At 43.8% G+C, this 72,089-nt stretch overlaps 1 protein-coding gene across 1 annotated transcript; it reads right to left on the reverse strand.

Annotated features, from left to right (window-relative positions):
- Nucleotides 1-7,177: 7,177 nt before the first annotated feature.
- On the reverse strand, nt 7,178-57,465 carry FSTL1 (follistatin like 1). Its single transcript, XM_061194208.1, has 11 exons — nt 57,341-57,465; nt 57,123-57,179; nt 24,393-24,497; nt 21,721-21,850; nt 20,854-20,886; nt 19,438-19,568; nt 15,946-16,064; nt 14,522-14,634; nt 14,088-14,198; nt 13,087-13,163; nt 7,178-9,812 (listed from the first exon to the last, which is right to left on the reverse strand). Exons 1-11 carry the CDS (start codon nt 57,341-57,343, stop codon nt 9,768-9,770), a joined length of 924 nt encoding a protein of 307 aa, XP_061050191.1. The 5' UTR covers nt 57,344-57,465; the 3' UTR covers nt 7,178-9,767.
- Between the last annotated feature and the right edge of the window lie 14,624 nt (nt 57,466-72,089).

A 72,089-nucleotide genomic window follows, 5' to 3' on the forward strand; every position in this document is an offset into this window, starting at 1 on the left:
TACGGCGAATGGTGGAAAGAAAACCAGCACCACTTGAAAGGACTATATGGGAAGAAATGTCCTCAGTGGAGAGTCAAATTTCAGGAGATGAGGGAAATGTTACTACAAGAAGTTGAGAATAGAAGGGATTTGCTGATGACTGGTAGCAAGTCCAGAGGGCACAGTAGAAGGGTTTCAGAAGTTGGGAATAGGTTGGAAAGGGGATCAATAAAGGGAGAGTACAGAGCCATATGGGGCTCAGAGTCCGTGTGGTGAAGGATGCACTGAGGGTCTCGGGCTTCTTGTGGTGGTAAACGTGAATTGGGAAACAGACCTGATGAGATTGGATACGGTGGTCTCAAGGCAGACTCTGACGGCAAAACTGTGAATGTCATGGGGGGGAAAGAGGGTGAGGGTATTGTCAGGAGAACAGAGGGTTCTGAGGTCCCCTCTTCATTCTCCATGACAGAGGTGTGGAGGCCAGGGCGGAGCAGCCTTGCCTGGAGCACGTGGCACTCTGGGACTCCCTTTTGATTCTTGTGGGTGACGACGTGGAAGCTGGAGAAGGAGAAGCAAGGTGGCTCAAGTTGTGCATGTTACAACTCAAGAGTGCTCCACTGACATAGCCTCTGATGTGCCTGGCACCCCTGGAGAAGGGCAGCGTGACCACCCTGGAAGAACACGCTCTGCATAGCACCTCAAACACATTGAGTGAGCAAACTTACTGCACTGCTGAAATTCATTATTATTCATCTTGTCCCAAGACTGCGAATCCCTCACAAGCAGGAACCATGTTCCTCTGTCCCTCTTTTCTGGCTCCTGATACATAGTAGGCTCTTGGAATAGGTGTTGTTAGCTCTTAGTTTTTGAGTCTCATTGTCATGGCCCCAGAGATGCAAAATAACCTTGAATCTTGAAACGGAAATGCACAACTCTGTTGTTCCTTTTCTCAGGACACATCAGGAGCATCTTCCTCCCTCCTCCCCCTGCAGGCTCAGATCTAATAAGCAGACTGCAGTCATTCCTTGGCCTGTGATGTATTCCTTCCAGTGTATACTGGAATGCGGTGGGATCTGGTGACTGATGGTATCAGTGCCTCTGACATGTATCTCAGTCCCACAAACCTAACAGACACAGTAGTATAGTATATTCCGAAGCCCTGGGCCTATTTTCTTCTGTATCCCCCCTCTCTCTGAAAGTTGGTGGGAAATATACCATTCACTTCCCTTTTCTGTTTTTGCTTCTGTCATTGTTCCCCTAACAATAGTGTTGAATTAATGGATGAGTAAACCAGGATTTTGCCTTAAAAATGAAGGAGGGTTGCTAATGATGAATGAGTTATTTGAGGGCTACTGCTCTTAGGAGGAACAGAGAGAACTCATTTTTCACTGTTCCTTCCTGTGTGACTTTCAGGAATGCATTGTAGCTGAATGCAGGGTTTGCCTCTAACATAAAACTCCAGCCTTCCATGCTTTCTTTCTTTTTTACAGGGAGAAAGTATTCCTGTACATATGACTACTATTAAGAGATTTGAATAACATCTGCCCGAGGACCAAACTGTCTTGCCTTTAGCCACTGGAGATCCTGGTTTTCTCTTGTGGACTATATTCTCTTTGTCCTAGGCACCTACCTGTCATAAACCTAAAAAATAAGGAGGTAACAGGTCCAGTGTACTGGATGTTGACTAAAACTATAGGAGCTCCCCTATTTTGTCTCTCTTTGGTCTGTATATTGATAAAGTCTTGTTTCTTTATCTCTAATTCTCTTATTTATAAGATTTACTTTAAAAAAAATTATTTATTTATTTATTTATTTATTATTTATGGCTCTGTTGGGTCTTCGTTTCTGTGCGAGGGCTTTCTCTAGTTGCGGCAAGTGGGGGCCGCTCTTCATCGCGGTGCCCGGGCCTCTCACTATCGGGGCCTCTCCTGTTGCGGAGCACAGGCTCCAGACGTGCAAGCTCAGTAGTTGTGGCTCACGGGCCTAGTTGCTCCGCGGCAGGTGGGATCTTCCCAGACCAGGGCTCGAACCCATGTCCCCTGCATTGGCAGGCAGACTCTCAACTACTGCACCACCAGGGAAGCCCAAGATTTACTTTTATTTGAACTCATGCCTCTCACATGTCAAATTCTCTGAATAAAATTTTAAAATCTTTATGTGAGATGAAAGATGACCAAAAACCTGATGAACTTTCTACTCCGTGTATGTTTCATTGATGTGGTGCTGCAGTGACAGACGATTTGTTGGAGACTTCAGGGCAGAGCAGGATTTCTCTAAGCCAGAGTTTTTGGGTTTTGGTATCGATGTTATTACATGAGCACTTTGCTGATACAAAGTTGAGAGAGAGAGACATCTTCCTAAAACTGATTATGAATGGGAATCACTATATCTGTAAAAGCCTTCTTTTACATAGCATAACTGAGCAAAGGCTATGGAAATCTTGGAAAGTCAAAGAAGGTGAGACTAACTCTTGAACGTTTCTGATTTGCCCAACTGATTTCAGAGTCTTTATTATTCCTAAAACTCACCTTCCAAATCTCTTCTATCTCTATGCTTTTTATACAGAATCTCCTCCTTTGTTCCTTTTGGAAGGGGGTGGGGGTGATATCTGTCCTGGACGTTGTAGGAATCAAGCTTAGGTTATGGGAGAGAGGAGAAAAAGGCATGTAAGAGAAAAGGGAATTCAGAAAATCATCCAGGAACCAGAGATTTTAATTGGCTTAAAACCCAAATTTTTTGAATTACTGGATTCAGGTGATAAAATAATTTTGATGGAGATAAGACATATATCTGCTTCTAAAACGTCCACATAGAATGTCACAAAAAGAAGGCACCTCAGAGAGGTTTACTGGGCCAAACCTCTGAGGTGTGTGCTGGAGGTTGCTGGGGTCCCACACTGGCTGGCATGACTCCTGGATGCATCGTTTCTGGGGAAACCAAGTTGGATTGCGGATCACGCCTTGGGGAACTTCAGAGGCCTGGCCTGATCTGCACTCACTTAAAAGTGAGAAGACGTGCAGACAGTTATTAGAACTAAATGAAAAAACTTATTAATTGCTTATACGTGCTCAGCAGTTACATAATTAGAGAACACGAATGAGGAATTAATGGCTTATGTGGATGTAATAATTTTTAAAATAAAGGGAAAGACAGTGGCAAAGTAGAATGAGTATGAGAGGGACCCGGGTTTGAATCCTGACTCTGTTCTTTGCGAATTGTGTGGTATTACATAAATTCCTTAAACTTTACAAACTGTCTGTTCCTTATCTGTAAAATATCTTTTTCACAAAGTCATTGTGAGAATTATAAGAATGTATAATAGATGAAAATAATTGGTGATAATTTGACATTTACACAGCACTTTCTATGTGCCAGAGACTATTTGAAAAAAATTATATACATTAGCTCATTGAATCCTCGGAAAAAGAACAAAATGAGGTAGGTACTATTGTTATGCCACTTTAAAGAGGAAACTGAGGGACTCCCCTGGTGGTCCAGTGGTAAAGAATCTGCCTGCCAATGCAGGGGAGGTGGGTTCGATCCCTGGTCAGGGAACTAAGATCCCATGCCACGGGGCAACTAAGCCCGTGTGCCACAACTACTGAGCCCACGCTCCTCAACTAGAGAGCCTGTGTACTGCAAACTACAGAGCCCACGCTCCACAGCTACAGAGCCAACGCACCCTGAAGCCCGCACGCCACAACTAGAGAGAGAAAACCCGCACGCCACAACTAGAGAGAGAAAACCCGCACGCCACAACTAGAGAGAGAAAACCCGCACGCCACAACTAGAGAGAGAAAACCCGCACGCCACAACTCGAGAGAAGAGTGTGTGCCGTAATGAAGAACCTGTGTGCCGCAACAAAAGATCCCGCATGCCTCAATGAATATCCCACGTGCCGCAACTAAGACCCGATGCAGCCAAAAAAATTTTTTTAATAAATAAATAAATAAACAAACAAACAAATAAATAAATAAACAGGAAACTGAGACACAGAGAGATTAAATAACTCCTGGAATATAAAGGGCAGGGGCAGAACCAGGATATAAACTGAGGAAGCCTGGTTGTTAAACATTACATTATATCGTCTCTCAGTAAGTTATCAGTCACAATAAGAACAATCTTATGATACAGATAAATTAGAAAGAAGTTGAAACATGCAACTAAGAATGGCATTTATGAAAGACAAAGAATATATAAAGTTATAAATATTACTGGCTGCCAGCTTTAACTATGGAGTCTAGTGGAAGGATTTTGGAGCAAGCATTTTGTTTTCAGTTGTCACTGCTCCTTGGAAAATGACAAATTCTGCTAACTTATATAATTTAAAATGAGGCAAGGCACTAGAAGGATAAAGTCCCTTCTCTTTTGGCGGCAGAAATTTCCTTTTAATTATGTTTCATCCTCTTGACAATTTTATACAGGTTTCCTGGTTAAATATTTTATTCTTATCCATTAACAATCTTGCCTCTTATTTTCCTGGCAATACATTCTTTTTACAGACCCTAACACTGTCAAGTTTCCTAAGTTTCTTATCTGACCACATCAGGTCAGTTAAGACCTGTGCATTCCAGTGATCATGATCAGGGTGCATTTCCTGTTCCTTTCTCCTAAATTCATTTAACCCGTTTTCCAGCAAGTTGTGTTACTCCGTTCCATACATACATGGTGTTTCCTTCTCAGTTTTGACCTCCCTATAGAATCCATGGTACCATTTCCCATCTGAACTCTCTACATCCTATGTTTTCATCTATGAATCCAACCCATTGTACCATTTTTCTAACTGTGTACACTTTTTGTTAACGATGCCATGAGGAAGCAGGAGAAATACACATACTAGAGTTTCTCAAAGGGTTCTCTGTCTTTATTATGGACCTTCCCAACTCAACATTTTCTTTTCTTTTTTTCCCTCACTTGATATATTCTCCATAGACCATCTTGTCTACACAAAGGAACACTATCTCCATACTGTCTATTCCAAGATCTTTATCTCCGGCCCAGATCTCTTCCAAAACCTTCCTATCCAACTACTCATAAGATATCTCCAAACTCAGATTCAACCTGTGAAAAACTGAATTCATCATCTCCCATTCTTTCCTCCTTTCCCCAGCCAACTGGTTTCTCCTGCTCTCTTACCAACCCTAGAAAATGGCACCATTATCTACCAAGTCATCCAAGCTGGAACCTTAGGGTCATTCATGACCATTACCTCCTCCTTAACTCCCATAGCTAGTCATTAGCCAGCTCTTGTCAATGTTACCTCATTAACCTTCTATTAATCCCCACTGCCATTATCTTAAAATTCAAGTCACCATTATTTCTCACCTCATTCCTGAAGTAGCCTTCTATCTGGTCCACTACTGCCAGATCTTGCCACCCTCATGACAAAGGGCTAATAATAATATATGAAGAACTATTATAAACCAGTAAGAAAAGGCCAACAACCAACAGAAAATGAACAAAGGGAATGAAAGAAAAGAACAAGGACCAATAATTCATGGAAAGATGCTCAATCTCACATAAGGAATAATAAAATAAATTAATTAAAAATAAGGCAATGAGTTATCATTTTTCCTCTGTTAGAAACCCCAAAGTTTGAAGACACAGTGCTTGCAAACATTTGGGAAAATAGACATGCTCAGTGTATGTACTTTTGGTGCAATTCTAAGTAAATGCATGCAACCTCTTTGAAGGACAAGTGGCAATTATAAGCGAATTTATAAGTGTACACACCCTCTAAGAGGATGAATTTTTTTCACTGTATTCTCTTTGATACAATTTGAATTTTTTATTTTACCATATGCATGTATTAGTTTATCAATAAGAAATGTGTTAAGTAATTTTTAAAAGTGAACTCCTATTGGCAGGAAGACCTCTCATTCAGACAGCAACATGAAACTTCCTAGTTACTTCATGAATCAGCCTTCAGAAGCAGTAGCCCAGGGTTTACGTTCTTCATGTCTTCCACCTATGCTACATTTACCCCAGGGCTCTGAGGGCATCTGCTTAGATCTACTCATTCAATAGACTTTTTTTACTCCCTCCTCCCCCTTATTTCAGAAGTAATTTAAGAGGACTGATGGGGACTTGACACAGGCACTCCAAAACTAAAGTTAATCACAGTAATTTGTTCTAATTTACAGAGCTCATAATGTTACATTTTGATTATAGGAAACTTAACCTTCTAAATTATGCTTCTTTCAGGCTATTTTAATTCATTTTCATTTCCTGAACACATGCATACTGTAATAGCAGGAGAAGTGCTCCCAGAGCATGGTAGAAGGTTGGGAGAGGCCAGCCAGCATTTAAAAGTGGTTGTGGACAAGGTACCCTTCAAATTGGGTTTAAGAATTCTGAGAATGAAAGTTTAAAGAATCAAACGGTGATTAATGAGATCAGTAATTTGTAGCAATAACACAACCAGAGATGACATTTTAATATCTGATTAGCATTTGAATACTCCAAATCCAATTAAGGTGACCTGGCTATAATTTTAGAGAAGCAAGACTTCTACACATTATGACTAAAATTAAGAAAGCTTAATCCAACTGTAATGAGCTCTCTTGGAAGACAGAATTAATTATTGCTGGTGGGGAGTACATGATATCTGTAAGAATCACTTGGAAAGGGAGATGGAGAACTAGTATTGGTCATGTGTCTCCAAGATAGAGCAAAACAGAGGGTCTTAACTAGCCAACATTCAGTCCACTTGGAAATGTTTACCCCTATGGTATACACGTGTATCTGGTAAACAGCCACTAAGATTATCCTATCAGATCTTCGCATGCTCCCTGTGCCACCTTCCCAGGTTTGTTTGGCTTCTCATACAGGTTTACCCGCAGCCAGCCTCACCCGATGCCATTCAGTCTCATAAGATCCATGGCAGTTTTAGGAGTCATTTAGTTTAACCTCTACCCAATACTGTTCCCTGACTTCTCATTACTTCCTACCCAGACCCACCACTGGTGATTCTTTTAAATAAACTTGTTCTATCAGTCCTTGAGTAAACCTTTCCCCCTGCAGCTGTAGTCCCAAGATTAGGATAAACTTTTCAGGCCTCTTTTAAGCCTCCTGAAACTCAAATCTACTTTCATGAGGTAAATGGTTAACGTTCTTGCAACTTTATTTGGCCTCAATTGGGGGAAAGAAAACAATACAATTATTATTTTAATTTCTTTATTTATCAATAGTATCCAAAAAAAAAAAAAAAAAAAGAATCAAGAGTTAACAAAAAACAAGTTAAATGCAATAAGGAAGCCTACTAAATACAAATACATTTCACAAATACACAGGCAACAGAAACCTGTCCAAATTGCTTCTTGGAATTTGACTGTTTAAAAACACAAGTATAAAGGGAAGACATTCAGACTGGTCCACATGGGCTTATTAGCAGGTGGAGGAGCCCTGCTTTCCAAAAGCAGTGATGGAGTCCAGAGTCATGGCATGTAAGAAGGTTTCCATGGACACTGAATCTTAACAGATGCTGTAATATGTTTATAAAAACCATACACACACAGAGAAAGCCCAAGGATGCTTGCAGTCTAAGCCCTGTGCTTTTAGAGAGCTGGAGGAACTGAACCCAATTTAATCCTGTTTATTTGCTCCATGCAAAGCTTCATGCAAGACTCCCCAGACTAGGCTATTTAGCAGCTTTCCGTGAATGATTGTCAGATCACATGATCCTATGGTGCAGACAGTAGCTTCCCTACTTACAGGAGGAATGCAGATTTTGCTCTTGGGAATTCAATGTTGCAGGGTAGGGTCGTCTTGGATAGCAACCACTGACCTAAATGTAACTGGTGAGGAGACATTCTGCCTTCTTGCTTTAAACAGACTGGTACTCCTGCCCTCTCTTCCATAGTGTCCAAGGGCTGGCAAATCTTGATCAAGGCGTGCTGTTGGGAGTTCTCCAAGGCACTTTGACAGGGACGTGCATTTCAGACCACACAAGTTGGGTTGGAAGACAGCTTTTAAGTGGGATGATTTACAAAAGCTCAGAATTCTAAACAAAGTGGAATGTTTTCAAAGGAGAAAAAGGAAACCTGTTTAGAAGGAATTCCATTTTCAGCACAACTGTCTCAGAGTTGCCTGTGCAGTATAGCCTACGACATTTCCCTTTGGTGGTCTGTAATCTGCTTTCTGAAAATGAGATCTTATGTCAAGTTTTTAATTTTGTTATTCCAAATGCATCCTAAACATGGTATTGAGTGGGGTTAATTATCACAGAGGCCAAAAGACACAGGAATGACTGACTTCTCCCCAATCACAGTTTTAAGATTCAATGTCCATTTTTTCCCTCTCGAAATGTGAAACCTTCTTTCATCCTCATCTCTAAAGGGAAAGCCATTTCTGTTCCCAAGAAGGTTAAAGGTGAAATGCAAAAGTGAAGACAAAGTGAAGTGGTTCTCTTTCCCACTCTCTTCCTGGGCAGGCTTAACCAGAAGGCTCTACATCACAGCACAACCCGTGGGGCCATTCAGACCGAGGTCAGATTTGGTCAGCTTGTTGTTGGCTGTCTGACTCTTATATAACAACAAGGTTTCATTTATCTTAAGGAGAAGGAGGAAAATCACATTGTCTCCTTCTGGACCAATGATCAGAACCACAGAATTTACAATTTCTCAAGTCAAAAGTTTAATGCATTCCTACCTGCTGAGGAAACTGAGGCCCAGAAATAGGAAGAGACAGGGACTGAGTCACTCTCCTAGTTAGTGGAGGATCAATGAGCATATTGATAGGCTGGGACATCGAAGCCTTGCTTAGCTGCACTGGTCTCAATCCTTTGGAATACTGATTTGCATGGATCTATCAGAATGAATGAAAACAAATTAGCTTTTTGGATCTTACAAGCTTTGTATGGAGACACTTCTCCTGGCTTCTGTCTGAGGTACTCCCTGCTCCTCTGGCAGACTGCTGACCCACTGGAAGCCAGGGGGCAAACTCTGGGCTGCATCTAGTATTTGGCAGGGTTGGGGGGAGTCCGGGTGATAGCAGTCCCTGCACAAGGAAGAACCCCAAACTCTCCCACCTCTGAAATGGCAGGACTAATGAAAAATAATTACAAAAGCTTAATTTCTAGTCAAGAAAATAAAATATTAAACAACAACAACAATAATATAATGATAATAACTGAAGAATGAAATCAACTTGCCAAAAAAGTTTACAGAAAAATAGCACCTTTGGTAAAAAGTATTTTAAAAATTTGGTTAGGTCTCTAAGGGGCTCAAAGTCTACAAGTATCTGCACCCTCCCAGACACTGGGTAACTAGCAGAATGGCCGTGTATCTAGAGCCAGTGGCTGGGGCCATGAGGAGAAGCACAGATGCTAGAGGTCTGTTATGCTGATGGCAGCAGGAAGGGCTGGAAGCCGAATGCAGTCTTCTCCACCGAGCTTCCCAAAGCCCTCCTCTGGGGACAGCCTGCTAAGCTCCTTCTCACTGCCTGCACCCCCTGCAGCACGTTCACAGCTGTGGTAGGCTCAGAAGTGTTCCAGATCTGGGTACGCTCTCCCAACACCGATGCAGTTTCCTAGCTTGCCTCCAGCCCCCGAGCACCATTTACAGTTTCTCTCAAAGTACTCCTAGAAATGAAGGCTATGGCCCTTCCCCTCCTAGCCAGCCACCCCCATTTCCTTTATTGCAAAACAAATAGACAAAATAAAACTCATTGCTATACAAGCAAATACTGGTGATGTGGCGATTGTAGCAGACACTTGCATATACTGGACTCAGCGCTGAAGTGGAAGAGAAGGTGCCAGGCTCTGGACACCTTTCCCAGATGCCTCTTCATTAGATCTCTTTGGTGCTCACTCTCTTGGTCTTTTCAGCTGTTTCCTTTGAGAAGCAAGAGAAAATAAGCGTTATGAAATAAAAAAAAAAATTATTGGCATTTATCTAGTCTTCAAGACTTTACATAGCATTGATAGATACATGCTTATGCTGAGTTCTGTTTACTTGTCTATCTCCTCTGTGGATGATGAACAACTTGAGGACAAGGCTCATGTCTTACTCATGACACGGCTGTATAGGGGCTGTTGCTAAATTAAGAGCTGACCCCATTTAAACTCCTATGAAACAATAACGTCAGACATTATTATATTCATTTTAAAAATGAAGAAAAGGATGCTAAATGGAGGTGCTACAAAATGTTCTGAATCCAAGTTGGGAGAAGCATTAAGAGCAACAGGCTCGGGGCTTCCCTGGTGGTGCAGTGGTTAAGAATCCATCTGCCAACTCAGGGGACACGGGTTTGAGCCCTGGTCCAGGAAGATCCCACATGCTGTGGAGCAACTAAGCCCATGAGCCACTACTGAGCCCACGTGCCACAACTACTGAGGCCCATGCTCTGCAACAAGAGAAGCCACTGCAATGAGAAGCCCTGAGAAGCCTGCGCACCGCAATGAAGAGTAGCCCTCGCTCACTGCAACTAGAGAAAGCCCGCGGGCAGCAACGAAGACCTAATGCAGCCCAAAAAACAAACACACAAACAAAAAAAAAAAAAAAAAAGAGCAACAGGCTCTGGAGGCAGATTGCCTGAGCTTGAATCATGGCCGTGTGACTTTTTGGGGGACTTTGGGCATATTATGAAATCTTCTGTGTCTCAATGTCTTCAACTACAAAATTAGTACTACCTCTTATAACAGTGGCCCATTTCTCCAAAGAAGACATTCTTACTTATAGCCAAAAAGCACATGAGAAGATGCTCAATATCTTTAGTCATTAGGGAAATGAAAATCAAAACTACAATGAGATGCCACTTCACACCCACTAGGATGGCTAATAAAAAATAACACCAATGACAAATGTTGGTGAGTTTGTGGAGAAATTGGAATACTGCTGGTGAGGATATAAAATGGTACAGTCACTTTGGAAAATGGTCTGGAAGTTCCTCAAAAGATTAAACACAAAGTTTCCATATGATCCAGCAAATCTCACTCCTAGGTATATACCCAAGAGAACTGAAAACATAAGTCCACACAGAAACTTGTAGAAGAATGTTCATAGCAGTATTGTTTATCATAGCCAAAAAGTAGAAACAGCCTAAATATACATCAACTGATGAACGGATATACAAAATGTAGTATATCCACACCATGAAATGTTATTTCGCCATAAAAAGGAACGAAGTCCTGATTCATGCTACAACAAGGATAAACCTTGAAAACGTTAAACTAAATGAAAAAAGTCAGACAGAAAATGCCATATATCATATGATTCCATTTATATGTGTCCATAATAGGCAAATCTATAGAAACAGAAAGTAGATTAGTGGCTGCCAGGGGCTGGGGGAGGAGAGAATATAAGTGACTTCAAATGGGTATAGGATTTCTTTTCGGGAAGATGAAAATGCTCTGGAATTAGACAGTGGTGATGGTTGACAATCTTGTGAATATATTAAAAACCATTGGATTGTATACTTTAAAAGGGTGAGTTCTATGGTATGTGAATTACATCTCAATAAAAAAATTAAATAGGGAATAAAAAACAACAGTGTCTGGCATCTAGTACACACTGTCGGTGCCCCATCCATAGCCCGTGCCTTATAACGTTTCAGTACACTGGCCTGGCTTCTTACTGCCAGCAGCTGCATCTCTTTGCCTGAGGCTTTCTCTTGCTGCTGGAGCCTGCTCTGCCCACACATGCTGACAGGGCAGAAGTGCCAGGGAATTCATGTTTGCTGGTGGCTGCTCTCAGCCAATGGCTGATGGGAGTTCATACAGGCATAGCCCAGCTCCCTGCTCCCTTGTAACTATTCCTGGAGTTCTGCAACAGGACTAAGCCCCACTTGCTCCCAGTGGTAATATGCCTGGATACACACTCTTTATTGTTTCCTTCCCTTCCTGGGCTCTCTTCCCAACTCCCCTTCTGGCGTTTCCTGGGACTGCCTCCCAAATAAACTATTTGTACTTGAGTCCTTGCCTTAGCGTCTGCTTCCGAGGCAACTCACATAAAACAGAGACGCTAAAAAATGTTAGCTATTATAATTCACTCCCCACTGTCTACTCTGATCATTTCTCCACCCTAGATGAAAGGAATTCCTATTAAGTTCTTTTTGCTTTTAAGGGTTTATACTCATCTGGAGGCTCAAGGCTGCTGAAATATGGAAAAACAAAGGGCTAGGAGCTTCTGCATTTGTTTAAAAAAATGACATGAGGTTTCTACACTATCAGTGACAATAATGACAATGCATATGAAAAACCATCAATAAATATGAGCATTTATTATTAATACCAATAATTCTTGATTTTCAAGTCAAATATTTCATCTCAATAGTTCTTGTGACCATTATATTCCTTAAAAACTTATATGTCAGAGAGAAGGCCTGTATTACCAGACCCAGTTTACAGACAGATGATTCAAGGAGCAACATCCTCTGTTAAAACTACAGGTAAACCAGTGGAAAGACAGGCCTAGAAGTCCAGCATATCCATGTTTTCTCCCTAGGCCCTCAGAAAAATGTCAGTGGATCACTATTCTGCTAAGAACCTTTTCCCCAAGAAGGCCTTCAACTTAATGACATAGAACCCAAACAGAATTCTGATTTATTATCTTCTCAAGTCTCTAGGAAGCAGAATCTCTAAATTTCCAGGCTATATTCTAGCTAGCTTGGCATTTAACTTAAATCCTTTCTGCTGCGGTCCAAATCCACTAATTTCATGCTCACTGAGAGCCAACTATACACCAGACCCTGTGCTAAATGCAGGGCTACAGTGGTGAGCAAGTCATAGAGCCTGCCCTCAATGGCCTCATAGTCTTTGGGTCTGGGCACTGGTTGTGAAAAGAAATAGGAGGCGTTTTTAGACTATGCTCATTTGCAAACCACTTCCAACTCATTTGCAACCCACCACTCAGCCGATTCTAACTTATAAAGCAATTTACCAAGTTGTAACCTACATCTGTTGGGGCATACTGGCCCCACAAGGACTCCGTCAGGGAGCTATATGTATCATGGTTTGCGTAATACAGGTATACAGGTATATCGTTCGGGACCTATTGTATGGGACAGAGCACATCTCCTTGGTCACCTGGGGAGTTAGGCAGTGTCTGAGTGGTGGAAGGGCCTGGTGGCAACAGGGATACCTGAACCAGCATGGAGGCTGCAACTCACCTGGTGCTTTTGGAGCTCCTCAACATATCTGGTCATTTCCTCCTCTGTATGGGTCTGGGCCCCCTTCTGATTCTTTCCTGTAAGAAGAACCAAGGCTCAGAGCAGTGGTGGCTGAGGTAGGCCAGTTAGGGATCCCACTAATATCTACCTTTTAGGCTCTCAATTTCATTTCCCATTTAACATATGGAAGGCGAGGTGAATTACCCACATTTCTCTAACTATAAAGTGTCCCAGTGCAATGGACACCTCCAAAGTAATGTGCGTGGGTAGTAAGTGACTGGGCCAGGGCTCAAATCCAGGCCAAGGGGAGAGGGATGGAGCTGGGGTTCTAGAAGACTTTTCTGAAACACCCCTTTGTAGAAGGGTGATAGTGGTGATGCTGGCTTGTGCACGGCCCCCTCCTCCCCAAACTCTCCCTGACATCTCTATCTCCCAACCCACCCTGCCCATGTCTCAACTATCTCAATTTTCTCTTTTTTTGGGGACCCAATGCTGTTAATTCAAACATGTCTATGAACATGCCTCCTTTTCCTGCTTGGCATGGATGGCAAGCAAGAGTCATTTTGTCTTCCAACCACCTAAGTCTTTGACATATAGGATTTCCTAAGCTGTCATAAGGATTAAGTGGGTTAATATGTAAAGTGCTTAGAAGAAATGCATGTAGTTCTCACTCTTATGCATTTGCTTTCTTTATTATTATTACCATTCTAATCTCTTATCAACATTTGATCTTGTCCTGGGTCTCAAATCTCTCTTGTTCCAAACCTCTGGAGTGACTTTCCAGCATAATGCATCTGGCATAAGTGCTTTGCCCTCAATGCTGCGCCCTGAGAGCTCTGACATTACAAGCATGAGCCAGTCTCTTGCTCCCCAGGTTCCCTGCTGGGACCCAGCCACTGCACTCTTCCCCAGCATCCCCACCCTGACTTCTCTCATGGTGATTTCACGAAGGAAGCTGTCTCCGTGCCGTCCCTTCCTTCTGCGTGAGGCGCACAGCTCACCGTCACAGGTCATGGCTGTGCAGACCCAGTTTCCACAGGCACACACACAGCGATTACAGTCCACCTCGGTCTCAGCTCCATCGGCATATGTCTCGTCCTCCAGAGCACACTCTGTGGGACCAGAAATAACAGGCAAGAGTTTAGGGCGAGGGTGGAACAGGACGTCTTGGCTATAGTCTGTGCATGTTACCCCTTTCCCAGACGAGACCTGCTTGTCCCTCAGAGGCACCATATCTGAGCAAACGCCACCATCAACCCAATGATTTTTGGACCTGAATCTCAGCTCGGAGATGCTGGGCTGGGGCCCAGTCTAGAATCGTGGAAGGGAATTTTCTTAGTAAGCTCTGGAGAGTTCCACGATCCCCTCTATCTTGGCCCCCTCTAAATGCCCCCACTCCCTACAACCCCCTCCCTATTTCTTAGGTTAGGCATACTCTTCTCTGGAGGGTTGAAGGCTGGATTGAGACACTTGAGGAACTCTTGGAAGCTGAGTTTCCAGTCAGCATTTTCATCAGACAGTTCAATGAGAGCATCGACACAGAGTCCTCTGAAACGAAACACAGGAGAAACGTGTCAGCAAGACCTCAGCTTCAGTCCCGAAGAAAGGAATTAAGCGTCAGGATTACACAGACCTAGGCCTCCGCAGGCGGCCAAGGGGACTATTTAAAGAACGTTTCTACACTGACCTCCCACAACCATTATGCGTCCCGACTCCTGTAAGCATCCAACCTTTAGTTTATTATATGGGATGTCAGATCACTCAAGCTGTTCAAATGATATGCCCAAGATGACTAAAGTTTCCTGGATGGTTTTGTCCTCTTGGATTGGCAAATGTTTCACCACCTGCATACCTTCCACTAGCAGTTGCCTTTCCCCATGCTATACGTGTCAAGTCAACCCAACTAGAAAAATCTGGTAGGAACAGATGCTATGAAATGCATGTGTGGTTTGAAAGAACATGAGTTGAAGCCAGCATCACCACTATTACCCTTCTGCAAAGAGATCTTTCAGAAAAGTTTTCTAGAACTCCAGCTCCCTCCATCTCCCCTTGGTCTGGATTTGAGTGCTGGCTCAACCACTTACAACCCAAATGGCCTTGGGCTAGTTATTCAACCTTCCCGCACCTGTTTTCTCATCTGTAAAACGGGAACGAGGAGCCCTCCTTCACTGGGATATTATGAGGATCAGATGTTGAACTTGTAAAATATTACCTCATTTCAGGTTATCAAAATAAGAAGGATTTACAGATATTATACTTTAAGGTCATGGGCTATTATTAGGAAAGAATCCTAGAATCTGGGCTTCATGCTTTGAAGTCTTTTGAACAAATAGGTGCTTTTCCTATTTTTAATTCTTACCAGTATACTGGAACCACACCGGAAGTTTCTTAGGGGTTAATTTTTATTAATATTTACTCTGGAATAATACCAGAAAAGGAGAGGAACGTGCTTACATTTGTAACAATTAGAGTTCTCTACATGAAATAGCACTGATAATCTTAAAATCAAAACTAAAGCTATTTTAGACCTATCGTTAAATAGAACATTAAAGTAATTCCTTAAGAAAATTAACCATTAAAACATCACCCACGACACTCAGAAATAACTTTGGTCTGATGTGATCATTTATTTTAAAATTACATTCTTCCATTCCTTGCAATTTCTGGCCAAAAACAGTAACTACTTGATCAGATATCATAACGTTCACAGAAGAGACCAGGACAGAATCCCTATTTTGCTTTTTACTTCACATTGACTTTGACACTGGTGGCTCCTTTGCAGGTAGGAAGGGGTTCAAATCCCTTCTCTTATCCAGCCTTCCCTCGTGGACCTCTCCCTTACCCCCTCACTCCACTCACCTAAGCAGCTTGTTGCTCCCCTGGTCTGCATAGGTGGTGATGTTGATGGCGGTTTCATTTTGCTCCACAAATTTCAAAAATTCGCTGGAGTCCAAGCGAGAGTCACCATTATCAAAGTTCTAGAAAGGGGACGAAGTGATCTTTCAGGAACGTTTTGTAAAACCCCAGTTCTATCATTCCCCCATTCAGCTTGACCCATCTCTGGTTCATCTTGTTCTTGACACGGTCCAACCCTGTTCTGCCCTTCGAGCAAAAAAGGTTGGAAGCCCTGGGGCACCCAGAGAAGGAAGGCACCTGTGCCCCAAGATGAGAGAGTCAAAGTGTCTGGGCAGAGGTCACTGAGGGCCTTTCAATCCTAGACCCTGCTCAGGATGGCAGCCTGCACCTAGGCCTGCACTGTCCAAGGAGCCTGGGGGTGCTTAAGAGGTCTCTGTAGCCCCATCCCTGACCCTGTTCCAGACATTCTTGAATTCACTCCACCACTCCATGTTCTCAAACCCTGATGATCATGGAACAAACTTGTGAATCAGAAACTGTGTCGGAGCCCAGGATGTGTATTTCTAACAAGCTGCTTGGGAACAATGATGCAGGTGACCCTTAGAGCTCACTTTGGGAACCACAGGACCATTTCTTGTTGCTTGATTTCCAGCCTCCCTGGCCTGCTCTCAGTGCTTACTTCTCACACTGGTACACCTAGCTGACCTCATCAGCGAGAAGTCAAAGGCAAAGGCCCCTGCATGTTATCTGCATCGATAACCTGTCCGTGGAGGTGGTGCAAGCCCCCTACCCCTCCTCCCTGTGCTGCAGGCTACACTGTAGACGGTACAGCCTGTCCTTATGACCCAGCTCACACCCCATGAGCACAAGGCAAGGGTGTAGTGAGCTCCGTACTGTCCTCCCTTTGGCAAGATGCTAAACTGAGACCTTAGCCATCTGGCACAATTCAGGATGGCCAGGCCCTAGCTGCAGGAGGAGGGTGGCAATTTCAAAGCTCTGATCAAAGTCCAAGTTGGATACTGCTGCTCTCCTAAATAGTTCTAGTGGAAAAAATTTTTTTTTCAAAATTCTTTCCCTAGGCTGCCTCATATTGCTACCCTGGGAAATAATCAGCATCCCCATGTTACTTTCAAAGTGGCTCCCAGACTGTGGAAGGGATTCTGGAAGAAAAGTCTGACTAGGTTTCCAGGTAGAAGGGAAAGATACAGCTACTGACTTTCCTTGCATGACTGTCATGTGTCATGTGCATTCCACTCTAAGGTTGTAAATCTTTCCGTGGTATGTATGAAACAACTCTTTAGGCCCTTGCTTAATCCGTGGTATGTATGAAACAACTCTTTAGGCCCTTGCTTAATCCCTAGTTATCATTGTCATCCTAATTCCTAGGAAAAGGTCTCAGATCTCTGGTCACTATACTTATACCCTGGCTCCAATTTCAGCCCTGGCCACCAAGAATTCAGGGTGTGTGTGTGTGTGTGACACGGTCATAAAAGGCTCTTTCTACCCGGTCTTCCCCTCTTCACTCTGTTATGCTTTTGTCTAAAAATTGTGACTGAATCACCAGTTGAGATGAGAGTCTGATTCTGGTCTTATCCAAATTCCGATTAGATTTGTTTTGCAACTGATTTTGATGTAAGGAATGCCAACTGGGCTGGAGGGCAATTCACTAGTTCAGAAACAGTCTCTGTGAGATACTGATCTCTCAGCGACAGGCAGCTGTCTGCCTAGTGGGAAGAAGCCTCCCTTTGAAGATTGCACCATATGGTTCTTTGATAATCATCAACAAGTAGATAGTGAAAACCCTGTTTTCTCGGAAGACAGGGAAGAGCGAGCATTTGTTTGTCAGTCAGGAGTAAGCTTTCTTGGTTAGCATGAGAATGCCCTAGAGAAAAGCTACTTTCTCAAGGGGCCTTGCAGTGTTTAGATGGGAGCCTATTAGAGAGAGTTATTGCCAGAGGAGGTGGCGATGTGTGGAGGGGGTGTGTGGCCCTGGTCCTTGAGAATCAAATTAACAGCAGCTGCCAGCGATGCCCAAGGCAGGGTGCCATCAAGGGGCCACCACGAACAGTTACAAGGTCCCAGGAGGTCTCCTGGAAAGAGCGTCCTGGGCCCCATGGCTCCTGGGCTGTCATGACCATGGCAAAGTCACTGCTCACGACTGACCGAGCAGGTGCTGCTCACTTGGCTTTCGAAAAATCATTTTAAGTTACCTTCTGCTCCTGTCCAACTCTCCTGGCCCCTTTCTGTAGACAAGGAAACACCCCTGCCCCCAGGGCTCCCTACTGTGGGAGTGGTTGAGAGAGAAGACAGAGTGAGGGCTGTGCTTTCTCTTCTCAAACACTTGGAATCCAGAGAGATTTACTTTCTGTCACAGAGAGAAACTTCTACCTAAAGACGGTAACGCAAATGAAGTCCTAAATGACCAATATCCTATTTCAACCCAACCTGGTATGTTTCCATCTGTGGGGTCCATGATGCCAGTTAGAAAGAGGAAGCCACAGACTAGGCAGGTGTTGACCACATTCAGTGGCCACAGAGGTGCCAAGAAGTCCCTTGTGTGTGTGCGTTGCCCCTGAGTCCAGGCTGGCTAGGCCTGTGACACACCCTGGGGGCATGTGAGGGCATCCGTCTGGGGATGAGCCTCCAAGGGCATCTACCCAGAGATGTGTGTGTCTGTAAGTGAGGGGGGCTTTTGCGGGCACCTGAACGTGTGTGTAGGATGTGTCTCTGTGTGGCATGCACATCTCTGTATGTGGTGTGTGTATGTCTGTGTTTCTGTGTGTGGTATGTTTATCTGAGTGTGATGTACCTATGTGTGCGACTATGTCCTTATCAGTCAGCAGGAAGAGCGCCCTTAACTGCTTCCTCCAACAACTGTCTCAAGCTCTCCGAAAGATCTCCACATCATGGCAGCCCTACTCATTGCTAAATACTATTTCCTCCCCCGTTTTCCTCTTTGAAAGCAGCATCTCTCCTCCCTCCAACTGGAACGATCTGTCTCTTCAACTAAACACAATGGGAACAGCAATATCTAGGTTCAGGAAGAATTCTGGACCCATGAAATACCAGTCCATTGACTCTCCTCAGATGAAAAGAAACTCTGCAGGCCATGGATGGCCAAGTTAAAGACTTAGAGAAAAGCCAAACTGGGCGGGAAAGAGGCTGAAGTCTGGGTCTGGGTATTGGCAGGCAGCTCTACAAGGTGTCATATGGAGGATGGGGATACAGCCTGGCCATATTTTTCATGGACAGGCTCTCCAAGACCTTTGTGGCTTTAATTGCCCAAAGGGAGCAGCCCATGTGTGTTAGATCCCAAAGGCTGGACTCCTGGAGTCCCACTGTCTGTCACAGCTTCATGGAATGATCTATGAAGAAACTCATGGACTCTATGCAGGTTTATATTTCCTTGTGGTCTGGGAAGATGTGATCAGGTAATGGGAGAGGAAGTCTCCCTTTCTCCGGGCTGAATGGTCTTTGACTCCAACTCTGGATTACCTTAAAGTACTTGTCTAGGATTTCACTGTAGTTGCTGCCTTTAGAGAACCAGCCGTCTGGGATGATCTCCGCTTCCAGCCACTGAATGATGCGACGCCGGAGTTCATCGCGGTTGGACTGATAGCAAACGACTGCAGGAAAGGGGAGGGAGGCCAGCCGAGCAGTGAGGACCCCAATGTCACCCAGCACCCCGTACGTGGGGACTCAGTGCCCAGGAGTCTGCATGTGTCATCTCACTGAATTCTCACAGCAATCCAGGGAAACAGGATTATCACACACATTTACAGAGGAGTCAGCCCAGGGTACACACTAGAAAGTATCTAACCCAGGATTCAAGCTCATGTCTAAAAATATAAAGTTCGAGAATGCTGAAACAGAGATTATGTTGCTAAGGTGAGAAAAAAGAAAGAAAAATAAAGGACATTTTCATTAACTTTAGGAAGCTGAGGGGGAAAAACATCAATCAATCAATAGAACAGCTCTCTTGGCTCAAAGATGAGCTGAAATAATAAACGAATAAGTGAGAACATTACAATTCTTTATGCACTGGATTTCTGATTCTTTCTATATAGCTTTTCCTCTCTCCCACTTAAAAGCTTATCCCACTTAAAATTTTATCCTTTATTATGAACAACAGAAAATGAGGCCAAGGAAGGGCATGTTGAAGCCCTGCTCTGGACAGCTGTTCATTGTAAGCCACATGGCAACGACAGGTGGGGCTGAGAGTCCAGTGGATGGGGAAGCAGAGAAGGGAAAGCCTTGGCAAAAGGGAATTCCTGGAGGCAACACATGTTGGGATGTGAAAAGGGCACTGAGCCAGGGAAATGAAACTATGGGCACTTTCCCCCACTCTGCCACTTCCTAGCTGTGTGACTCAGGGAAACTCACTTAACTTCTCTGAGCCTAGATTTCCTCATCTATAAGGTAATTATAGTAAAAGCTACTTCACAAGGTTATTGTGAGGATCTAAGGAAAAGTGTATGCTAAAGGAGTCTGGTAACTATAAATCATGAGGAAATTTTAAATTTGTATTCATAGAAAACCATGGAAAGAGTCTCACTGTCATTTCCAATCACCTCTTTCAAAAAGAGTTGTCCTGTCTGATTCTCCTTGTCCTGTGACACCCGCAGGTCTCACAGAGCACTGACGGAGGGACTTGGTGGCTTTCCCATCCTTGCAGTTCAATCATTACTCAGCAAAAATGGAAAACACAGCCAACATTCTGACCCAACCAGCCGCTTCCCGTGACAAGCACAAAAAAATGCAGTTTTGCAGCTTTTGTGAGCTATGTTGAGGAGCGACCAGTTCTGGGTCACAAGTTCTGACACACTGAAGATCTTGTGAGCTTTGGCAGGGATTGTGGAACATGGAATTTCCTCCCTAAGGTGCACACTGTAGAAAAAAACAGGCACTCACCTGGGCTGGCAGATGGACTTACAGATTTCTTCTCTGAAAGACAAAAGGAGAAAATGCATAATGCAAAGTGAAGAAAAAAGAAATTTCTGTGTATTGCTAGGATTAAAACTGCCCACATTAAGGGGGCCACTTATATCTTTCCACCACTTCGTCTTGAGTCCTTGTATCCTCTCCTTCCAGGTCCCACGTTTGGGGATCTTTGCTTCCCTTCTTTGTTTGACATTTTGAGGCCACTGAGTTACCCTCCTGATCTCACACCTCCTACTGTTAGCTTGCGGGGCGGCGGTGCCGCTGGGAATTTGAGAATTCATACAGAATCATTATGGACAAAGAAATGGAGACCAACATGTGGGAAACAGCTTCTTATTTCTCCAAGGAAGTTCAAGGCTGGCCAGGCGGCTGGTGTCTAATTAGCAACAAGCTTGGGACCCCTTCCCTCTTACCATAATAGCAATGGTTTGAGTGTGAATTAGAGGAAATATAATATTATCAGGGCTGAGAGGTGCCCAAATTTAAAAAGCATAGGATATGTGAAATTTATCTGCTTTCTAAAAAGGTACAGAATTCAGTTAAATACTACCATATTATTGACTGTTGATGTGGTTCCCTATCCACTATCCATCTCCACACAGCGCTGGAAGCCACGTTGGGAATCTGATGCAGGAAGCACAGGGTAGAGGCCTGGGCCACCCAGGGCAAACCCAGCAGGCTCATGAGCACCAAGGAGATTCCTCTCCAAGCAACTGGGTGGTCTCCACAGCTTTGGGCACTATGCTCAGGGTGGAAAGGACTCCAGGAAGCCAGGCCACACTGCTCCGTTCCCTGGCTCCCCAGCTGGAGCTGTGATGTGATGACAGCACTCTTTACCTTTGCAGTGTCCATCGTAATCGACCTGGATTTTGGATCCAGTGAGGCAGGCATCTCTATGCAGCTCGCAGTGGTTGAGGTAGGTCTTGCTGTTGCTGCCACACACAGGCCTCTTGTGAGGTTTGCATTGCTGAAACAGACCGCGGAGGACGTTGGTGCAGTTAGGGCTGAGTTTGTGTGTGCACGTGCACACACACACACACGCACACGCACACGTACACGCACGCACACGCACACAGAGCCATCTTGTGACGGGAGTCCCCACCAGCAGAGATGCCTTCTATCCTGCCAGGGCAACAGGGAGCCTCAGCTCTGGCATCAGTGACCCTACCCCACTCATTGTTGGAGGGACCACATCACCTTGCAGCCCCTCGTGGTGCTCTGTGCTGATCCTGGCCCAGGGTCATCTCTTCTACTCAATGAAAAGAAATAAATCCCCCCTACTCCAACCCTATCAAATTAGCAGGAAGGGCATTTTATTCGAAGTCAGGAATCTGGATTATCTATCACTTTATCACTTTGTAGAAAGTCAATCAATGTCTCTGGATGATCTAAGATCCCTTAAAATTCCAACATTCTACGACACAAAACAGCCAGAGCTGGGAATGTGGAGAGACTGAAAGGCAGGCACATACAGCTCCCTACCCCCATCACCCCAATTCTTCACTTATTTCAGGGTCTAGCTACAAGAATCTTTGCTCTCTTGCTTTATTTAATATTTTGTTTTTCTCCTAATCTCACAACAGTTGCTGTGAGGCAGGGGCAGGGGGTGCCTGGGTCTTTGTGAAGTACTAGTTAGTAAATGAACTAAGGTTCACTTGGCAACCTGATTCTACTTTGGCTATACTATATAAAGTGCCATTGTGACAAGCAAGCTCAATTTCTTTAGACTTCCATGATTTTTTTTGGTTTCTTTTAAATTTATTTTATTTATTTATTTATTATTTTTGGCTGCGCGCGGGCTTTCTCTAGTTGCAGTGAGCAGGGGCTACTCTTCATTGCGGTGCACGGGCTTCTCATTGAGGTGGCTTCTCTTGTTGTGGAGCACGGGCTCTAGGTGGGCGGGCTTCAGTAGTTGTGGCACGTGGGCTCAGCAGTTGTGATTCGTGGGCTCTAGAGTGCAGGCTCAGTATCTGTCGTACATGAGCTTAGTTGCTCCGCGGCATGTGGGATCTTCCCGGACCAGGGCTCGAACACGTGTCCCCTGCATTGGCAGGAGGATTCTTAACCACTGCGCCACCAGGGAAGCCCGAGACTTCCATGGTTTTTGAAAGGGGTAAGGGGGAAGCAAGTTCTGCTCAGACCTAATAAAGGCACTAAAGCAAAAAAGAGTAGCTGTGGTAAAAGAACACAGAACCCTGGAACTGGAAAGTAGCCCAACCTTTCCAACTTATAGACCAGAAAACCAAAGCCCAGAAAGACAACTTTTTTTAACCAATACTTATCACTGGGTTCTTACCATGTGCTGGCCCTGAGCAAAGCCAAACATGGTCTGTCTTTATGGCATCCAGTGGCAACTAATTTGTTTAAAATCACACAATGATATGTGGTCGAGCTGAGGCTAGACACCAGGTTTCTGGACCCTAAATGGCCACGTAGTGGCCAGGAACACCACTAGTGAGGACCTTTCACAGTCCCCAGAAGATTTGGTTTGCAAGTTTCTAAGTTGAGGGACTTCCTTTCTGGGACAATGGGTCAAGATCCTTCAACAGGGGACTAAGGTGGGTGTATTTACTTGTAGAATTACAGATGAATTTCCAGTCTTGGGTTCATTTGACAGAAAGGGGGAAAAAAGGGCACACATCCAGGCTATTTATGTTTGCCAAGAGTGAGAATCCTGCCTACAAAAGAAGTATTTCTTAAAAGGTCACTTTGTTTTTTAAACTTCATTAAAAACAAAACCAAACTTGAGAAATCTGCATTCCATCTAGTATTTTAAAATATGCATATCCTTTGACCTAGCATGCCCCAGTGGGACTCAATCCTACAGAGATAAAGCCAGCAGCATGAAAGAATATTTGTAGAAAGATGTCATTGTTTGTAGTGGTAAACAACCCATGAAACAACCTAAATGTCCATCTATAGGAAAATGATTACATAAATCTGGTTCCTGTATATCACTAAATATTGAGTTATTAAAAAATGAATTAGAACTATACATACTGACCTAGAGGGTTGCTGTTATATATTAATGAGTATAAGATACAAGTTGCATATATCTAGATCTGTCTATATTATGATCCCATTTTTGTATAAAATAGGGGGAAACCCTATATGTTTACAGTTGCATAGAAAAAAAACCCCTGTGGAACAAATATACACCAAACTGTTTACACTGGTTATTTCAGACTAATGGGATTTGAGGGTTATGGGGAAGATTATTAATTTTATGTTTGCATAAATGTCTGTACTACTTGACTTATAAAAAGCAATTGTTAATTTTGTAATTTAAAACTCTTATAAAGCTAAACATTTTTTAAAAGGAAAAATATCCCTACCTTCACATCTGATTTTTAACTTCTGAGATAAAAATTTCACTTCTCTCAGATAGACAAGGTGTGCTTTTATAAAGATGATGAAATCGTTGGCACTGCTCTGCAGACTGGTAGCTCCAGCGAGGTAACCACCCTGGCCTTGGCCACCGTCCTCTGGCTCCCACCCTCAGGACTTACCTCGATGCAGAGGCAGGTGGGCTCTCCCTTCTCTGTGACTGCACATTCCCGGCCGGCTCCACAAAACACATTGGCACAGATCTTGGATTTGCTCCTTGGTTCCTCCTAAAACACAAAATCATCAAGGAAACCCTGTCAGTGAGATGAGCCCATCTCCGGATGAGCCAATGGTGGTGATTATCTCTCAGGCTCGGTCCGTGGCCTAGAGTTGAGGCTCATGGTGCTGAAGGGTCCTGAACAGCCAGAAGTTCTGCCCAACAGCCAGCATCAGTCTTGCTGGCACTGCTCCTTCTCAGGCCCAGCTACCTAGGAATCTCTAAGATTGTTTCTCAAAGAGCAAGAGCTTCTTTCTTGCATGCTTCCTTTCTTCTAAAACGTTTATTGAGCACCCATGAAATGCCAATACTAGGCTAAGGACTGGAGATAAAAAGGCACAGTCTCCATCCTCAAGAAGCTCCATGGCTATCCAAGGAAACAGAATAAAGAGACCTCTAGAAAGCAATGAGGAAGTGTTAACAACAGGAAGGTGAGACTCAAACAAGACTTTCTGAAGATAGGATGCCTTAACTGACTCCTAAAGGATGAGAAGAGCAAGCCAGGCAGAAGCGGAAATGCTTGAGAGAAATACAGATATCTGAAGGACCAAAATCTCACTGAGCAGTGTTCAAGGCACTGCCATCTCAAAAGGCAAAAGAAGGATGGCTAAACCATTGGAAACATGGATCTGCTATTATTCGACGTGGTCTTATGCAGCCCCTGTCCATATCTGCCTCTGGCTTCAAGACCAAGAGGGCCGAAGAATCACTTGACAGACAGAACTGTTCTCAAACCACTTGTGGTCAGACATTCGTGTTCAGACGTAGGTAGCAAAACTGACAAGGCAGGGAATGGTCCCAGTCTGTGCCACTGAGAATGTGGGTGTTCACAGGCACTAATCTGTCAGTGACACAGTCCTTCCCTCCTATTAATTGGTGGCAGAAAGCTAGCCCCACCTCATCTGCCACTCAGGTCAGCAGTAGTGGAGGTTGAACGAAGGAGAATGTGATTTCTTGAGCCCTTTTCTTGACTGGATGGTCAGGCAGTCACCAGTGCCTCCAGGCTCCAGCCCACTGGGGTAGCATTGGCCGTGGAAGAACCAGCAAAGATGGCAGAGGCTGGGATGGGGTCGTGGGACTGCCTATAGTAAAGATGGGGGATGGAACCTAAGATTCCATCCTTCAGGCCATGTCTGCCGTGTCATGCAGAGAACTCACACCCACAAAGCTTGTAACTGTAAAATTCTTATACTCGGTAAATGTTTTACATCCAAGAAAAGGTCAAAGAAAGCAATAAACAAAGTGGATGTTGAAAGCTGAGAGGGTATGTCCAATACAAGTTGGTCTGCTGCCACCCGGAGGCTGCTTTGCAAACTCTAGGTTATTTTCTCTCTGAGCCAGCTTGCCGGTCATGCAGGGCTCTCATTGGTCTAGAAACCCTTGCCATGCTCACATTTCATTGGTTCACAGGCTGTTGCTAAACCCATTCTCTTTTGGATGTTGCTAAGGCGAATTCAATAAAGCTGGCAGGGAGCAAAGAAAGAGGAAGTAATTCCCAGCAGGCTGGGGGTACTGGAGAGCTGTTGTTTCCTAAACCAGGAGTGGAGATAAAATCAAGTATATTCTCCAGGCAGGGCCCTCTTGGAAACTCCCTGGGAATGGCAAGCAGCTCTAAAAATGAAGAGGAAAAGGCTATTGCTGACCAGTGTAAAAAAAAATCTCAGATAATACTACCTTCTCCTCTCCCCCTTCATGAAACAACATGCTGAGGGCTACAGACAAATATATACCCCCAGCGAGTGTGTCACGTGAGTTAAAGACACACTACTGCATAAAAAAGCATGCTCAGACATATGCCTACGCTCAAAGACACACCAGCAGACAGTCCCACAAGCCTTTACCACTTACTAGCTGTATGTCCATAATTAGTCACTTCAATTCTCTGAGCCTTGCTTTCTTCATCTGTAAAATAGGGGTAAATACCTGCCCTACCTTGTGAAGATGAAATGAGATAATATATTTGGAACTGCATCATAAACTGTAAAGCAAGCTGCTTGTTAAGTATTATTCATTTTAATGATTATAGAGTTTCCTGCAGAATAACCTGTGGCATTTACAGAGCCTCTTTTCATCTTATGCTTTTAGTGAGTATTAAAAATAAAAGCTTTTACTGATAGGTCGAACTCAACCCAAGTCATTTTTCAGAAATAATTCTCAAAAATCCATTTAAAGAAACAGATACCCTTTACATAAAATATAATGACTAATATTTGAATAGTACTATTAAAATTTACAAAGTGTTTTCATACATACAGTTTCATCTTACTGTGGACAGCCCTGCAAAAACATGCGTATTATTAACCACATTTTATAGATGAGGCAACTGAAAATGGGAAGGTCGAGTAACTTGCCCAAGGTCCCACAGCTAAAAATGAGGAGCTAGGATTCCAACCCAGATCTTCAGACAATAGATGACTAAGCTCCTATTTATAAATGCCTGGCGCCCTGCTAAGTGATTTTCATTTTACAGGATCTTATTTAAGCTCTACGACAACACCATAAATCAGACATCATAACTATCCCCATTTTATAGATGAGGGAACTGAGCCTTAAGAGGTTACATAAGTAGAAAGTGGCAGAGCTAGGATTCTACCCAACCAAAGGGAAAACTATTCTTTTATACTTGATTTATTTTCATATCTATAAGATTGAAGATTCAGGAAATTATGATGGGGATTTGATTTGCATAATTAGCAAATGTCAGGAGAAAGTGCTTAAGGGTATGACAGAGTTAGATTTGATGTCTACCTCCCACCTCTGCTCCTTACTTGCCATGGTTGTGGGCAAGGTACTCTCTTTAAACCTCAGTTTCTAGTGTGTAAAATGGGAACACTAATCCCTATGAGGACTGTGGGAGGGTTATATGAGAGGTACTGCATGCGGCAGAGTGCCTGCCACACAACAGGAAGCGGCCGTTATTACAGTGGGCAACTGATTTTCATACAATTTTCCCACCGAGATGCTGTCATCACCTTGGGCTGTCAAGTCCCCAACCATCCTTCCTTACACTGAATGATAACACTGAGAGCAGCACTGACCGAATGGAAAAAACCAAGGGCCTAACAACCCTGTTATCGTGTTTGAAGACCACAGAGAAATGCTAGCTAAACAGCATTCTTCTTTGCAGGTGGCACATCTGTCAATAGGGGGCAATCTCTCTCTTTGTCTTACGGAGCTTGGAGCCGCAATGCAGAAGCGCAGCTTTGGCTTCAGCAGCTCCTCCCAGTCGAGATGTGACAAAGTGGGGTGGGAGAATGGGCGGGGGCCCTGCGGGCATCAGGACACCAAGAACTGGGGATTTGCTGACTTGGGAAAAAACATCTAACCTGAAGCCCTCACGGCACCCCAGCCCCCTATTCTGCCCATTCACAGGCGTGCTATCATGTAGAAATCAGTAAGGAAGAAAATTTTCTTTGTGTCATTGAAAGCCCTTCTCCAAGCCCTATGTTCTCTGGGAGCAGGGATGTCAGGAGCATCCCTGAGGCTCCTGAAAAGTTCCTCAGAGTGGTAGGTGGTCTTACCCATCTGCTGAGTGACTGATTCTGAGTGGGGGAGAACATCTTGAGATGGGATAAACATGGCAGGAACATGCTCAAGGCACAGGACAATGGCTGCCTGGTGTGTGAGTGGAGGAAGAGAGAGATGAGGTGGGGCTCGCAGGTGGCAGGGGGCGGGTCAGGCCAGGTGATCCAAGGGGCTCTCCATGGATATGATGCACAGTGAAGACCCTGGGAAGTTTGGGACGGGGCAGGTGACATGATGAAGGTGGTGCTTTCGAATATTGCATCTGGTCCCTTCCAGCTTGGAGATACCGACTCAAAGTGCAAGGCAGCCTGGAGAGAGGCTGGAGACAAAAACCTGCCAGGTGTAAGGCCGCAATCTTGTGGGGGGGGTGACCAGGGCCTAGGGCTAGTATTAATCGGAGCACCTACAACTGAGTGAGGCTCTTCACAGATCTCTTTGTCCTCACAACGTCTGTGTAGGTTTCCATATTTTTAGTTCCATGTAACAGATAGGGAGGAATTATAAGATTCAGAAAAGCTCTGTGATGTGCAGAGTCCACATAACTAGCGAGAGCTGAGTCAGAACTGGAACACAGGTCAGCCTGACCCCAGTCTTGATAATCCCTTATGGAGAACAGTCAAATGAGCTGCAGGGAGAGGGTACAGCTACAAGGGCTGGCACAGGGCGAGGTCACAGGCGCAGTGCAGTTCTCACAATGGAAAGAAAATTGTTTGCTTTACTACCATAACAATTTTAGGAATTAGGTCCCAAAGCTGTATGAGAATTTCATCTACGTAGAGATAACGACATTGGCATCTGAATATTCTCTGGGAGTATGAGGTCGCAGGTATATGAACCGGTAGTCTGAATATACCTGTGAGAGTGTGACTGAGTGGAGAGAGGGAGTGTATTCTGGAAGTGAGGCCACCATGATATACTGAGAAATATCAACAAAATACTTGCTCCCTATGGAGAAACATCAAGTTTCTAGCTTTATCCTTCTACATCTTCTCCCTGACTTGCTTTTATGTTGTTTTCATTATGTGTTGCAAGCCATGCTCTGGGGGTTTGGTCTCATGTTAATCTGCACAATTCAAATTCCCCTTGGTAAAAGATGACCGGGAACATTGCTGACTTTTACCAAGGAAAAACGTCCTCTCTGAGCCACTGCGTGGTGATAATTGCTGTTTGAATAGCAATTTTGACGAGTCTATAATTTTTACTATTACTTTTATTTTCAAAACCTTTTAGGATAGGCAGGCAGGGGTTACTTCTAAGGCCCCTCCAGATGTAACATCCTGTGATAAAGAAGAAATGGAGGCTCACAGCTGTATTGACTGGTCCAAGACCTCATGGGTACAGACCTGGGTCCTGGCCCAAGGTCTCCAGACTTTAATTCCAGCCCTCTTTCCACTAAACCACTTTGCCTCTCTACAAATCAAAGCTAGAAAAGGTATTGTCTTGGATCCAAGGTCTAAAAAGAAAAACAGAAATTATTTTTGCACTTGAAAAAGATCCTTTGCAAGCCATGGGAAAACCAGTCATTTGCAAAACCACCAGTAGAGGTGACAGGGTGTCTGAGTCTCTGGGTTGACCAGCACTAAGCCTGAACATAAAATATGCTTTGAATGTTTAAAAGAAGTCTTCTGAAGTAAAACAATTTCTGGAAGAACAGTGTGCTTTGGCAGGGGAGGAAGCTTATAAGCAAAGCCATAAAACTGTCAGCTTAATATACCATCATTTCACTAACGTGAACTGGGTCGGCTCTGTCCCCTCCATCCCTTTTCTCCTTCCCAACTTTCTTTTTGAAAAAAACAGCCCTACGTATGCCAAGGTGGAATTTTGGCTCCCCTTGACACTGTTCTGTGACAGAGCGGCTTTGCTGACATGAGAAAGGCTCTCCTTGCTTTGCCAGAATTAGTCATGGAAACTTCACAGGAACACCAGGGCCCCTCAGATACGCTGAGCACCAGAGCTGGGGACAAAGGAATTCACAGAACTGGGGAGAGCAGGAGACCTGGGTGGGGCACAGGCTGGGACGGCCGTTCTGGAATGGAACCCAGTAGCACAGGCCTGAGAAAGCCAGGAAAGCAAGGCCACTTCAGGACCTTGAAATATGGCTGGAGCATCATGTGACCTTGCTCAATTCTCCGATTCTTTTTCTCTGGAGAGTGTATTGCTGCGTCCTACATATTCCAGGAAAGAGGAGGAAGGAGTGACTTCTAGCGGTTGCTCTGATGCGCTTGGCAATAGGCACTGTGTTTGTCCCTCCCTCGTGGGTGCTCACAACCAATCCCTCATCTTAAGGTTTAGGCACCAGGGCCAGACCCAGGTTTTGTGTGGCCTGAAGCTTAAACAAGTTGAGGGGCCTCCCTTAAGAAAAAGAATACACAACTATGACTGCAAAATTGGGCACAGGGCTTTGGAAGTGGGCCTTACAAGTAAAAGGACCGAAACTGAATCTTAATTAGCTTCTCAGTCAATCTGACTCACCATAAACAAGAAGACTTTGAGGCCTTTAGTCTATTAGTCAGAGCCCTATTTAATATTTTATGCACACAAAGCGTATCTCAAGTAGACTAAACGCCTGCACATTTTGGCTTCCCACAGACTCACCATATTGTCTTGCCAGAGAAAAATGCTCAGTAAACGTTTTTTACATTAAATGTAATTTGGGGTTCTTCAGGTTGCTGTCAGTGTCAGTGGCCAGTGACAATGCACTCAGGATGTTTGGGGTAAGGCATGGCTAAGCTTTATGATATCAAAATAAGGGCTGTATCACTCCCAAGAGGATTAGCCTTAAGATTAAAAAAAAAAACAAAAAACCTCTATTATGGATCTGTCATTCAAGAATTATCTAATTTTTCATTGTATTAATTTCTATGTTCAGCCTCTATCATAGCTCACAGGATAGCACATTTTCTACTCATTATGTGATAATGTATGGTGTGCCTGGAAATGCCTACTTTCAAATTTCAAATGGGGCAAAGCTGTTTACCTTAACCACTGTCTTTGTTATTTTACAGATTCTGTCACATTCTCTTAAGTGCTGGCCCTGTCACACAAGGATCTACACTGCCTTCTTCATATGGAAGCCTTTTCACCTTCCCAGCTGCTCATCTGCCATCTCTGGAATGCCTCCCCCTCCATATGTTAGGACTTTTTTGAGGTGGCCCAGATACAGCATGGCAGACTGGAGGCTTGGTTTCTATATAATGGTAAGTTCAGTTTTCTGCAATGGTCTTGTCCAGTCATAGCATAAGCAAATAGCGGCATTTAGTAAGCACAGAGTTAGAAATATGTTAGGCCCTTTCACATGGACTGAAAATAATCTCACCAGGGTCTATGAGGGTGGAGTATTCATCCCCGTTGGCAGTAAGGAGGCTGTAACTGAGCTGTGCTGTGACTGAGGTAGGTAGGCATTTCTGCTCTCATGCCTTCAGGTCACGGTCCACAGCAGTGAGCTGGGTGTCTTCCTGTGGAGTGCCATGCTCTCTCCCCAACTCAGGCACATGCAGTGATGCCACTCTGACAGGGGCTACTGGGCTCCCCACTACCTGTCACTAGTCCTCAGAGTGACCCCTGGGAATTCCCAAGATAGCGTGGCAGTCTTCCTAAAGGGTGCTTTTTGTAAGTTCCCTGGTTTTACAATTTTACCCTTCAGTTTCATCAGAACCCTGAATGGAAACTTTTAAGCCAGACCACTCTCCACCCTGAATTAGTCTGTTAGGTTTGAGCATGGTATTCATTTTCTGTTTTCCAACCATCTGCCTGAGACTTGTCCATTTTAAAGGACAAAGTAGAGGGTATGGATAGTCCTCTAGTCTTCTTCAGTGAAAGCCAAAGCAAGGAGTTTAAACCTCTCAGAAAGCATATTTGATAATGCCTATAACAACAAACAAGAAGGATAACAGGGGCTTCCCTGGTGGCGCAGTGGTTAAGATTCTGCCTGCCAATGCAGGGGACACGGGTTCGAGCCCTGGTCCGGGAAGATCCCACATGCCGTGGAGCAACTAAGCCCGTGCACCATAACTACTGAGCCTGCGCTCTAGAGCCCGTGAGCCACGACTACTGAGCCCGCGTGCTACAACTACTGAAGCCTGCATGCCTAGAGCCCGTGCTCTGCAATAAGAGAAGCCACCACAATGAGAAGCCCGCGCACCGCAACGAAGAGTAGCCCCTGCTCGCCGCAACTAGAGAAAGCCTGTGCACAGCAACGAAGACCCAACGCAGCCAAAAATAAATAAATTAAATAAATAAATTTATTTAAAAGAAAAAAAAAAGGATAACAGCCTGTGACCAGCATGGTACAAGTCCTGTGGCATATACTCTAAAAGAGTACAGGATGTGGCCTCTGCCTTCACAGAAGTTTCTAACCTAGTCCAGGAGATGAAACTAACACACACAGACCAATGCAGTCCTGAAGTAAATGGGGCTGACCTTAGGAGATGGGTTTCATGGACGAGATGGGACTCGTCCTGAAGAATGGTAGGATCTGGACAGAAAATCTGTAAGTTTCTGAGCAGGAGGGTTTCAAGAACAGTTGGGTGGTGGTATATGGGAAGAAATAGGTCAGGAGGAATTGGGGGCATAAGGAAACCAGCTAGAAAGAGTCTGGGGTGATGAGTCTCATGGAAGGTAGTGACATGGATTCAGAGAAAGGAAGAAATCCAAGAGCAGTCTCTAAAGAACAAGGGGATCTGGCAACATACCAGACAGAAGAGAGGAAGGAGAAAATCCAGGGAGCTGCCAAGATCTTTGGCTTTGAGGGCCTGGAAGGCTGCTGGTGTGTCTGTCAGAGTGGAGCCCTGGGAAGAGGCTGAATGAAAGAGGGGCAGGCAATGATTAGTCAGTTATGGACATTAGTCTAAAGGGACAGTAAAACATCCCACTAAGTTGAAAATAAAGGATTGGAGGTGCACATCTGGACATCATCTGTGTAGATGATGAGAACAAATGAGCTCAGGAGGAAAGGGTGGGAATGGAGGGCTGAGGGCAACTGAGAGAAAGGGACAAGATGAGCACAGAGAGGAGCAGGAAGGAAGGCAGGTTGCCCATGGGGTCCTTGTGCAAATCAGAAAAGATGTCGTCCCCTTTGGGCAGATGCAACACCGGGCCAGGTTACAGGGCTTGGCAAGCAGAGTGCAGGTTGGATTTCAGCCCCCCTCACCTCCTTGTGTGGTGAAGAGCCTGCACAACTGTATGAGGGCTCTGAAGGCAGACCAGCCAAGAAAGCAGAGTACGCACATTCAGAAACCTGGGAGCAAAACCAGGAAGTCTAGAGAGCTCCTAGAAATGGATGATGAATGGCACTGCATGAGAAATGCTTTGGCAAACATTGGGGAGTAGGCAAAAAAAACCCCACAAAAAAACCTTTTAAACCTCTGGTAAAACCTGAATCAGTAACCCAGGGGTCAGACCAGGCAGAGGCAGTGAGGTCCTATGTAGAGAATTGGTGCAAGAGCCTGGAGAGAGGCACTGGACATATCTCTGCTTCTAACACACTGTGTGACTTAGGGCAAGGTGCTTGACCTCTCTGGGCCTCAGATTCCCCATCTATAAAACGCAAGTGTTGTTGATGATGCCAAAGTCCCTTAAACTGTTAGAATTCTCTTACCTAGTAAGCACAGGAATTTACCATTTCAGATGTTCCTGAATATCAAACTTTAATCTCCCAAGGAAACTAACCTAAACTAAACTAAAGATATTGGTTATGTATAGACCCTCTTGAGGGTGTTTCAGGGTTTTTGCTGGGCTTTGGTGGGGGAATTAAATTTGGATTTCATTGTCAAAGGATTTTCTTAAGCAATGCTTTTTCATTCCCTCCTGGATCATGGCAGAGGAAATCAGGGGAGCAGTAATGGGACCCCAACTGAGTGGCCTGATTTCACTCTTAGTTAACTGGTTGGAACCCTCTACTCCCCTAGAATGCCATTAATAACATTTTTATTCTATTTGTGTTTGCCTTGCAAGAAAAAAAAAGGAAGAAAAGAAGGGAGAGAATGGCTAAAGGAAATTCACATGAGATTCACAATTCTTCATTCCTGCCAAGAACCTGTCACTGAAGTATGTCTGGGACTGCCAGGGCTTACATTTACTCAGCATTCATGCTCTAATTATTTCCACATGTAGTTCAAGGAAAATGGTTGATTAAAGGTTAAAAAAAAAACAAAAACCCACACACCTAAGTCCCAATTCCCTCAACTAAAGAGGGGAGACAGCTCTAGGGCAGCTGTGGAAGAGTTCTGAGAGCCAGTTTTAGAAGTGTCCCCTGCAGTGCTGGCCACATCTGGACCAACATCCCCACACATTCCCGGCACTCCTTCCCGAGCAAGCCAACCCTCCACCTCCCCAGGCTTCCCAAGCCCTGAACAAAAGAGAATTCACATTCTTTGGACTTCTGAGTGGAATATAGGATTTATTCCCCTGCTTTGGTGGAAGGCAGAAGAGATAGGAATACAGGCTAAGAGCTACAAGTTCTCCTCACCAGCCCTTTTGGCCTGGGCTCTTCTCAATTTAGGTAGCTCCTGATATCACATAACTCCTAAGGAAGGAATCCAAAGTGGCAGAGAACTTGGGTACCTTCCCTGATCTGGGGAATAACCATCTGTGGCTCCTTTCCATCATCCCAGTTTGCACATGGCTCTCCCTAAAACTGAAAGGCAAACCACTACTCTCCAAGGTGGTTCACATGACCTGGCACCAATGCCAACACTGTCATCTACTTGGCCACATTTAACCAGGTCTTTGGCACGTGGCTCAGTCTTCTTCCTCTCTTCTGGGTGACTTCATTGTTTACTTGGCCTTCTCACCTCCAGGAATCCTCATTTCTCAGGTCCTCTGGCTATAGGCACTTCAGGAGGTGTCTGTGAGTAGAGCAGGTGGCCACAGCAGACTAAAATAAAGGATATGGGGCACCTAAGGTTCTACGTTTGAAAAGAGAGCTCATTACCCTTTGAAAATGTCAACACCATGAGGTATTGTTATCTGCTTCTTTAACCTTCAGATGGGCAAAGAATGTCCCACAGGACCAGCTAAAAAAATAATGTCACCATCTGGGAAGTCTGATTTATCATCTGGATTGCCCCAATTCTTCCTGTCCTTCAAAGCTTAGCTCAATTTACACCACTCCATCCTCAGTGACTTTTTCCTTTTGATTGGTATGAATTCCTCCTTCCTTCTCTGAACTTTCATTCCTCTCTGTATGAACTCCTTTTGATCACTTTTAAAAATTTTTAATTGATTGTGCAGATTTTGTCTTCCCAGCTGAACTATAAGTTCCTAAAGGACAAGGATGATGTTTTAGAGTTCTGTCACAGGTCCTGGCATAGCACCCTGTGACACTCAGTCAACCTTTGTTGAAAGTATGAAAGGGGGACTGAACCCCGCTGCCCTAAGGACTTGCAGCAGGGGCAGAAAGCCAGCCCCTGTGCCAGCTTCCCTCCTGGGGCTGCCCCCTTCCAGGACCAGTCTTTCTGGGGAAATAGCCTCAAGACCCCACTCTTTTCCACCAGGCCATAAATATTTAGCTTGGAATTTCACTAATTAGAGATTGTCTTAGACCCACAGAAAGACATTGGGGTGTGCGTGTGTGTGTGTTTTGATGAAGTGGGCAGGAGAACAATGGGGGACTGCAATGACTTTCAGTCATGTCCCTGTTCACAATTAATGTATAACCTAGCTGATACGCTGAGGGAATGAGAATTTGGTGGAGGGAGGGAGGGTGGAAGATGAGGTGATGCGGGAATATGAGGTCCCTCAGGGAGGGCAAAATTGGGTGGGACTTGAGAGTGTAGCGTACAGGCCACCCAAGAGCAGCCCAACAAGGTGGCCTATAAAAGGGAGAAGTGGAGATGAAGAGAAGCACGTGAGAAGAGGCCAAGAGAAACTGTGAAAATGGGCTTGTTATCAAGGCAGCTGTTTTGCGTTACCTCTTCTCAGGAACCCCACCCGACACTGCGCTATGAGGTAGAAGGAAGGCAAGATGGTCAGTCTTCCTAGATGAGAAAAAGAGGCTTCTTGCCTTGTTCTACCCCTCCTCCAGTCTGAGAATATCTCTAGCCACTCCCCTCTGGCTCATCCACTAGGCTGACCTTGTAATGGGCTGGAATACACTGAAATGTGAGTTGCCAGGGCAGGGCAAAGACTTAGCTGTGCCCAAGTGATTTATTTCCCCTGGTGCTTGGGGAAAAGGAATTGTGATGTCCAACCAAGAGCTGAGACCATTTGACAGGATGGAGAGGGCAAGAGAGTGGGGGGAAAGCCAAGAAGGCAGGGTTGATGGGAACAAAATAGAACAGAGAGACCCAGAGACCCAGCATAGCAGAGCAGCCTAAGTCTCCTCTTTAAAGACATAGACAAAGCCCTGGGAATCTTTTGGGGTAGTGTAGCTGAAAAGCATCTGTCAAGTTTGCAGCATCCTGGCAATTATTCTCCAGCCCAGGGTATGCAGAAGGGGTTAAAACCCAGCAAGAAACTCTGGACTAAATGAAGTCTCCATACGTGTGGCTCTGTATGGTTCTAGGAGAAATGGACAGATGTAATTAGAAGTGCTCAGACATTGTGTTGTCATGGCAACTGCCAGACAGGGGCAGGGGGAGGGGGGCACTGGGGGAAGTAGGGGGAAAACCTGGAGTCTGAGGAATACAATCTTCCAACGAAATGCCAGAGGCAGGTGGTGGTCATCACCCTCAGGCTCCACAAGCAGGGTCTGTTTCTCTAGCCTACCCACTCCCAGACTCTTGAGGACTCTCCCTACCCAGTTCCTCCTCACTTCCCACTGCCCGGGTACATACCCAGAGCAATTCCAAATGCAAACGAAGGGCTACATTCAGATGGCATCCAAAGGAAGCTGATCCTTGGAGAAGAGTTTGTGCAGGTGATACTGTTCTCTGGGCAGTCTCTGGCCCCAGGAGCTTTCTGGATCTGAGTCTGAGGACCAGTGAAGGAAGCTGCAGGCTTAATTTATATATCACTATGGAGCCTAGCTCCTCTATGAGGGGGATGCTGGATGAATGCTGAGGGCAAGTAGGGGTATGTGAGCTTGAGTGGGGGAACATGTGCTCATAGTAGGACAATGATACATTTTATCAGCCAAACTGGGACATTTTTGAGAGTAAAAGGGGGAACTTTCAAATAGATTACTTGGACAACAGGCATAAACTGTGACACATGGTCACCTTAACTATTAGGCTGCCCAAGTGGAAAATGCTTATTTTCATTTTATAATGTGGGAATTCTTACCTGGTGTCTATGAGACCCTAGAAATCCAGCTATAGATTTTGGGACTCAGTTTTCCTAGGGCATAACCTAGGAAAGATGAAAAACCCAAAGAAAGTACTATTTTGGGCCTGAGCTGCCTCTTGTAGCTTTAATCTCCCTTGATTCAATTGTCACATGAGGATATTCATGGGGTTCTGCTGCTGCAAAGCTGGGGAACCTGGGCAGATGAGACCACTGTTACTTCAAAATCTTTGTCATTACAAATCCTTCTAACAACTTCTCTAAAGAGACAATCATTCATTTCATGCATCGTTGCCAAAGGGAGATGGTTCTCAATGACTTTACGGCAATAATGTGGTCAATGGAGTGGGATCATTCCACAGCAGTGAGACCTAATAAATCTCCCCCTGAAGAGGGGAGGTTTCCAAAGGTGCATTCTTAAATATTCCTTAACAACAGACCCAAAAGCAGTGGCTCAGGGAATCCTCTGGTCACAAAACCCAGGGAAAGGTCAGACTCTCCCAGGGAACCAGCAGAAATGGCTGTATTTTAGGTATAATACAGCCAGCCTAGAAATTATGAGCATGTGGTCCAGCCACAACCTCAGTTACAAAATTGTAGGATGTTTAAAGGGTAAGGCCACCCAGGGTGCATCCCCTAGTATTTTCTCAGGGACTCTGGGAATCACAGCCATCTGGTCAGAGTTCCTGGCAGTTACTTAGCAATCGTGGCTGGTCGTAGCCCTCTCCTCTCAACCCTGGTTCAAGGTTGGCAGCCAATGGGGCCAATGTGCCTTATTTACCTGGACCTATACCCCGACAGGTTCTGGAAAATGGGGCTCAAAATCTCTAAGCTTAATGTAGAGCTTCCCCAAGATTTTTGGGTGGCATTTACGACCCTTAATCATCAATTAACACTGCTGCTCTCTGCTGGGCAGGAGTGTCAGGAAATTCCAGCACCCACTGCATGTTTCCTGGGTTTTAAAAGTCCAGTTTAGAGGAATGTTAATCTTTCTGGAACAAATTAAGAATTACATACAATCAATCCTTTTGAAAAAAGCTACACTCCAAACACAATTTAATCTGCACTTCCTTATCATTGTCCAGAGTGGAATTGGACAAAACCTATTTTGGAGAAAGTCAGCAAAATATGGAATAATCAAGCAACCAAATACCAAACATCATGCTAGATGCTAGGGACTCAAGGAACAATAATGCCTAGTCCATGTCCCTAAGCTGGTGACAGTTTAGATGAGAAGATGGAATTCTAAATAACAGAACAACACAATCTAATAAGAGCTAACTCAAGACAATGTGTGGCTAAATGCAACATATGGTTAGGTGACAACTGTCTAGAGCAGTGCTGTCCAATAGAAATATAACACCAGGCTCATAAATGAGTTAAAATTTTCTAGTAGCCATATTTTAAAAAGCCAAATGAAACAGATAAAATTATTTTAATAATTTGTTTTATTAAGCCAATATAGCCAAAAGATTACCATTTCAGCATGTAATAAGTATTAATGAGACATTTTACACCCTTTTTTTCATACTAAGTCTTTGAAATCCGGCATATATTTTATACTTACAGCACATCTTAATGGGACTGGCCATATTTCAAGTGCTCAAGAGCCACCTGTGGCTAGTGGCTTTTCCTACTGAACAGCACAGTTCTAAACAGTAAGTTCTGAGTTCTGACACATTACTGAGAGCTGAATCAAGGAGGAGAGTTTAGATAGAAAGATTAAGACTTTAACTGGGAATGTTTCAGAAGTGGTGTGTATTATAGAAGTCAACAGATATTATCTGATCACATGGGGAAGGCAGCATGCTGGGCTGCGTCTGAGACCAGGAAACTGAAAGAATACCTAGTCCTTTGAAAATGGACAGGCATCGTGGGCGCTTAAGCGTAATTCTGACTCAGCTTTCAATGCCTGTGGACAAGGCACTTCACCCTTCTGGTCTCCTCTATAAGGAAGATAAAATGTTTGCTACCTCCTATTTTAGGACTGTACGGCTTATCTCATGAAACAGTGTTAAAGGGCTAATTAAACTACATATTTTGAGCCTTAACTACTTAAATCCGCTTTTTTTTTTTTTTTTTGCATAGAAGTCCATGGACAACTTTCACAATGAGGTAGATATTTCTCAAAACTCTTTTTTTCATTTTTCCGCTCTACTGATATACTTGCTCTGTTGCCGTCAGCTTTCAATAATATCACACACACACACACACTTTTAGTGCCTTGAGATTAAAGTCAATGAAAACATGCACATTCTATTCTTCTTGAGATATTCCTGCCTTGCGTTCTTTCCTTGGAGCAGTTGGGAAGCCACAGCTTGGGGGGAAGGAGCGGCAAAACCTACTCGTGCTGGCCAATCAGGCCTTAGCTGACAGGAGGCCCACTAGTGAGAATGTGCCAGGTACCCTGCTCCATTGTAGCAAACTCCCTATTTTTGCAGAGATTAAAATCCTGTGAGACCCTTAAGCTATACCAACAATGCACAAAGACCTCCTTTTCTGTTCATTTTGTTTTCCCTAAGGACTGCATTAGAAACTCTACCCCAAACCCACTAGCTTAGTAACTACACACAGATTATCATTTGTGGTAAAAACATTCCCAAGTATTATGTGGCGGTAAAGTTCTTAAAGCTCTGTTCGCCTTCATTTTTAACTGACTGAACACGAGAGAAATGCCACACACTGAACTGACTTCACTGAAAAGTGGAGTAAGATGCGGCGGAAGTCGGGAACGTGGTCTGTGGGTCAACGGCAGGAGAGCTTAGAGAGTAAAACTGCAGATAAGGGGGTGGTCTGTTCCCTGGGACTGCACTCACCACTGGTCACTATGCCTCTGGTGGAACTTTCCCCAGGAGAGAAGACCTCTCTGAGATCTAATGTGGAAATCCAGAGACATTGTTTTACCCATACTGGGGACATCACAGGTGCCATTCAAATGAAACAGAAGAAAGAACAAAAGCAGAAAGCATCCCCAAAAGTAAAGGTCTCAGCAAATGGTGAGGTCAAAAGACAAACTGACCAGAGGCCTTCGGGCAAAGAATCACGGATAACAGAATTTAATGCTTTATTTTACATTACTTGGGACATTTGCTTACTCTGGGAATGAGGCCCAGTTAAATCAGAATTGCTGATCATGGAAAGAAAGAATAAAAATGTTTACTATTCAGCTAGTGTCTGTGTAAATTCCAACTTTACCTGGAGCTGAGAGAATCAGAATCCAGGTTTCAGACTAAGCAAGCCGAGCATTACTACCATGTCCAAGGTTAAGCAAAGTGTTGATGAACACGTGCTATCAACCACCTTCCCAGGCGCACAATATACTTGCAGAATCTGGCACAGAAATGATTGAGGTGGGCAGGATACTATGCATCTTCTCATACTGCAGATGAGATATTTGAGTGCATTGATCAATACATTTGGCCAGTGGATTAATTTCACACATTACTTACTGAGCACCTACTATATGCTAAGCTCAGTTCTAGGTGCTGTGGATTCATTGGTAAAGGAGAAAGAAGGGCTCTGTCCTGAAGGAGTACATATTCTAGAGGGAGGACAGTGAGTAAACACAAATAACAAGATCATTTCAGATTGTGATGAATGTTTACAAGAATATAGAGCATGTTTGACAGAGAAATCTGGGAGAGAGGTCACCACTTAGATCGAGTGGTTAGGAAACACTCTTTTGAGCTGAGACCTGAGGGATGAATGGAGCAGTTCAGACAGAAGGAAAGTGTGAAGGTTCTGAAGCAGGGTGGAATTTGTCATGTTCCTGGACCAGGAGGAAGGCCACTGTGGCTGTGACACAGGGCCCAACAGGGAGAGCAGTGAGAGGTGAGCTGGAAAAAGCAAGCAAGGGCTGGAGCATGTAGGGCCCTGTAGGCACAGGTAAGAAGTTTATATTTTATTCTTAATGAGATGACGGCTAGTGGAGGGTTTTACATACAAGAGTGATGTGATTATATAAGTGCTTTATGAAGATTACTCAGGTTGCTGTGCAGAGAAGTAGATGGAGAAAGCTAGAGGGCAAAGGGGTAGAGCACCTAGGATGCTACTGCAATAGTCCAGGTACAAAATGATGGTGGCATGGACTAAGGTGGTGGTGATGGAGACAGAACAGTCAATAGAGAGGTGATATACTCTGACAGCAGAGCCGACAGAATTTGCTGATGGAATGACTGGGTATGGATGGGGCAAGTGAAAAATCAAAAAGAAGATTCCTGGATACTTCAAGCTGGTAATAAAAAACCCCAGCCAGTTCTAGGTAGGTATAGACATGGACATGCCAACGGTCCAGTCTAGAGTCAGGCTCAGAAGAATCTTCTGTCAGGCTGGCCCTGGGATCCCGATGAGTCCCATGCCTTCTTCATGAAATTGAATTATAGTTTAGGAAGTAAGTTCAGCAAGGTCACTGAGACCTGGGGTAAACAGACTCTGCTTATGGAAATCTGTCTAGAATTGACCCATATTTCCAAACTGTTCCACTAGTCTTTAAATATTTATGGTATTTTTTGAAATGGTTTTCTGTGGTGAAATGTCTGGAAAACATTGCTTATAGTATCTTTTAGAGAGGAAGATAAATAATGCACATGAACATTATAAGGCTCTGAAGTCTTGCAACTAAAAAACCATTTAACCTAGCACATATATTAACATCACTCAGTACTCAGTTTGAGAAACATGGGTTTAGGCTCTGTATGTCTCTCCCTGTAGTTCTACTCTCCCCTGGAATTCAAGCAACAACCAGAGAATAGCAGCTACTATTTACTGAGTACTTACCTTATGTAAGGTACTTTGTATCATTATCTCCCTTGCTATACACACTATATACAGGTGCTGTTTTAATTTACAGCTTGTGCATTATCATTTGCTGTTGTGAGTTTTGCTTATGGTCCATACATTCATTTAGTAAAAACAGTCACCTTTCTTTTCTGATCGTATGTATCAGCAGAGTTCACTCACAGTATTTCCTCACAAAGCATTTAAGATAAAAAAACAGATATTCTTCACTTTATCACCCCTTCTTCCTTTACTTACCCAACTACAGCTAACGGTGAGAGTCTCCCACTCCCACCACGGCCTCCCCCCTCTCCCTGCAGTCTTCCCCAACATTACTTTCCTTCTTCCTATTTACTCCACCCATTTCTAAACAAGAAACTGTTTTAGGACAGTTCCATGCTTTGAATACCCCTGGCCTTAGAATCCTTTGTCTCTCCCTCAAAGAGAATGTCATGACTTTCTGAATATGGCTGTTGTCACATGTAAATCCACAGACTGGTAATGTAGAGACCATAATAGTCCTCAGCTGCATGGAAGCCACACACACACACACACACACACACACGCACACACACGCACACACACACGCACACACACACGCTCGCTTCCCCAACCTGGTTAGAGAGAAGACTTTCCTGGAGTTAAACAGATCATTGGGGAATGAGGAGTTCTTTGCACTCCAGGCCACTGTAACGTGAGTAATTATGGTCACTAAATGACAATGCCATTTACCCTAGGCCAAATAATGATAGCATTACTTAGAAAAATAACCCAATCACCAACTGAACTATAGCCCCCGGGGAGGAACCCAGCTTGCTCTCTAATTCACACAGCAATTCGATGAAGCAACTTAGGCAAGAAGTGAAGAGCCTTCTGTTTGATCAGATGTGTAAAGGGAATTTAGAGGGAAAATGCAATTACCTAAGCTGTCAAATGACCAACACAGCAGGGTTAATAATCCTCAAGTGTTGGTTGTTCTTACAGGATTTCATATCACCTTCATGGTTTCTTTATTTTTATGTAAAAAAAGAGAAAGCCTAGATAGGGCATATAACAAACAAAAAAAATACAGTTTCTTATTATCATCCAGGTTATATTATACCCGTTCTTTTATAGAAAATAAAGAAAAACACAAAGACTCTTTTCCAGTTGTATTTCTCAGAGAGAAAACCGTTAACTTTTTAACTGCCCTTTAAACAATACGGTCCACAGACAGCTTAGAAAATTTTATTAAGAAATAAGTCTGCAGTGAGTACTGAATTTATTTTACCCAACATTTAGCAAAGACTTGAATGTCTGGCCTCTGCTCAAAACACTTCCCAATGCCATTCTCCCTTCTAGTCCTATCCCCCAGGAAAGGAAATTGAGAAATCCCAAACAAACTCATACCTGAAGTGGATATCCTTGTGCTGGGGTTTTCTTTGATTATTAGCCAGCCCTTGATGCCATGCAGAAAATTACTCTTTTGTTGAACATGATACAGACACCAATTAATGCATAAAGTGAAAGGCTTTACCCTTAAAATAAAGAGCTAAACTAGGAAGTCTGCTTCTCTGCATGTGGCTGCTGGCAAGGCCAAGGCCACACAGGCTAAGAAACAAAAAAAAATAGAAAATGCCAAGGACAGAAGACTAGAGGAGGGGTAGGGGGGACAAAGCACAAATGAACAGATTCCTGAAAGATCCTAAGGACGCTAAGGAGAAGCCAGGTGAATTTCCTGCTTCTGATGTAGACCCCAATTAATTGTAGCATTGTAATCATAGCATACGGTGAAGACCCAAGGATGGGAATGCCCTTGGAAAAGTGAAGCTGAACGTTCTGAGCATTTGTGAATTCTGCCACCATTCCCAAGCAGGTTTTGTGAGCTGGGTTGGGCCCCCCAGAAGCCAGACCTGGGTCCTCCTGATAGGGACGCAGACAATGACGGGAACTCTGGTATGTCTGAGTCTGGGCTCAGTGCGGGCATCTGGAATTCTGCTTCAAAAGTTTTAGCTGCTCTAATAGAAATTCCACACTAGTGTGTCAATTTCACATTAAAATCTAGATGAGCCAGGTATCCTGGTGAGTCATCAGGAATTTTAAGTTCTCCATCCATTTTATTTTTCTCTGTTGCAACTGTTATGCCATAAACTTGAGCCCTTCTCCGAAATGGAAAATATGTCTATTTAGCGTGACCCTAACAAAAACTAGTAGGACATGCTAGCCATAGAATTTGAGAAGAAAAACGTACTTCTTATTCTTGGAATGAGGTAGGGAATGAATGAATGAATGAATGAATGAATGACATACACTGATTAAGTTAACAAGCAAACTTCACAACCACAAAAATAAGCACTGATCTATATCACTAGGCTCAGAAAGAAATCAGGATATTATAACAGAAGTTAAGTACCAAACTAGATTAAACACAACAATCAAATTAAGGGAAATTTAATAACATATATGCTTCTCTTCTTTAGTTTCCACAGGAATTTGTTTTTGTGAGGGGAGTGTATTTGAGCTATAAGTAGATGGTCACATTCTCCAAGTAGTGAAACTTAAGTCAATTAAGTAGTAAAATTTATGGGTGTGTCTGTGTATATAGTCTACCCTGGAGCACAGCCAATTTGAATTCAATTCTGACACTACAAGTGGCCTTATTAGGAAAGCCACAGACAGCACTGGGCTGGCCCCCCATTCAGAACCAAAAGTCAGCACAATTTAGCATACTGGGATTGTCTAGTGGGATTCGGGAACTAGAGTGCAGTTAAGGTACCAAGCATTAAACGGGACTAAAACATCTGCATTGGCCTCTGCTTCCTTACTGCATTCACCCTCTCAAGTCACTTGATTTAACCACTGAGGTCAAGGCCAAAGAGCAGTGCCCTCAGCTGTAACAAGAGCCCTGAACAGATTTAGAGAGAAGGCATGGGGACCAGGGCAGGAACTTGATCAATTCCTGTTGAGGAAACCCAGGATCTTGGTCATGGGCCAGGCAACATGGTGAGAAGGCAAGAAGAGTTCTGGAAAACAAAACAGGGTCCATGCAATGCTTTCAGACAATGATTTTTGTAAACTGTTTCAATAGTGCATCATTATTTTGAAAAGAAAACGTGAACATTTACAAAGGTCAGAAAAAAGTTTTGTTTTTGTTTTTTTGTAAGTTCAGTAAAAGCTCAAGTTGCACGTTTTGGAATCTTGGGTTGTCTTCTTTTTTAAAAAAAAGATTCCTTGCTCAACCCCAAGAAGACCCAGCATCCTTCATTTCTTGTCCAGTGTTGTGGATTAGCTGCTTTCTAAAGTGGAAAAATCAAGTGATTCCTTTCTGTAGAATAGACAGCAACTGGGATTTCTGGGCATGAAGACTGTTCGGGTGCCACGTGATGTACCGTTTATATTTCATTCAATGCACACAGGAGAAAGCAAGGGACACAAAATGCCTCCTGCTTTTACTCATTCTCTTTTCCCATTCCTGGGCCAGCTTCTCTTTCAAACTGCTCCTCCTTGGGCCGTCAATTAAGACAAGAGCTAATCAAATATCCTAACTCCATTAAGTAGAATACTTTGACAATCCAACCTAAAATGTCTGCCTCCTTTTATATGGATAGGATTTCAGAGCTGGGTTTGAGAGCTCCCCTACTCTAACCCCCATATTTTGCAGATGAGGGGCCCAGTGACTTGCCCAAGTTCACTCCACCAAGGACGGCATGAGGCTCATTACCTGGGTGCCACTGTCTGTCCTGGGTTCCCTCCAGCCCATCTCTGGCCAATAAATAGAGGCTTGTTGGAAGCTGGCTCACATCAGGGAATCTCTGTAAACTCAGCCACAGCTGCAGCCGGCACTGCTGATATTTTCTCAACTCTGAACCTCTCAGGACAGCTGAATGCTGACGGTCTCATAAATTCATTCACCTGCTTCTTACATGTGTGGCTCATGACAGTCCCCTGAGACAGTTTAAGGCTAACTAAGAAAACGGGGCGAGGGCGGAGGGAATGAGTGAAGAGAGGCAACCCAAGTCAGAGCTGCACAACTGTGCAGACTGTGCTGAAAAGGCTCACTGCCAAGCAGACACTGTCTAGACTTTAACCGGCCTCTCCAGAGGGGGGTGTGGGGAGGAGGGGGAGTAAGGCCAGAAAGCCTGCTTGCTTTTTATTCAGCTAATGCAAACACATGACACAACCTCTGACAGGCTCCAGGCTGGGAGTTCACTCTGTCTAAGACGTTTCTTCCTCGGGGCTGGAATTCAGCTGTGGGCTGAGGGAAGCTGTGCTAATCCAGCAATCCGGGGGAAGCTAGGAATGCTTTTCTCAATTCCTGGGGAATCATAGTTCCCAAACTAGATTGAGTTGGGCAAGAGCCAAAAGTAGCACATTTTTGGTTGTAGAAAGACAGATTTTTAAAAATTTCCATTTGTATCATCTTAGGTAATCCATGAGGAAAATCCACAAAAATACATAACTGGCTTTTGATGGAGGCCTGTTATGAAAGCTAAGACTCTGAATGATATCAATTTACAGAATGTACAGAGAAGAAATGGCCACCATAGTCGAATAAGCATCTTATATCTGAGAGAAAATGTTGGGTCTGGGAAGCGCTGCACATCAGTTAGAAAAAAGGTGGTTCTCCCTCTGGGTGGGCAGACAAGGCCCAGTATAGGGCACCGAGACTGGTAAGCAGAATGCAGGATGGAGTCAGCCCAGCTGGCCCCCTTGGCCAGCCACTTTCGTGCAGTCGACAGTCTGAACAACCATACCCAGACACTTAGCTGGAGTCTTAGAGCTGTCTTGCAGTTTGGTCTTATTCAATGTGGAATTGTTGTGAATACATCTGAAGGACAAAGAAACTGTTTTAAAGCAGCTCCTGAGTCACTGACCATTATGAGGCAAGTGCTCTGATGGAACAACTATACTGTACTTCAATGTGGGTCAAAGAAGCACCTGGACCCGAACCAAGTTGAGGCCACGCCCATGTCGATGTGGCCAGAAGGACCATGACCAGGCCTCAAGTATTGATCCAGGCACTTGCAGCTGATAGAGCATGAAGGGTTAAATGACAGAGCCTGTGCAGTTGTTTTTGAGTCCATATAACCTAGAGAAAAGGTCTTTGCTTTGTTTTCAAAGTCACTTTCAGAAATAAGACTCAGTGGACCTTAATCACACTTGAACACAGAGTATTTGCCTTCCTTGAGAGTTGGAAGTCCTGGGTTTGTATCCTGGCTTTACGATTTACTAGGTGACTGATTTGGGGTAACTAACGGAATCTTCTGAGCCATGGTTTCTTCACTGATAAATGAAGATTATAGTAACAGCATCATCATGTTGTTGAGGGTTAGATAAGGCTCTTTCCCTCTCCCTGCTGTTGTCTGGCTAACACCACTCATATTTGGGGCTCAGCTTGGGGGCACACCCTCTCTGAGGCCTTCCCGCAACCCCCAGTGCTGGGTTAGGTTGTCAGCCCTGTCCTAGCACTTACCATGCTGGGTCACTCTGCCCTGTCTGCCTCCCCCAGTGGACTGCAAGCCCCTTGGGGACAGGTCTGTGTCTTAGTCACCAGCATTAACTCAGTGCCTGATAGAGAACAGGAAACCTTTCCTTCCTTGAGTTTACCTGGAGAACTGTTACTTTGTCCCAGATGGGTGAAGCAAAATAATGCATCAAGATTTTGTGCCGCTTTCTCTCTGCATGAAATGTGAACCTGGTGCTCTGTGCATGTGTTGGCAGCTCCGAAAATGCAGCCCAAACACTCCACGATGACCTCTCTGTTATGGTGGAGGAAGGAGATGAGAAAGAAGAGGAAAGACAAGAAGGTAGAGGGAAAAGATGAAGAGAACAACGCAGGGAGCAATAAAGAGACCAGGCTCCGGGGCCTGGGAATTGGTGGCCACGTGAGGCTCCAGTCAGGGCTGGCTGCCAGACACAGCAGCGCCCAGCAGAGGACTCAAGTTTGTGTGCAAAACACCCGAAGCACTGCCTTGGTCCCCAAACGGACAAATCAGCCTGCTCCAGGAATACTTCCTACCCTGTCTTTGAGAGAAGGTATTTATTTTTCAAACAGTGAAAGCAAAGCGTTCTATTCCTTTGCCTGATCATATTTTCTAAACCACAAATTGAGAATTTGTGGCACGGGAACAGGCCGTGCTACTGGGACTACAGCAAGAATATATGCAAATGAAAAATCCCACAAAAAATCCAAGATATCTGGTGGTCACCTCCATGTGTAAGAAGGGTGGACACAGGAGAAAAACTGAATCTGGAAAAATTCCAGAGGAGTTTTATCACCTCTCTTTTTTGCCTTTTCTCACTCTTCTTCCCTTTCCAGTTCTCTGCCTTGTTCACTCAGTCTTCAGGGAAAACCTATACTGGCTTACAACATGCACTGCCTGTGCAAGGAAGGTGCTCAATTAGTCCTTAACTCTTTTCCCGGAGGAATGACAGTGCTGTGGCTTCACAGAGGAAATGCTGGAAGTTTGAAGGCAAGATTTGCTCAGTAGAGGCAAGGGTTCTGATATGAATTCTGGGCGTCAAAGCATCCACTGAAATAAATATTCTAGTTGTCTTTTAAAAGGTGATCCTTAATCTCTGGAGAGAATAAAGGAAGCAAGGGGAGTTCTGCCAGCCATGAGCACATGCGAGTGTGCAAACACACACACACACACACACCATAGCTTTTGGAGCTCTTCCAATAAGTAGAGATGCCACAAGCTTGATAATAATAGCTAACATTTACTGTACTCTGTGTGCCAAACCACTCTTCTAATTGCTTTACATGGAATAGCTTACTTGATTCTCACAACTAATTTACGGGGTAAATACTCCATATTAAGCCCATTTTATAGATGAGGAAACAGACCCAGAGAGGTTAAGTAAGTTCCCCAAGTTCAGAGGGCTAATAAGGGCTACGCTAGGATTTAAACTCAGGTAATGTAGCTTCAAGGCCTGAGTGCTAAACCATTATGCTATACTTCCTCTCAACGATAAATCAGTGAACAGAACAACAACCTGAGCCAGTGCACAGGCTGTACAAATACAGACAATGCCTAGTGAATGTTAATGTGTAAATTGAGAATTCTCTTGTTGAAATCATTAGAGTTAAAAACATTCTTTATCAGTGCCCAGTAGGGACTCTTAAGATGCACTTCTTTTTTGCAAGTGTTTGGTGTTGACTGTGTGCTATGAGGAGAAGAGGCTTTTCTATTATCTAATTGGATTGATAGGCAAGAGAGACGTCTAGCCATTATTCATTTTACAAATGAAGAAAGTAAGCTCAGGGAGGTAAAGTAACTTGCTCATGGTTTCACAGCTCGACAAGGCCAGAATTCAAACCTATTCATTACCCCAAAGCCCTTGCTCTTAACTGAAGCTGCAAGTCAGAGATATTAATTAGGTGGCTTTAAAAAGGTAACATTAGCAAGAAAGGGGAAGAGCAGGACTTCTAAATCAAGGACTCTTTCATTATGTTCTTCTTAATAATAAGAAAGTTCTGTAACAGGGTCCATGTAAAAGATAAGACTTGGAAACACCCAGATATGAGAACAAGAGAAGAAAATGAAGAAAGGAACTCAGTAGAAGGCTTGAGTGACATGAAAACAAGAAATAAGAGAAAAGCGCTAGCACTCCAGGAACAGACACAATTTCAGATGAAGTTCCACACAAAAAGCTGCCACCTACTGGACAGACTGGTCAAGTGGTCATGGTGAACAGCCTAAAAATGGCCCCAGCAGCTCTCACGGAGCCTCTCAAATTCTGAGAAGGCATCCATCCCACAGCTGCATGTCAGGGATTTCTGCACCAGCAGCAAGAGGTGAGGAAGGGGGTGGTAATTTCTGTGAATGCCATAGATTTGGCCCCCTAATGGCCAGGTCCATTTGAGCTGTACAGTAGCTATGGTGGTAGCAGCTACTTCAGAATAGGGACCAATATGGTACTGCTTTTAGTTCCACACTATTCTTTTTTTTCAAAATTATTAGCACCTTTAATTATTATTTATTTATTTATTTAATTTTTGGGGCTGTGTTGGGTCTTCGTTTCTGTGCGAGGGCTTCCTCTAGTTGCGGCAAGCGGGGGCCACTCTTCATCGCGGTGCGCGGGCCTCTCACTATCGCGGCCTCTCTTGTTGCGGAGCACAGGCTCCAGACACGCAGGCTCAGTAGTTGCGGCTCACGGGCCTAGTTGCTCCGCGGCATGTGGGATCTTCCCAGACCAGGGCTCGAACCCGTGTCCCCTGCATTGGCAGGCAGATTCTCAACCACTGCGCCACCAGGGAAGCCCACACTATTCTTAATAGCAGTATATGTGCAGAGTGACTGGTGTAACTAGCACTGCTGTAGATCAATAAATTACATTCATTTACTATCACTGAGGGACAGAATGACAGACCGTGGAATAAGACAAATTTTGCCTCAGACACAGGATTTTAAATCTTGACTACGATAAAAAGTAGTAAAAGACATTTTCCTTACCTCAAGCCAATTCAAGCCAATCTCCCATGCCACACATATGTATAAAACGGGCCTGCAACATATCATGCTTTTGCCATGTGTCACATGACTTGTTTTGGCAACAGCTTAGTTGGTCACAAAGTGTCTGGGGTTATACAGGAAACATTTTAAAGGTCATAAATTCAGACAATCCTGGGAAGAGCTTACTAGTGATGGCTTCCAAATGAGCATATAAAAAGTCTGCAAAGAGATTACATGGAAATCCTCCAACCACAGCAGAAGACGCAGATTTACAGGATATATTCTGTACTCCAACTACCCAAAGAGCTTTCCATTAGCAGTTTCTTGCCAGGCGGCTGCTAATGCAGAAGCTGTTATCTAGGACAGCAGCAGCTCTTAAAGCCTTAGCAAGAACAACTATTTACTCCAGCAGAAGAGCCAAGAAAATTCTCATATTTTTGTTGATGGCCAGTATTAGAGAGTTTGGCTTACGTGTTTAAGGTGTTCGAACTCATCTAAAGAACTTAGAAGCTTGAGCCAGGAACAAACTGCTGTTTTCTCAACATTTTCATCCATTTGCTACCCTAGCTCCAGCACCTATTACCCCATGTTGTTGTTGTTTCATAGTCCCAAACTCTGTCTTCTAATCATCTTAATTCTGGCTAAAGATATACCAATGTCTGTCAAATTGGATTGACTTTTCCAGCAGAAAAGGCAAATGTCTTTTATCTCACACAGTTACACACACAGAGTAACTGCTAGTGGCTGTCTAGAGCATTGCTGAGAAGGATTTTCTAACCTCCTCCAGGCTCAGAAGGAAGAATTCTATGATTGATTAGTAAGGTCTGCCATGGGTAAGGGAGAGGGTAGTGGTGACATGCACACCATGTTTGTTCCATCTCTGCAGGCGATTTATCATAGTGTTGGGAGGCACTAATTTTCATTGCTTACAGTGTCTAGTAGGCATATCACATACATCTTTTAATTGACTTTGATAATTTCTCTGAAAGGAGGGATGAAGGGCTAGTTTATCTTTAGGTGGTAGAATTATGGGCAACTTTATTCATTGCTCTAGTTTTTTCTATATTCTCTGAGCTTTTTATGAACATATTTAATTTCCATATTTTATCAGAAAATAACACTTTTTTATTTAAATAAAATAGCATATATTAGAAGGATAAATTCCTCTCGAAAAAGGTGAGATGTCACAAGAATCCTCATGATGGATTTTAAGACATTTTGTCATACTTCTCTATAAATTTTTACATAGTTGTGAGGATAGGCATTGGAGTGGGGGGGTGTTCTGCTTTTTTATTTAAATGATAATCATTTGCCAGAGCCTTAAATTTTTTATAAACATAACTTTTAGTGGCATACATTGCTGTTAACTCTTAACTCTTCTCCTCTTGTTAGGTATGTAGTAGGTTTTAAGTTTTTAGCTTTCATAAATAATGTGATAGGCATCTTATGTAGAGTCCCTTTAAAAGTAATAATGACCAGGGTAAAGTGGTCAAATAGAATTATTTGAGTTTCTTTCCTTGATTTGGTTTCTCAGTGTAGATTATATGGAAGCCCTGAAATATCCATCAGCAAAACAGTCAAGTCAGCTATACAAAGTTTGCTAAAAGGAATTCATGTCAATAAAGACTGTATTTAACTGTGTTTGCTATGTTTTTGTAGCTAACAAGGAAAACAATTTTCTACTGCAAGCACTGTTAACTACAAGTTAAGAATGCTTAAAATAATATCCAAAGTGCAAGTCTCATATGGAGAGGGTTCATTTACCTTTTCATGAATTATTAAAGGTTCATTATTGTTAAAACATGAATTAAAAGCTTGCCAAATGTTAGTAGGGACAGACATTAAGAGACTGGACTAATTAAATGATAATGATCATCAAGTGATGAAATGTAACCTTGATCATGTCTATACCTCACTTTTTTTCATTTTAACTGTTTCCACACACCCTGAGTTCATAGCCTCCTTACTGTACCAACTCCCTCAGTCTTGATTGGGTGGTGGCTACATGGGTATATTCATATGCAAAAGTTCATCAAACTATACATTAAAGATTTGTGCATTGTACTAATGTAAAATAACTTTAAAAATCAGGGGAAGTCCTCTGTTAATGTAAAAAAAAGCAATAATAATAATATAGTTGTTCATCATGCAGTTATAATATTATACATTACAGCTGCCACAGTTTAAATCTAACGGCCCACCATTAGATTGTAAGCAACCTGAGGGCAGAGACCATGTCTTGCACTTCATCCATGACTCTGCCCTGTGTAGGGCACGCTCAGCCTACATCAGGGAATACTGACTGATGGGCACCGTGAAGGGAAGGCCTGTGCTGTTAATGACTCACTCCTGGAGAAAGCACCTCATGCCAAAGTCACAAGTGACAGAAGATGGAACCTTAGAGAAAAGTATGCATTTGACCTGCAGGACATCAGTCACGTAGCTTACAAAATGAACCCATCTAAGTATAAGTTGTTTTTCAGTCCTATAATATCTGGTGTCCTTAAGCTAATACTATTTGTGGCTACTAGAAATTTCTGTCTGGATGTCCATTTATTTGAAAAGGAGCAGGAAAAAGACACCATGACATTTTCAATTCTCTATGGGTGACCACTGGCATTTACAGCTCACCCTTTCCCTGTTCTCCTGGAAACATGTGTCTTCCTGCCTCACTGACTTTGAAGACTTTATCTTCTTGTTTGGGACATTACATTCATGCAGCCCATGCCCCCACCTCACAGCTCTTCCCAAACTCATTCCTCTGAGCCTGAGAATGGACTCCTGCTTTCCATTACCCAATCCAGATACGTCTACGGGAATTGTGACATGTCCTTGCTAAAGACATTTTCAATATCCAGGGCCTCAATGTGCAGGGTGCTTGTCCATCTGTTTTGGCTATTCAGCAGAGTCACTGCCATGTTTTAACACCCCAGTTTCTCACAATGGTCTCCAGAATCACAGCAAGGGGTTTATTTGCCAAAGGATAAACAAACAAGAGATTATTTTAGTGGTTAATGTACAAGATGGATATTAAAATCCTAGTTTTTGCTGTAGCTTCAAGAAGCAGTCAGAGGATGTGGGGAAAATCAAGGGAAAATGGGAAAATCACACTCTAGGCCTTCCTGAATCCGCTATTAGAATAATTCTAAAGAATAAAGAGGAGACCCCACATCTGCCAGTAATACCCCTAGTGGTTGCTTAACTGTATGTTGATAATAGGGTATAAATGAGGTTATGAAACCTGGCTTCAGAGGCACAATGCCCTAATAATCTTCTTGCCTATCTGTATAATTGTTATTGTTCTTGCTGCTATTATCTTAAGTAATGCACTCACAGTTCATAGGTGAAGTATTCCCTTACTGGAATGAGTGTTCTGATTTGTGAATCAGTCTCCTGTACTTGTGACTTATCATGATGAATTTATAGACCTGGAATGTTGGAAATCAGAGTGCCAGCAGAGATAGCCACCAACGGAGAGTGGAGTGTGCTTGGGCACTTGCCAACGCTGCCTTTTGGAAGCAGGCAGTTGGGCCACAGGGTCCCCTCCAGCCTGTGGTGTTAGAGTAGACTCATACCCACCTCCTGAGACTCAAGGGCACATGTCAACCTTTCCCAACCTCCACTATCCACACCTCTCAGTGAATTCTCAATGGGAGGGGGATGGGTGAGGGAAGAGTGAGCGGGCCCACATAGCCCCCTCCCAAAAGATTCTGAAACAAGGTAGCTTGCTCTGCCGCTGCAAGCCCCCATTCCTCGTCCATAGCAGATACTAATATCTGCTCATCAAGAGACATGCCAACACCCCCTTTCAAGCAGACTCTAAAGAGTACATGGCCGTGAGCTCAAGTGGATGGGATGGAATTTTGATGGAGGCTGCCTGAAGTATTGAGACAAAAAGAAAGGAAGAGAGGAAGCAGTCAAAAAATCAACCCTGAGGTGCCAAGAGACCATGGAAAACATTAAAAATATAACACTTTCCTTAATGAGATTTGTTAATAGTTTCTTGAATTTAACCAAACAGGATTTACAGACTGGCACTAATAATGATGACAACCACCTTTTCTCAAGCTAGGGACACCTGATTCTAGAGGTCTACTACTATTCCAAAGGCTTGGCTTCTTCAACTATCAACATAATTTGTTGTGCAATCACATACTTTAAAAATATGCCGAATTGAATCCTTGCGCTTGTATTAAATCAAAAAGCACCAAGAAAGCTCTATTTTTCAAATTTCATTTTAAAAGTCCAACAATATTTGTACGATTTCAGCCCTAAAGTCTACTAAAGTGGATTCACGTCAATAAAAACAGTAAATACCATTACTTCGCTTTGTTTGCTATATGTTGTTGCAGCTAACAAGGAAAAATATTCCTCTGCAAAAGCACCATTAACTACATGATAAAATGCTTAAAGTAATATCCAAATTGCTAAGGCTAATTTACCTTTTCATTTATCATTATTAAAACATTGATTAAAAACTTGCCAAATGTTACCAGGGCCAGATACCAAGAGATTGTACTGATAAAAAAAATAATCCTTAATAATCTGGAGTCATGAAATGAAAGCTACATCGTACCTACTCCTCACATACCCTGAGTTCACAGCCTTCTTTCTGCACCACTTCCTCCGTTTTCATGCCTCAGCACTTCTTGATTTTGCCTCTTTCCCCACGATTTTGCCTTGGGAATTCTGTGAGAGTACTTTCTGCTCTTTCACCTCAAGCAGGAAATTGCTGCTGGGGGAACTTCCTATGAGGGCTAAGCTTTTCCCTGCAATGCACTGGGGGGTTGGTGGGGGAGGGCGTGTAGTACAAACAGCTTGGGAGAATAGATCCCAGACCTTGGGCTACAGAGCCTTGTGGCGAGTGAACCTATGGCATCCTCACTCCTCAAATGTGCATTCCAGTTCACAGAGCGATTTCACACACTAGCTGGCAATTCCTAAACCTGCAGTAAAACAAACCAGGGATTCACCTCATCCATCAATGGACTACAGCTGCCTTTTGAGGGCAACAGCAAGGATGGAAGGCTGTTTCTCAGCCAGGACTAAATCAGCCAGTGAAGGATCCTCCCTCAAACTCAAACCCTGGAGAACAAAATGCATTAGAAGCAGATCTGGAGTTCAAGATGAGCTCCACCAGTGGAAGGAGCTGGGTTCAGATCCTTCCTGAGAACTAGCTGTGAGACCTTGGGCAGGTTACCTAGTCTCTGGAACCTGCTTCTTCCTCTGTCAATTGTGGATAACAAAACTGACCCTACAAGGTTCTGGGAAGCTTTAAAAGAAATGAGGCATGCAGCCCAACCAATGTCTGCTATATAAGAAGTACATGGCAAATATGAAGTCCTTGTGTGAGACAGTGGTTAAGAGCCTGGGGTGCGATGCCTGACTGTGTTCAAATCCCATTTCTACCATTTAACAACTTAGGACACTAGATAAATTATGTGACCTTTCTGACTTAGTTTCCCCATCACTCAAATGGAGTTTTATTACAACACAAAGTAGATATCCAAAAAATATTAGGTATTTTTATTTCATTGTGAGTAAAAACAGCACGTGTTTCCAGATCAACCAAAAGTGTGGTAGTGAATTAAATGAGAGTTCAGTATAATATGTATTTTTTTTTGTAATCGTGAAGACCTTGCAGGCTTTTATGACTTTTCTGGGCAGTCAAGCTGTGATGCTAAGGGTGGGGCTAAACTGTAATATGAAAAAAAAAAATTCAAAGAGGGAAAATAACCACCCACCAGGGAGCTATTTCTTTTGTAATGTACATTCCATTTCTTCTCCCTCATGCTTTTTAATTCCTTCCACATTTCCTGCCATAATTATCAAATGTTTGGTTTCTGACCTCACTTTTCTGGAGACTAGAGCCCAGGGAATTTAGAATTGTTTATTTTCTGTCCATAAACCTTTGAGTTAATGGAGGAGCTTGTGAGCGAAGGGTTTGTTGGTTTGTTTGTAGTGTCTCGGGAAGGTCACTGGAGTTGAAAAGAAAACATTACCCAAAAGGCGCTGAAATACTTTGACTGGAAACGCAGAACCCTCAAGGAGCAGAGCAATGGATCACTCATACTTGCGCAACGCCAGTTTAAGAAAAAAATTGAGATTTTAAAAGGCCGTTATTTGGCTCTGATAATAACGCAAAATCCGAGGGCACTTTACAAAAAAAGAAAAGAAAAGAAAAAAAACAACCCAGAGAATCATCATTTTACTTTATAAAAGAGAAAAAAATTATCCCGCCCTAAAAGAAGAATCTCCCGAGATCCCCCGACCCCCCTCCCCCAGGAGACAGACTCGGAAGGGAAAAGTCTCCAACTATTCTCAATTTCCTCTTAAGTGAAGGAAAGAACTCAGGCGCCTTTTTGAACTCGGCTCCTGCTCTTGTTGCCGCCTGCATCCCAATCGGCCCTGCTCGTCCTCTCTCCCCCTCCCCACTCTCCCTCCATATTAGCCGCGGGGGGGGCTCCCGCTGACGGCCCAAACTACTTTTCCTGATGTTAAGGTTTAAGTTTCGTAAGCAGCATTTCTGCTCCGAGCGCCCCCCTCACCCGGCAGATGGAAACTCCCAGTCCTACCCGGGGAGAGCATCCCCGGGACGCACGCACCGCCGGCGCGACGCGCAGACCCCAGTGGCCCCGGCGCCTGAGTTCGGACCTCCTCAGAGGCTCACCTACCTCGGCGTGGACCCAGGCGACGGCCACCAGCGCGAGCGCGAGCCAGCGTGTCCACATCTGCGGAAAAGACAAGAGCGAGAGTGAAGGCACCGGGCCCTGTGTCGACCCCGGAAACTTCCTCGTGCCTCGGAGGCTCGCTCCCTCCGCCCGGCCACCCTCGGCCGCCCAGAGGGGTCGGGCCAGTGCGCTCGGCTCCGCGCAGCGCATCCCGCTCTCACCATGGTCCCGTTCCGGTGTCCGGAGGGCGCGGGGGCAGGCGGCTGCAGCGAGCTCTAAGGGAAGGTGGGAGCTTCGCGGATCGCCAGCCTCAGAGGAAATCCGACCTGCCCTCGCCGCCCCTTAAGACCCCTCCTTCCCCGACAGCCTGCCCCCCAGCTCCTCCCCATTCTCCTCCCCCTTCTGCAGCAGCGGCACCCGCGGCTCAGGGTTCCGCTCCCTCCTCCCAGGCCCTCGCTACGTCCTGGAGCCCGCGGGCGTCCTGGCGCCGCCGAACCCCTTTCCCGAAACCCAGGCCCCTAGTTTAGCCCCCAGGACTTGGAGGCCAAGGCACAGAGGGGGTGGTCCTGGGGGACACTGCAACAAAGGCGGAGGGGGTGTGGGTGTGGGGAGCCGAAACCCCACCCCCGGGAGGGGCCGCTGGCTTGCTGCAGCTCGGGCAGGCTGCGAGTGCGGGCTGCGGCGGTGGCCAGGTGGGGCGGTAATGCTGGGGGCCCTGGCTCGCCCTGGGGCGGGAACCTGGGAGGAAAGGCCCTGCGGCGTGGGGAGCCGAAGTCGCCCCCTACGGCTGATAGAGAGAGGGCCAGAGGTGCAGAGGGACCCCCGCAGCTCCGGGTCCAGGGCATCACTGTCGCCAGAGCGCGCGGAAGGGGGCGCACGGCCCAGAAGACCAGCCAGCCTGAGGAAAGCTGCTTTGGGTTCAACTGTGGATTTCCTGGGGGGAGGGGGGGAGGTGGAGGCCATCCTCCTCTGCTGAGAAGATCCTGATTCCAGCGTTTGCCTGCAGCCTCATCCCGTCCTTCCCTCAAGCCCAGGAGCGACCGGTGTCCCCCTGCTCTCCTCCTCCCAGCTTCACCTGTGTCCCTACTCCCACCCCGGTCATCCCGGGCACCCTCTATGTTCATACTTCACATCTCCACCAACTTCTTCCCAGAGGTCCTCAAATGTGTGCTGCGTCTTTGACAGTGTTGACTCCGCAAACTGCTCCCACTGTAGCTTTTTTCCTACCGTGCGCCCGGTGTCCCTGGTGCGGAGAGCAAACCAACTTGACACCTCAGATTTAACGTGCCCAAGGCTGAGACCCACTTCCCACCAGCTCTGGGCCTGCTCATCTACCTCTTTCAGAGTGCTCCCTCAAAAACGTTATCTCTACTTCTCAGACCCCAGTTGTGACCATATCCTGGCAGTTTTTCCTTTGAGATCTCCTTTTCATCCTTTCACCCCCGTTCACATTTCCACTTCCCTAGGCCAGACCTTCATCCTCCCTCACTTAGGAATTATAGAAACCACCTCTGGTTCCCTCCAGCTCCAAGTTCTCCCCCCCAATCTCCACTGCAGCGCACTGCCGTATTCTCTCTACATAAACACTGTCTTCCTCATGCTCTTCCCCTGCTCAGAAACTTAAGCACTCTTCCCACGTCAAATCCAAAAGCCTTTCTTGTAAGTCATCCATCTAACCTTACTTAAGCTACTTATATGTCCTCTGCTCAAATCAGGCCATCTTCTCATTGTCCTCTGAACTTATCACATTCACTCTTTTACCATGGTTTGTTGAGTGCCGACGGTTGTGGCCTTAGGGGGCTTCAAATAACACCCATATTGCCCATGCAAGTTCAGAATCCATTGAGATAGCTGCAGGAGTCAGACTGGTGGAAAGCAAAATGTCAGCCTTGTCCCTGGTAAAAACTGGAATGGTGGCAGTGGCTTTAGATCTGCAGGGACAAGGACCTGCTTGTACTTCACCCCAGAATGGAACATACCACACCAGTCACAAACAGAGTTGGAAAGTCTGCTTGTATAAAACTGCAGTTTTACAGTTTCTGGAAAAGCAGAAAATACATGCTTCCTGGGGCAGGCCTGCTTCCCAAACTTGAGAGGTCAGAGGGGAACATCCCTAGTTCCTCCTTCAAGCTTCCCAGTCAGAAAATGCACTCCTGCTTCCTCGTTATGGAAGTAAGAGAAGTAGGGAATAGGCATTCCCCCACCAGCTACCCTGTCCCAATCTCTGTGCTGGGACTGAAGGGCACTATGTTGCACAAGTTTTGCTTCTGCCCTGTAAGAACTCACAATACTTTTCATCCCTGGCACATGCACTGCACCCTCTCAGAATCTGGCATGGTCTCCTCTCCTCCTTCTTCCTTTTGTCTATTCAAATTCTGTCTTTTTAAAATAAATTTCAGGATCCAAGTAAAGTTTCATTGCTTTTCTAGTACCTTTTCTGGCAATAACTTGGCATAGTGGAAAGCACATGAGGTTTGAGGTCAAATGAACCTGGCTTTCAATCTTGTTGCCACCTTTTACTGGCTGTGTGACTTTGTCAGATTACTTAAGCTCTCTGAACCTAGGTTTCTGCATCTGACAATAATGCCTTGCAGGGGGTTGTGAAATTTAAATATGGTATCTTATAGAAAGTGCCAGGCAGGTAGCAGCCCTCCATAAATGGTAGCCATTATTATTTCATTAATCTGCTTTGCATCTGAATTGCAGTTGGTATTATATGCCAGGTACTAACCGCAAGAGCCAGGTCTTATTTTATTTAATTATCACAACAAACTGAAAAGTATTTTTTTATTGTGTCCACTTTCCAAGTAAGGAAACTGAAGCTCAGAAAAATTGGGGTACTTTTCCGAGGTTAATAGTTGATTACATAGACTTACAACTTGGCATCTTATTGCATATTGTTATACGGTGTCTGACACTTGTTCATATAGTTGTTAGTCTTGATCCTTCAGCCAGATTTTAAGTTGCTGAGGGCATAAACATTGTTTTTCATGTCTTCATTCTCTCCACATTTGGAGCACAATTGATCAATTTGATTATATCAAAATTAAAGATTCCTGTTAAACAAGGGCACCACAGAAAAGTGATAGATTAGAAGGAGATGTGTAATATCTAAAATGGACATAACTGCAATATATATGTGACCCCTGCAAATCAATAAGAAAAAGACAGGAAACTCAGTAGAAAAATGGTCAAAGGGTATGAACAGGCAGTTTCTCAAAAAAAGGAATCCTGAATGGCCAACAAGTAGAGAAAAGATGCTCACAGTCACTGGCATTATTTAAATTACACAACAACCCTATAAAATCAGTATTATTTTATTACCTCCATTTTACAGGTAAGGAAACTTAGACACAGAGAGTTTAAGTAACTTGTCCAAAGTTACATAAGAAATGGTAAATATTACTTTACACTCATTACAGTGGCAAAAATTAGAGAGTTGGACAATGCCAAATGTTAGTATGTGCATGGTGTAGCCTTTCTGGTATACTGTGTGATTAAGAGCATGGGTTTAGGAGCCAGGTTACCTTGGTTCAAATTTGCCTTGGTAGTAAATCTTGGCTTTATTACTTACTGAGTAACCTTGGGCAAGTTACTTACCTCTGGTCTCAGTTTCCTCATTTGTAAAATGGGGATAATAATAATACAGATTCCGTAGGGTTGTTCTGCAGATTATATGTGTTAATATATGTAAATTACTTAGAACAGTGCCTGGTACATAAGCTTATAATTAATGTGTGCTGCTAGGGGAATAATTCAATGGATGGACCTTGCAGATACTGATGATAATTCTGTGCTACAGAGTATGGTTAACTTGACTCTCTATAAACACAAAACAAAACAAAATGAACCGACAACGATAACAACAAAACAAAGGAGTTGATAGCTGTATCAGTGAGGAATTTTTTGGTTGCAGATGACAGAGAGGTCAACTTAAATTGCTTATGCAGTTAAACAGAATTTATTCACCTAGTAGCTGAGAGATCCAAGGGTAAGTCTGGCTTCAGGAAAGCCTTCATCCGGACCGCAAATAAGGTCAGCAAGGATCCTGTTTCTTGCCATCTCTCGTCTTTACCTTCAGCAATCTTATTTCATCCCTGGGTTCCATATGGTGGCTTCTGGGAGTTCCAGTTTATGCTCTCAGGGTGGTAAACTGGCTGCAGTGCCAGCCTCATCATGCCCTTGGACTACCCCATCTGGGTGAGGGAGAGAGCCTCTTTTGGGAGCTGCTACAAAATCTTAGGGTTCACTTTTTAAAAAAGAAAGCCTAAATTGAATTTCTTGACATCTCCATACCAGTCACTTTGATTGGAGGCTGGGCTGGGCTAATTTAAGCCAATGAGGACCCACCCCAAAGAAAATAAGGGTAATGTTGACAGGAAAAGCAGGAATGAATGCTGGGACCAAGCCAAGAATGTCCGCTGCAGCAACGAATCACCAACCTACACTGTGAAACCAGCACTCTCCAAAGTTGGGGTGCAGGGTCCCCAGAGTGCATGGGGAAAAAATATTACAATGTCTATTTTTACTTATTTCCAATCTAAAAATAGAAATTAACTTTGCAAATATGTAGATAGACTCTGTTGCCCATATTTAGTCCCTATGTCAGACAGTCATGAGTTATGTCCTGTTGCCAAACACCGTGAGGAGAGAGTGGGCCTTCTCTCCACAAAGGGACTGACGGCATCGTTTCCTTTAACATATTGTGTTATACTGCAGTGTGCCCACTTAAATGGATTTACATATTATATGATCTAGTTTTAACTAAACTAGATTAAAAACATTTTAGGAACAGAACCATAAATTGAGGATAAACCTTCTTCCTATTAATAAGAAAAGGGCAGAGCTGACATGTGTCCTACTTCTGAAAAGAGCTCGCTGACTGACACATTAACAAGATAAAAACAAATGACTTAATTAGATCTGACAATGAGTCAAACACAAAAGTAACAATAAGGCTATGTGAAATATGGATTCACATTCATTATTATTAGTGATATCCTCATCCCTAGTATGCTTTGAGTTATTTGTTAGGAATATTGTACTTAGGATTACCAAGAACTTTAGAAACCAGGTATCTGGAACATAAAGACATTGAGACAGCTACCTATCATTTTTCTGGGGGGGTGGGGTGATGTTCGAAGATATGCAGTACTCAATTCAGTACTTTAGAAAATTTCACTCAATTTGATATTAAATATTTAGAGACACTCTTTTAGATTTCTTACATAATAGCAAAAGACATACCTTGAGGGGGAACAACTATCTTCCTGATCTAATAAGGAATAGTAGAAATAGTACATGGAAAACAATATAATGACAAGCTAAAATGCATTTTTTGGTCAGCACACACCATTAGAATTGGCAAAAAAAAATTCAAAAAGCCACACACACACACACACACACACTCCTGAGGATTAGCAGGAAAAACAAGTATTAGAGCAAATTACACCATCCATAGTTGCTATATAGTGATGAAAATATGGATGCCTCAAATGTTTCATTGCTTATTAAAGATTGGCTAGGGCTTCCCTGGTGGCGCAGTGGTTAAGAATCTGCCTGCCAATGCAGGGGACACGGGTTTGAGCCCTTGTCTGGGAAGATCTCACATGCCGCGGAGCAACTAAGCCCGTGAGCCACAACTACTGAGCCTGCGCGTCTGGAGCCTGTGCTCCGCAACGGGAGAGGCCACGATAGTGAGAGGACCGCGCACCGCGATGAAGAGTGGCCCCCGCTCGCCGCAACTGGAGAAAGCCCTGGCACAGAAACGAAGACCCAACACAGCCAAAAATAAATAAATAAATAAATTTATAAAGATTGGCTAGATTCTGTTTCAATAATGAAACCAACAAAGAACTGCTTTTTTTTTTTTTAATTTAATTAATTAATTTATTTATTTATGGCTGTGTTGGGTCTTCGTTTCTGTGCGAGGGCTTTCTCCAGTTGCGGCGAGCGGGGGCCACTCTTCATCGCGGTGCGCGGGCCTCTCACTGTCGCGGCCTCTCTTGTTGCGGAGCACAGGCTCCAGACACGCAGGCTCAGTAATTGTGGCTCACGGGCTTAGTTGCTCCGCGGCATGTGGGATCTTCCCAGACCAGGGTTCGAACCCGTGTCCCCTGCATTGGCAGGCAGATTCTCAACCACTGCGCCATCAGGGAAGCCCAAGAACTGCTTTTTGTGTGTGAGCAACTACAGAAAGCTATAGTGCTGGAAAAGATACATTCTTAATAATAAATGACTTCTTTAATGAAAGCAACGTCTTCTGGAAGAACTGTGTGAAGCCACAGAAGAGTGGCTGCTTTGAACAGAGTGGAAGAAGGATTCAGGGTAAGGTTCCGCGGCTACCCTCACAGGTGGAATCCTGTGCTGCACGATTCACAGATGAGCTACTGCAGCAGAGACTGAGGCCAGCGCTGCATAGCATGCTGTAGAAAGTCACTGATGTGGTTTATTTTATAAATTAACATAGAGCAGAATATTTTAATATTTAGTAATGATATGGGAAGTGACTATGAAAACATTTTATACTACATTGAGGCTCACAGATTACCTTGGGGCAGAGGCCATAAATGTCGAACTTGAAAACTCAAACCTTTGTCTGATATAAAGACAGCTGTTCCAAATTTGTTGTCTTTTTATGTGATAACAAGGCTACTTATTATGTTAATCATGTTAAAAAAAGAATCCACATACAATCTACCATTTCGTGGAAAATTTGTGATGCTAATAATGAGTGAGAAAGAATTGCTCTTAAAAACAAACTTGTGCTATGGAGAAAATATTTTGAAATCGGATATTTGGAAACGTTTCATTGTTAGGTGATTTTGTTGTCCCAAACAAAAAAGGTGTGGCACCATAAAAAACTCTCATGTATGCACATTTAAAAAACTTTAAGCATTGACATATATACACTACCAAATGTAAAATAGATAGATAGTGGGAAGCAGCTACATAGCACAGGGAGATCAGCTCAGTGCTTTGTGACCACCTAGGAGGTTGGGTTAGAGAGGGTGGGAGGGAGACACAAGAGGGAAGGGATATGGGGATATATGTATACATATAGCTGATTCACTTTGTTATACAGCAGAAACTAACACAACATTGTAAAGCAATTATACTCCAATAAAGATGTTTAAAAATAAATAAATAAATAAATAATTTTAACAAAATTTTCTAACCTGTTTAAAAAATCTTCCAGCAAAGAGTTTTAGTAGTTTATCTACTCACTTGTGAAAAGTTTAAATATGTAACAACTTTCAATTAATTTGAAGAACAAATGATTTCTGGAGCAGATGGAAATTTACTAGCCAAATTTAGACAAAACTTTTGCATGATTGATTTATAACACTCATAATTTTGCGAGTGGGCCACTGATGCACATCTCCCATTTGATCTATGAACATTTGGAGTGTATGAGTCTGCTAGGGCTGCTGTAACAGAATACCACAAACTGGGTGGCTTACCGAACAAAAATTTATTTTCTCACAGTTCTGGAGGCTGGAAGTGCAAGATCAAGGTGCTGGCAGGGTTGGTTTCTGGTGAGGTCTCTCTCCTTGGCTTACAGATGGTCACCTCCTTGATGTGTCCTCACATGACACATCTTATTGGGACACCAGTCCTATTGGATTAGGACTCCACCCTTCTTACCTCTTTTAACCTTAATTACCTCCTTAAAGGCTCTATTTCCAAATACAGCCACATTGGGGGTTCAACATATAAGTTTTGGGAAAACACAATTCTGTCTATAAAAATGAGTTATCAGACTTCTCTGGTGGCGCAGTGGTTGAGAAGCTGCCTGCCAATGCGGGGGACACGGTTTCGAGCCCTGGTCTGGGAAGATCCCACATGCCGCGGAGCAACTAGGCCCGTGAGCCACAACTACTGAGCCTGCGCGTCTGGAGCCTGTGCTCCGCAACAAGAGAGGCCGCGATAGTGAGAGGACCGCGCACCACGATGAAGAGTAGCCCCTGCTCACCGCAACTAGAGAAAGCCCTCACACAGAAACGAAGACCCAACACAGCCAAAAATAAATTAAAAAAAAAAAAAAAAAAAAGAGTTATCTTTTTCACCTCTCACAGTCATCAAACCAAATATCAAAATAAACTGGACTTAGGATCAGACCTTCAACTGTCTCTGTCACAAAACGTTAAGCAAATATTTTCTAAATAAAATAAAAACACCACTCTCACTAAATTTATTATTATTATTTTTCCAGTGAGAGCATAAAGGTTTTTCAACCATTAATAAGTAAAATGATGTGTTTTTTAAATGTTGATTATTTTGTCTTTAACTCATCTTCTTGTTTTATATTTTGTGTATGTTTTATAATGTATATATTTAGTCCATTGTTGTTGCTGGAGGTATGTCACCGTAAAGTTTGAAGACCACTGCTACAGAAAACTAAATCTCACACTCAGGCCAAAAGAACATTTCTAGAATTGAATGCAATATTTATTATTGTTAATCACGTTCATTGTGACATTAATCAAATTCATTGTGACATTTTGTTTAATCATTGAGAGCACCTGTGACAAGACACTTTCATCAGCAACTTAGGGAAATATTTATTACATATTTATGTGTTTATTTACATACACAGAACAATGTATAATTTATATGTATGCCTATTCTACCCTGTCTAAAGGTGCTAGATTCACACAATCTTCTCCAAGTTAATTTCTGAAAATTCTGTGAATTGGTAGTATAAATTATCATATTGTGTTCACAAAACTATGATTTATGATAATCAATCTATTTATCATGAGCTTGACAGGCCTATTCATTTGAAAAAATAAAGGAATTTATATCATGAAATCTCTGATATTAAGTACACATCTATTCCTTTTGCAGCCAGCGTGCTTTCACCCCACTTCAGGTAACCATATTGCACATCCCTCTAGAATACCATTCCTCTTCCATTCTTCATCCTTGTGTTCTAGTCCACTCTAGAGCTAAAGCAATGATCTCTAGGGTAAGCTAATGCCTTTCATTCCCTTGGCCACAGTTCAGCAGTAGACATCTGACAGAAGTCAGACCAATAGGGCCAATGAGATCCAATTTCAAGATTTCTGTTCTACCCATCAGGGAAGGCTACTTTCTCTTCCACTGGCCAGGGTACAAGATGATGTGAGTTTGAAGCTGCAAGGGGCTGCTTCCTGGGACCTGAGATACTGCCAATCGTAAAGAGACAGAGCCAAGAGATGGAGCCCAATAATATCATCAGAGCCTCAAACTGAGCTGTACCTGATTAGCCCCAGATTTTTTAGCTTTGTTGTCTGCTTGGTTTTGCTCAAGCCTCTTAGGTTGAGTTTTTTGATCATAATTGAAAAAAGTCCCAACTGATCATCAGGCCATAAATATAATTACAGAGTGTTTAAAACAACAAAATAGTTAGCATATGCAAATGCAACAGTCCTTTAAGCCTAATCTTTGTAAGAGGTGTGAAGTATCAAAGCTGGGAAAAGGAAATGGTTTTCTCAAACACTTGCAGAAGAGCAGATGTTCTGTCCACTTCACTAGGCTGCTTCCTCCGTTTCCCAGCTTGCTGCAGACATGGGGATGTGTATTGTTTAAGATACCTTTAACACAAGTGATTAAACTCAACTTATACTAGCCTAAGACAAGAAGGAACTTACTGGCAAGAAATAAGGTCTCAGAGACTTGAATGGGACTTGTGGTAGGCTAAAAAAATGCTTCCTCCCCCCGAACTCCCACAAAGATTTATTTACTTCTTAATCTCTGGAACCTGCAAATGTTACCTTTTAGGCAAAAAAGTGAATATTACTTATATGGCAAAGATGTGATTAAGTTGAAGATCTTGAGAGGAGGATCTTATCCTTGATTTTCCAGGTGGGCCCTAAATGCAATCGCGTGCATTCTTTTTTTTTTTTTTTTTAATTTATTTATTTATTTATTTATTTTTATTTATGGCTGTGTTGGGTCTTCGTTTCTGTGCGAGGGCTTTCTCCAGTTGCGGTGAGCGGGGGCCACTCTTCATCGCAGTGTGCGGGCCTCTCACTGTCGCGGCCTCTCTTGTTGCGGAGCACAAGCTCCAGATGCGCAGGCTCAGTAATTGTGGCTCACGGGCCTAGTCGCTCCGCGGCATGTGGGATCTTCCCAGACCAGGGCTCGAACCCGTGTGCCCTGCATTGGCAGGCAGATTCTTAACCACTGCGCCACCAGGGAAGCCCCTCGCGTGCATTCTTATCAGAGATAGGCAGAGGGATATTCAACACAGACAAAGGAGAAGAGACACACAGAGAAGGCCACGGGAAGTGGAGATGGGAGTTGGTACAGTCACAAGCCAAGGAACACCAGGGAATGCTGGCAGCTACCAGAAGCTGGAAGAGGCAAGGAACAGATTCTCCCCGCAGAGCCTGCAGAGGGAGCACTGCCCTGCCCACACCTTGATTTCAGTCTTCCGGTCTCCAGAACTGGGAGAGAAGAAATTTCTGTTGTTGTGAGCCACCAAGGTTGTGGTAATTTTTTATGGTAGCCCCAGGAAATGAATACAGTATTCAATGCTATAAGTACTTGTTCGCTCTCTCTCTCTCATCAGACTCTCAGCTTATTCTGCAGTTTTAGTTTCTCCATATGGCTGACAAGATGGCTAGTGCAAGTCCCCAAATTGCATCCTCCCAGCTTTGGTACCACAGCAAGAAGAGAGTGTGTATTTTCCCAAGGCGTGTACATCCAACCCAGGGAAGGATTCTGATTGGTCCTGTTTGTGTCATGTTCCCCCTACCGCTACCATGTGCTTGGACAAAGCATATTGTCAAGGGGGTGGTCCTGTGCTTGGCTGTATTTGGGTCATGATACCATCCCTATAGCAGGCAGCACATTCTGATTAACAGCTTCCCAAAAACACATGGTATGGGGCAGGAGGTTTTTCCCAAGAAAGGACACCGGGCAGACTAAAACAACAAGTATCCACCACAAGGCAATCGGCCAGATTCCTGGGCTCTTTCCCAGCTTGGGACACCATGAGGACGTGTAGGGTTATGGGCAGAGGAACAACAGACTTGTCTCTGGGACATGGGACATTGGATATTCCCTCCCCTAATCCAGATGAAGGAGTAAACAACTGCCTTTGAAATTTATGTGGAGACTGGAAAAGCTGCGTGTTTGATCAAAATGATGGGCCCACCCTCCTATATGTTCCAGTCAGAGTGGGACTGGTCTGGGCTGGATGAGAGGGTGGCCTCAGTGGTGCATGAAGTTAATTGGCAGTCGCAGGTTATGGATAGGTTGGGACTCTCCTGAGAGGACCCCTGGGGATAGGACTTCTTCATGGCCAGAGCTCAAGGCTGAAGAGAGCCCTTCCTCATTCTCTGGCAATTTCATTTCTCTCTCTTTTCCCCCTTTTAATCTCCCTCCCTCTACTACCCTCCCTCTCTCTTTTTTCTCTCTTCTTTTCTCCTAACTCCCACTCTTGGGATAAGAAGCAGGATGCTAACGCACCAGCCATGGGCTTTGTAGAAAGCAGTTTATGATGTTTTTTCCCCCACTGAAAAGCAATGCCTTCCCTTGCCTAGTTTTGGTGGAACAGTCTATTATCAGCACAATCACTGACATTTATCATAAAACCTCACAGACTGAGATTCTTCCAGGGTCTGGGCTACTCCCTGGGAGTAAATCAGGTATTTTGAGCAATGGCAGGGCTTCTTTCAGACCTTTAGGTATTATTTTTAATGCAACAGCAAAACCTAAAAATGGAAGTGAATAAATGCAGCTGGTTAAAGGAACTGACCTGCACATGAAGGTCATGCAGTAGAAGAACTTGGTTCATTTAGGATGTGTGAACGTGGCAGAAAATGTTCATTTTTACTGGCTTTTCATGGTAAATAGAAATGCTGCCATTAACCTGCTGAATACGACTCGGAGTGAACCTACCAGAGATGCTGCCGGGAAGCCCCCTCCAGCTGGGTCTGCCCCCTTGATGTTTCTTCTTTGCCCTCATTAAATTTTTAGGCACTTATGGCTTCTTCCAAAGAAAGCTGACTCTTTCAAGTTACTGACTTAAATAGCTGTAATGGGTGTATGGGGGAGGGGAAGGAGGGGAATGTAATATCTCTTCCTTGCAGATAGACGTACAGTTTATTTTTTAATGTGAGGAAATGGTGCTACTTCAGTATGAATGGAAATCTGTGGACCAGATTGACTGTGTGTTGGGGGATCCCCAAGATCACTCCCAGTTCCATGATTTGCTAGGACTAACAGGACTGGGCACATAGTTGTGTTCACAGCTACGATTTATTATAGTGAAAGGATACAAAGCAAAATCAGCAAAGGGAAGAAGCATGTGGGACAAAAACCAGAAGAAACCAGGTGCAGGCTTCCAAGAGTCTATTGCCATTGGAGTCACTCAGAATGCACGGAATTCTTCCAGCCCCAAATTGGGACAAGTGTGAAATATGTCTATCAGGGAAGCTCATTAAGACTCGTGACCGGGGCTTTTATTGGGACCTGGTCATATAGGCACACTCTGCTTGGTCCTACTAGAATTCCAGAGTTTTAAAAGGAAAGCAAGTGTTCAGCACAAGCCATACTGTTTGCACAGATTAGGCACAATGAACCACTCTCATCATTTCTGGGAATGGTGGGAACCCTCCTGAAATCCAAGTTTCCTGATGCCAGCCATGGACCAAACTTGCAATCAGGACTTTCTAAGGATAGCAGTCTCAGGCCTGCTATGTTAACTCTTTAATCTCCACAATTTGCCAGTGTCTGTAGCTTTTCCTGCTTTAAGGAAAACTTGAAGTTATAAAACAGAACTTATTAAACATATATTGGGAGATACACCATGAAGCCTCAAATGTCTGTCATGCTCCCACCTTTCTTTCAAATTGGATTTATATATCATGTGTTTATCCTGCTATCCTGGCCATAAACGATGAAACAAGAGATTTCTCCTTGAGCCAAAAGCTGAGAAGTGCAGTTGGACAGGATCTAGACCAAGAGTCACAGAATGTGACCAATAAGGGGAGCACTAGGGTGGGGCATGACAAACGGATCCCATCCGTTGTCTTTGGAAGAATAAATGCTAGATGGAGAAAGGGAAAGTGGGTGACTAGAGCTCAGACTGAGTGAGAGCAATGTTGAGTTGTTGTTCCAGGTCTTCGTGAAGCCTGGTGTGCTCCCCAGTTTTGGAAGTCTACGGTCAAGATGGAGAGGATGCCTCCTGGCTCACATTCTTATGTATCCTTGCAATGAATTCCTTTACTAATGAGGGTGTGTCTTTTCCAAGCAGCCTGAAAGAGCCTAGCAGACACGGGGGTAAATTTTCCCTTTACAAAGAGATTTGGCAACTAAAATTAAAAGAGTTGTACTAGAGAGCATCCAAGGAAACTTGAAAGAGTACAGTTTAGGTCAATAACAGGAAGTAGTACCTTACACTGCAAAAAGGAAGTTTCAGAACACATTCCACTCCCTTAAAATTAGAAAACATAAGTAGGCTAAAGAAAATCTTTAAAACTTATCTGTGTGGTTGAGTCATAAGGAATTATCGGGAAAAGCTCAATATGTTGGGACTATTTCCTCTTCTATGAGATGGATGTCGGGAAAGAGAGTGATGATCTCCTATGGCATAACTGTGGTGTCCCGGGCAGGACCAACCCAGGACGGCCTGAAGCAAGGGTTCCTCTTGATGAGGCTGCCAGCAGGGGCTGTGAAGTTGAGAATGGTCTCTGAGGACATGAGCCCCAGTAGCCCTAAACCAGACCTGAACAGTGAGCTGAAGCATTGTGATGGGCTCAGTGGGAGGCAACATTCAACCCCTGCATCCAAATCAGGCTCAGAGGCAGGAATATAGTGTATTTATTTATCAATTTGTCTGTGGACTAAATATATCAAGAGTCAACATTTTGGGTCTCTGCAAGGATGAGGGTAATTAGAAGTATACTCCGTGGACACACTGCCTAGCCCAGCATGTTCTTGTGAAAGGCCCTCAGAAACTACAGTTAGTGTGGGAGACACAGTGCCTGCCACCTGGCTAAGCACTTCAGAGACTCCCATTGACATGTTGTGGGCTGAGGCAGGACTGTGATTAGAAAGGATGGTTTCATTCCAACACCATCGCGTTCTTAAGAAAAGGATAACCTCCCTTTAACTGGCATGTGACCTTTTAGTTGAACTTGGAGTATTTGGGGCTGTTCAGAGATAGTGCTAAATGGCACAAGAATACTTACTCTGTGATGATTGTTCCCTGGTGAGCTTCCTGCAGTAAAAATGATAAGGGTTGTCTGAGACTATCCAGTTTTAGTACTGGGGCCATTTCCATCCTTTGTTATTAAAAATGGGCTCAAGTTTTCTTTCTCTATAGGGGGAGGGGAAAATTAATAGTTTCCTTAGGCATTCAGGGCACAGTTATGCTTTTGAATACAGAGCAGTGGTTAAGACTACAGATTCCAGTGTATGAGAGACCTGCAGGTTACTAGCTGATTGGGCCAGTTACCTAAGCTCTTTGCGCTTCAGTTTCATCTGTAAAACGTGAGAATAATAACATCACACAGGGTTTTTGTGAGGATGGAACTGGATAATGTATGTAAAACACTTAGTGCCTAGCACAGAGTGAGTTCTTAATTACTACTTAGCTATTTATTTAACTATTTTATTTTTTCATGGGTACTGAACCTGCATACAAGTACTTTATTCCAGAACCTTCCAATATCAGAATTCCATCGCTGGAAGTGGTCTAGAGCAGAATGTTTTACAGACATTTAGCAGGGACAGATTTGAGCCATTTGTAAAATGAAGTAGACCTTTGTCATTCGTGGCTTTCAGTTTTGTGGTTTCAGCTATTCATAGACAATCTCAAGGGTTCGTGACGTGGTATATATTTTTTATATATATATAAAATATATATCACCTTAATCTAAAAGGGATAAGAAGTAGTGAGGATGCAGTAGAATCATTTTGAGTACCCACCCAGTCATGCTCTCCTCTGAGAACTTCCCCCCAACAAAAGAGATG

The sequence above is a fragment of the Eubalaena glacialis genome, chromosome 6 (genome assembly GCF_028564815.1).
Source record: "Eubalaena glacialis isolate mEubGla1 chromosome 6, mEubGla1.1.hap2.+ XY, whole genome shotgun sequence".
Classification (NCBI taxonomy): Eukaryota; Metazoa; Chordata; class Mammalia; order Artiodactyla; family Balaenidae; genus Eubalaena; species Eubalaena glacialis.

Excerpts from the sequence above, each read along its gene's own strand:
- FSTL1 (XM_061194208.1), bottom strand. Across the intron at positions 21,851-24,392 it reads CCACCTGCCTCTGCATCGAG|CAATGCAAACCTCACAAGAG; the intron begins GTAAGTCCTGAG and ends GGTCTGTTTCAG. Across the intron at positions 9,813-13,086 it reads AGGAGCTCCAAAAGCACCAG|GAAACAGCTGAAAAGACCAA; the intron begins GTGAGTTGCAGC and ends TGCTTCTCAAAG.